General features: G+C 40.3%; 2 protein-coding genes across 5 annotated transcripts in view; one reads left to right on the top strand and one right to left on the bottom strand.

Moving 5' to 3' along the window:
- Cntrl (centriolin) overlaps window positions 1-22,630 on the top strand; it is an 87,234-nt gene extending 64,604 nt beyond the window's left edge. For 3 of the 4 annotated variants that reach the window (XM_013030140.1, XM_013030138.1, XM_013030141.1), the window contains 18 exons: window positions 372-502; window positions 648-788; window positions 1,119-1,245; window positions 1,410-1,574; window positions 2,527-2,686; window positions 4,688-4,803; window positions 4,886-5,103; window positions 7,459-7,616; window positions 8,345-8,418; window positions 9,619-9,807; window positions 10,558-10,783; window positions 12,770-12,975; window positions 13,712-13,852; window positions 16,461-16,730; window positions 17,188-17,250; window positions 19,682-19,888; window positions 21,246-21,324; window positions 22,229-22,630. In XM_013030140.1, coding sequence (XP_012885594.1) covers window positions 372-502; window positions 648-788; window positions 1,119-1,245; window positions 1,410-1,574; window positions 2,527-2,686; window positions 4,688-4,803; window positions 4,886-5,103; window positions 7,459-7,616; window positions 8,345-8,418; window positions 9,619-9,807; window positions 10,558-10,783; window positions 12,770-12,975; window positions 13,712-13,852; window positions 16,461-16,730; window positions 17,188-17,250; window positions 19,682-19,888; window positions 21,246-21,293 — 2,640 coding nt within the window. In that variant the 3' untranslated portion in view covers window positions 21,294-21,324; window positions 22,229-22,630. Of the gene's footprint in view, window positions 1-371; window positions 503-647; window positions 789-1,118; window positions 1,246-1,409; window positions 1,575-2,526; window positions 2,687-4,687; window positions 4,804-4,885; window positions 5,104-7,458; window positions 7,617-8,344; window positions 8,419-9,618; window positions 9,808-10,557; window positions 10,784-12,769; window positions 12,976-13,711; window positions 13,853-16,460; window positions 16,731-17,187; window positions 17,251-19,681; window positions 19,889-21,245; window positions 21,325-22,228 lie in introns of those variants that run through there. The other variant, XM_013030142.1, reaches the window with a different exon arrangement.
- Window positions 22,631-23,972: 1,342 nt separating this feature from the next.
- On the bottom strand, window positions 23,973-52,633 carry Rab14 (RAB14, member RAS oncogene family). Its single transcript, XM_013030143.1, has 8 exons — window positions 52,375-52,633; window positions 41,365-41,423; window positions 40,233-40,286; window positions 38,872-39,049; window positions 32,136-32,202; window positions 28,366-28,453; window positions 28,038-28,068; window positions 23,973-26,552 (listed from the first exon to the last, which is right to left on the bottom strand). The coding sequence occupies exons 2-8, from the start codon at window positions 41,414-41,416 to the stop codon at window positions 26,375-26,377; spliced, it is 648 nt and encodes a 215-aa protein (XP_012885597.1). The 5' UTR covers window positions 41,417-41,423; window positions 52,375-52,633; the 3' UTR covers window positions 23,973-26,374.
- Between the last annotated feature and the right edge of the window lie 6,767 nt (window positions 52,634-59,400).

The raw sequence follows: 59,400 nt of genomic DNA, 5'->3' as shown, positions 1-59,400 counted from the left end.
AGTCTCATGGACTTTCCTGCCCAGGCTGGCTTTGAACCACGATCCTCAGATCTCAGCCTCCTGAGTAGCTAGGATTACAGGTGGGAGCCACTGGGGCCTGGCCTGTCATCTTACTTTAAAAGTTAGACTGTATTCTGTTGTGTTAATGTACTACCGTCGATTTAATCTTTTTGTTTTTCAGGGTTCAAGCTGTTTCAGTACATATTTATATATTAGTTTTTAGATTTTGAATTACATTCTAAGCTTTGGGGAGTCAAAATGAATATCCATACATTGATCTCTATGTCTTTGAATATTGTCTTATTGTTTCAAGGAGTTGTTTATAGATTCCAGTAGCTATGAGAATTGCTTTTCCTTTGATTCTTTTCCAGACAAAAAATGCTGTTGAAAAGTTCACTGATGCCAAAAGAAAATTACTACAAACTGAGTCTGATGCTGAGGAGTTAGAAAGGCGAGCTCAGGAAACTGCCGTGAACCTTGTGAAAGCGGATCAACAGCTAAGGTGGGTGGAATCCATAAGGCACAGAGGGAGGTGTGTATGGTGAGATGAATGAGAGCTTTGTCCCTCTGAGGAAAATGGATGCTTTATGATGAATACTGTGTGTTAAGTGTAAGGGGACAGGGGGAAATAATGTGATATGTTTTAGGTTGCTCCAGGCTGATACCATGAATTTGGAACAGCACAAAATCAAACAAGAAGAAATTTTGAAAGAAATAAACAAAGTAGTAGCAGAAAAAGATGAAGACTTCCAGTGTTTAAATGAGAAGAGGGAAAAACTGACAGAAGAGTAAGTATGGCCTTTGTCAGGCTCCACAGGGCTCATGTTAGAGGGTAGCTGTGGGGTTCCATCTACCTTAGGGATGGCTCAAATACCACTGGTGCTTTTTTTTGTTTTGTTTTTGTTTTTTTGGTCAGTCGTGGGGCCTGAACTCTGGGCCTGGGCACTGTACCTCAGCTCTTCAGCTGAAGGCTAGCACTCTACCCCTGGAGCGTAAGCCCCACTTCGGGCTTTTTCTGCTTATGTGGTGCTGAGGAATCGAACCCAGGGCCTCATGCATGCAAGGCAAACACTCTACCACCAAGCCACCTTCCCAGCCCCACCACTGGTGCTTTGTAGGCTTCAGAACCTGCAAAGAGACATTGAGGAAGCAGAACGCAATGAAGATGAACACCTGCAGGTCCTTAAGGAATCTGAGATACTCCTTCAGAGCAAGAGAGCTGAGCTGGAGAATCTGAAAAGCCAGGTATGGCAGTAGACTCCGGGAAAAGACAGTTCATACAGCTTTAAAACCTTCTTTTAAGTTTTGTGACTATAAAAGTAATATATATTTGATTGTAGAAAAGATTGGAAAATAAAAATGATAAAGACTAAATGAGGCCCTGGTCACTTTCATCTTTCCATTTTCAGGTGGCAAGTCAGCAGCAAGAAATGACTGTCTTGGACAGGCAGTTAGGGCATAAGAAGGAGGAGCTGATACTACTCCAAGAAAGCCTAGTCCAAGCAAAAACTGACCTCCAGGAAGCCCTGAGTCTAGGAGAAACTGAAGTAGCTGAAAAGTGTGATCATATTAGGGTATGTTTTTCAGTAGATTTTCTTCAGAGTCCTACAACAGTGCTCTGGATTTATTTTGAGACATTTTCATTTGTTCTCCCCAAGTAAAATAAAAATTCCTGAAATCTTACATCATCTTTTTTTTTTTTTTTAATTCAGTCATGGGGCTTGACCTTTGGGCCTGGGCACTGTCCCTCAGCTCTTCAAGTGCTCTACCACTTGAACCACAGTGCTACTTCTGGTTTTCTGGTGGTTAATTGGAGATAAGAGTTTCACGGACTTTCCTGCCCGGGCTGGCTTTGAACTGTGATCCTCAGATCTCAGCCTCCTGAGTAGCTAGGATTACAGACATTAGCCACCGGTGCCTGGCTTACCCCATCTTTAACACCCTTGTGGTCTGTGTTGTGTAATGCTGAGACTGTCATGAGGAGCTCCTTCCATACTTTTTCTTGATAGGCCCATGGTTCCCCTGTGTTTTTCCTTTTTCATTCTATTTGTTGTTCAAGAATTCCCTTTCTGCCCTGTCACCAAACAGATCCACCTGTTTTTAATGACCTAGCTATAGGCCACCTCCTCTAATCAGACTTCCCTAAAGCCTTCATTGCTCTGAAGGGAGTCTTCCTGAGTTTTGTAGCTCTTGACATGTTCCTTAGCATCTTAATCTTTCATGATTGTGTTTATGTTCCCTGCCTTACAGAAAGTACTAAACACCTTGAGGTCAGCAGCCATGTCTGAAGCATCCTCATTAGTTCTGCCACACATTGCTTTTGCATGTGGTAAATGTTATCTGTACATTTAAATTAAGATATTATTTTCTTTTTTGTATACTAATACAAAGTACAGTAGTATTCTTGACATAAAAGGCAAAAAATGATCTCGTTTCTAAACTATAATTTTTATGAAACAAAGCAATAATACCTGATTTTAAAGGAATTTCTATTCATAATTTCATGAGAATGACTTTTAAACACAGGAAGTAAAATCGCTTTTGGAAGAACTGAGTTTTCAGAAAGGAGAACTGAATGTCCACATCAGTGAAAAAAAAGCTCAGCTTGCACTTATAAAGCAGGAAATTGAAAAAGAGGAACAAAATCTTCAGGGAATTTTACGGCAGATGTCTAAACATAAAACTGGTAAGTTTAAATGAAAAAAACTGTAGAAAGGTTAAAGGTTGGAAATAAATACAATTTACAGCAAAAAACAAATGACCAAATGACCTTCTTTTAAAGTTTAACCTAAACAGTAGTAAGCAAGGAAAAGAAGATTATAAAATGAATCTAATATTTCCTGCCATTCAGTTTGACAAGGTTTATTTTAAAGCAAAACAATCATAGTCCTGGCTAGCCCAAAGTATGCCAATGCAGGGGCATTTATGAATCGAATTTAAAATTAGAACAATTTCAGGATTCTTAAAATTCACACCTGCTGGGCTGGGAAAGTGGCTCAGTGGTAGAGTGCTTGTCTTGCATGCATGAGGCCCTGGGTTCGATTCCTCAGCAGCAAATAAGCAGAAAAAGCCAGAAGTGGCCCTGTGGCTCAAGTGGTAGAGCGCTAGCCTTGAGCTGAAGAGCTGAGTGACAGCGCCCAGGCCCAGTATTCAGGCCCCACGACCGACAAAAAAATAATAAAATAGGGGCTGGGAAGGTGGCTCAGTGGTAGAGCACTTGCCTTGCATGCCTGAGGCCCTGGGTTCAATTCCTCAGCACCACATAAGCAAAGAGGAAAAAGCCGGAAGTGGTGCCTTGGCTCAACTGGTAGAGCGCTAGCCTTGAGCTGAAGAGCTGAGGGACAGTGCCCAGGCCCAGAGTTCAGGCCCCATGACTGGACCCAAAAAAAATAAATAAAATAAAAATAATAAAATAAAAATTTACACCTGCTGACCCAGAGAGCCCATCTCTACTTATCCAGATAGGGCAAAACTTTATGTAAGATTTGAATTTACAAGATTACAAAACAGGTCCAGTGTAAAAGCCTTATGTTTAACCTTTAATGACATGCAAAAATACTCATGTGAAAGCTGAAAAAAATAGATACAAATTGAATATGGAGTGCAGTCTAGTTATTTTATAGTGTGTACATGTGCACTGTTGAAAGGAAGCACTTCACTGCTATTGCAGTAATCGTCACCTTTGGCTGTTGGGGTGATGATGTATTTTTATTTCTTCCATCTTGCACATTTTTTGTATTTCCAAGATTTTCTACAAGGGAGCAAATACTTTTATAATCAGAAGAAACTTCATACTTATATATCTGAATTTCAAAGAGAAAAATAATGTTATATATATCTCTATATTTTAAAACTTCTTTCTAACTTAATGAATTTTTATTTATATATAAAGTGTTTGGTTCTTTTCTTCTTTTCTTTTCTTTTCTTTTGTGTTGGTCGTGGGATTTGAACCCTGGGCCTGGGAGCTGTCCCTGAGTTCTTCAGCTCAAGGCAAGCACTCTACCACTTGAGCCACAGTACCACTTCCGGTTTTCTGGTGGTTAATTGGAGATAAGAGTCTCGTGGATTTTCCTTCCCAGGCTGGCTTTGAACCACAATTCTCAGCTCTCAGCCTCCTGAGTAGCTAGGATTACAGGTGTGAACCACTGGTGCCCAGCTGGTTCATTCTTTTATGTGGAAATCAATGCTTTTGTTAAATCCTGCTGAATGTTTTTGTTGAAATAGGTTTTAACAATACTGTGTTGTGTGTGTGTCTGTGTGTCTGTGTATGTGTAAGTATATGCCAGTCCTGGAGCTTGACTCAGGGCCTGGGTACTATCCTGAGCATTTTTATTTAATGCCCATACTCTATCACCTGAGCCACAGCTCCACTTTGGCTTTTTGGTGGTGAGAGATAAGACTTTTTCATAGATCTTCCTACCTGGGCTGGCTTTGAACTGCAATCCTGAGATCTCAGCCTCCTGAGTAGCTACCACTATAGATGTGAGCCATCGGCACCCAACATTTAACAAAACTTTTACAGAGTTTTTCCCCATTAAAATAGAATCAACACCACTTATTCAGCTCACAAAATTTTTGATTATCTTTTGTTTCTGTGTCTGTTAACAATGTTATTTTCTGGTCCCCTTTGTAAATGTTTCTAAGTTCATTTCATAGTGCTGACTATGCTTTGTTTCTGTTTTAATAGAACTAAATAATATTCTAGATATACTGCAACTTGAAAACAATGAGGTGCAAAGTTTGAAGTTACAACATGACCAAAAGGTGTTGGAGTTGGAGAAGATCCAGGTTGAAGTGCTGCAGGTAATGACTAGAGGCATTGTCCTCTTAGTGAATGACAGATTTTTCTCTTTGGGATATTTAAGCACTCTTTTATCTGATTTAGGAGAAGCTGGAGTTGGAGAATTTGCAGCAGACTGCCCAACAACAGAAAGAGGAAATAGAGTGGCAGAAACAGTTGCTTGAGCGGGACAGGTGGGAAACAGAAAGAATGACTGCTGAGATCCAGGCATTACAGTCATGTGTTGACTGTTTGAGCAAAGAAAAGGAAGATCTCCAAGAGAAATATGACAGCTGGGAAAAGAAGTTGTCTCAAACCAAAAGGTTAGAGCAAGAACAAAAATAACTTACAGTATCACTTTAGAATTTACAACATAGGAAAGAACTTGGCATCATAATTCTCTAATGAATATTTTTGGTGTTTCCTGCTTAGTTCCTCCTCAAAATTTTTTAACCTATTTCTGTTTTTGTGTTCTTTGTGTGTGTGTGTGTGTGTGTGTCCTGGGCACTGTCCCTGAGCTTTTTTGTTCAAGGCTAGTGTTTTACCACTTGAGCCAAAGCTCTGCCTTTTTTTTGGTGGCTAATTAGCAATAAGAGTCTTACAAACTTTTCTGCCTTGGGCTGGCTTCAAACCACAGTCCTCAGATCCTAGCCTCCTGAAGAGCTAAGATTACAGGCATGAGTCATTGGTGCCTAGCTCTGTTGTGATTTTTAAATGAAATAATACATGGTAGAAATAATCAATTATAGTCAAAATCAAAATAGGCTTTTTTTGGTAGATAGTGACATGTTCATTCTAAAATTCACGTGGAAATAAAAAGGACCTAAAATAGAATTTAGAATTTGGTATAAATAGAATTTATACAAAAATAAGTTTAAAAATAATAAAAGTTTAAGGCTAACTCTATGCTATATAGATTATTTAGATTTCATACTAGTCAAAATTCTGGTTTAGCATAGACTTTTATCAGTACAACAGATTAGATAGATCTAAACAGAATATACATTAATGTTCACAGCAGCTTTGTTTGTAAATTAATGTTTGTAACCTGGTAAATGGATGAACAAAATATAGTATGTCTATACAGTGCAATAAAAAGGGAATGAAGGATTGTTATATACATTAACATGGGTAAATGTCAAGGTAATTGTGCTAAGGGAAAAGAAGCCAAGCTAGGTATTAGTGGCTTACACCTGTAATCCTAGCTACTCATGGGGCTGAGATCTGAGGATTGTGGTTCAAAGCCAGCCCATGCAAGAAAGTCCGTGAGTCTCATCTCCAATTAACCACCATAAAACCAGAGGTGGATTTGTGGCTCAAAGTGGTAGAGCACTAGCCTTGAACAAAAAAGCTCAAGGAGGGAGGGAGACGGGAAGGGATGGGAAGGGGAAACAAAGGAGGAGGCAACAATATTTGATAAGAAATGTACTCATTACCTTGCCCATGTAATTGTAACCCCTCTGTATGGTATTTTCACAATTAAAAAAAAAAGTAAGAGGGCTGGGAAGGTGGCTCATTGGTAGAGCGCTTGCCTTGCATGAATGAGGCTCTGGGTTCACTTCCTCAGCACCACATAAGCAGAAAAAAAAAGCCGGAAGTGGTGCTGTGGCTCAAGTAGTAATGTGCTAGCCTTGAGCTGAAGAGCTGAAGGACTGTGCCCAGGCTCAGAGTTCAGGCCCCACAACCAGACCAAAAAGAAAAAGAAGGAAAGAAAGAAAACGATCCAGCCGGGCGCTGGTGGCTCACGCCTGGAATCCTAGCTACGCAGGAGGCTGAGATCTGAGGATCGCGGTACAAAGCCAGCCTGGGCAGGAGAGACCGTGAGACTCCTATCTCCAATAAACCACCAGAAAACGGGAAGTGCGCTGTAGCTCAAGTGGTAGAGCACTCGCCTTGAGCTGAAGAGCTGAGGGACAGCACCCAGGCCCAGAGTTCAAGCCCCATGACCGGAAAAAAAAAAAAAAGAAAACCATCCATTCCTTTTAATAAAACATTCATTGGAAAATTGAAGAAAAAAAAAAACAACTCAAGGATAATGCCCAGGCCCTGAGTTCAAGCCTCACAACTGGCCAAAAAAAAAAGAAAGAAAGAAAAGAAAAGAAAAGACAGACACAAACAAGTTCACATAATATGCCATACTGCTTATATCTTCAAGGTGATATCTTTGATATAGACAGATTGTACTTACAGCTGCTTTTTTCTTTTTTGGGGGGTCCTGTCGTGGGGCCTGTACTCTGGGCCTGGGTGCTGTCCCTCAGCTCTTCAGCTCAAGGCTAGCACTCTACCACTTGAGCCACAGCGCCACTTTAGGCTTTTTTCTTTTTGCTTATGTGGTGCTGAGAAATCGAACCCAGGGCCTCATGCATGCACAGCAAGCGCTCTACCACCTTCCCAGCCCCAGCTGCTTTTTTCTTTTATCATGATTTAATGGTACCTTTTTCTCATTCAAATTTTAGGAATTCTGAATATTATCCATGATTTTTAATAAAATTTCAACTTAGTCACCTTTAAAAAAATCTATCTAGAAAACTTTGGAAACTGAGTTAAATCTTGAATTGTAAGATTTATAATCAGACTTTCTATAACTGTGTCACGAAAGGGTAACACTGTTTTCCAGTTGTGTCAGCTGTGTGTGTAAATATTCTATATTTTACAGTCTCATTTATTCTGTGTGGCAGGGTTTTAGCAACTACAGAAGAAAATAGCAAACTAGAACAGTCAAACTTAGAGAGATTGGAATCAAATGCAAAGAAGCTCCAACAGGAAGTAGACCAGCTGAACCAAGACAAGCTCTCGCTGCACGCTGGCATCGCTGCACTGCAGCAGCAGCTCCAAGGTACAGCAAAGACGTGGCTTTCCTCTGTTACATGGGTTAATTGCTTGCTTGATCTTAGTACAGAAGTCATGCAAGAGAGCTTGGGAATTTCTCAAATTAGATTGTGTTAATAGCTGTATCACTCTGAATATACTAAGCTTTTGAATCATACACTTCAAATAAAAGACAAAAACTATTGTTTTTACCTGTTTACAGCTAAGGAAAAACGTCACTTGCTCTGAGTCACACAGGTAGTAATCCACCAAGCCAATACAGATATAAAATGTATCTCCAAATTGTCTTCATGCAACTAACCAACTTTATTATTGACAAATTTTGTTGAGATTTTTAGAATATAAAAGTTTTAAAAAAGGGGCTGGGAAGGTGGCTCAGCGGTAGAGTGCATGCCTTGCAAGCATGAGGCCCTGGATTCGATTCCTCAGCACCACATAAACAGAAAAAGCCGGAAGTGTTGGCTGTGGCTCCAGTGGTAGAGCGCTAGCCTTGAGCTGAAGTGCTGAGGGACAGTGCCCAAGACCCAGAGTTCAGGCCCCATGACCGGCAAAAAAAAAAAAAAAAGTTAAAAAAAAAAGCTAGGCATCATGCAGTTTCTTTTAATAGGATAGTATAGCAACCTTATTCATTTAACAGAAATACATTTAAATGTAATTTTTTATGGGGCTGTCTGGTAGAAATCTGATATGTATAGGTATATAGATAATCCTTATTTTTTGAAACTCTTTCTGTAGAAAAACGAGAAGTGGTAAACTCAATACAGGAGGAACTCGCTGATGTCCAAGACCATTTGAATGAGGCAAAGCAAGTAAGGCTAACAAGGGTAACTTCCTACTAATATGTTAAAAGCACATAGGTAATTATTTAACATAGCAAAGTAAAAAACACCAATTAGGCTTGTTCCATTTCATACCAGCATCTAGCATAGGGCCATTCATATAACATAACCCCCCAATAAAATTTTGGTGCTTAGCAGTAGTTTCCAACTTCTTTTAGCCCTAGTACTCTAATTCCAACCAAGGTCTTTTTCTGTTTGTGTTATTTTTGTGCTGGTACTGGGGCTTGAACTTGGGGCCTTGGTGTTGTCTCTTAGCTTTTCACTTAGGGCTGGCACTTTACCACTTGAGCCACAGCTCCGCTTCCAGAAAGTCTCATGGACTTAGCTGTCCAGCTTTGACCTCTGTCATTCAGATCTCAGCCTTCTGAATAGCTAGGATTACAGGTGAGAGCTGCCGGCACCCAGCTCATGAAGCTGTACTGAAAGCTAGTTAAGTAGTATAATGGCCAGACCAGAGTCCAGTAGCAGTTTCTTCGGGGGTGTTAGGCCGGAGAGATACATACATATCCATGGCACAGGCAAGGCCTCCAGACTACTGTTAGATTTATTTGCTCATTGAATTGCTCTGAACTATCATCTTGTCCAACATTTAATAGAGCCTATTTGTGGCCCTTATACTTCTGATGATCATCTTAAAGGTAATTCCATATAGTCCTGTGAGAATAGTGTAATTTAGATTTCAGAGAAAAACAAGCAGCAAATTGTGGGCTTCAGTTTCTGTTATGTGAATTAAAAATTAAACATCTAATTTCGTTTCCTTGTACTTTTTAGATTCTTTTATTTCTGAGGCTTTGAACCTATGCAGGTATTTCAGATAACTTTAGGTTTGTTTTCAACAAGGATTGAGCCATGTTCATAATTTTTCTTAATTTTCTAAACAGTCATTTGTTGCCAGAACATTGTTTATCCCCTTCTCAAGTCACAAGGCAGCTAATGCTAAGAGGGTCTGAGGGTTTTGTGAGACTTTGCCATCTTTTGCCATCTTATGTTTTAGGCAGTAAAAAGAGGAAAACCCAACAATTCAATCATGATTCCTTTTTGTAAATGTGTGGAAACAATAAAGGATAGGAAAGTTTATGCTTCCCATAACCTGTAGAATCTGGGTTGGCACCAGATACCCTTTGTGTAGATGACTTCGTGAGTAGTTTTGATGTATTCTTCCACCTAAAGGAGCTGCTTCTCACCACCAAGCATCAGGATGCACTGCAGAGTGAGCAGACACAGCTCCAGCAGAATATCAGTGAATGGAAGGTGAGGCTTGAAAATAGCCAGAAAGAAGCAGAAGCAAAACAACAGCAACTTCAAGCACTTCAGAGTGAGATCAAAGAAAACCAGCTCAAGCTAGACCAGCAGGAAAAGGTACCACACAGTTACAATTTTATAGAAAAGGAACTGCTTTGTTTCTCTGAGCTTTTCCACTATGGCAGAAAGCTGAGCAGTAGACTCTTCAAGACTTTATCTTTTCTCCCTCTTCTTCTTCTCCCTCTTTCTCTCCCTCCCTTCTGGCTCGTCTCCTCTCTTTTCTCTCCTCTTTCTCCTTGATAGGCAAGCTTTCGACCAACTGAACTACATCCCCAGCCCAACTATATGTCTTTAAATGCCTCATGTAATCTTACATTTTGGGATTAATACAAGTTGTAGACCCTTAAATTTCAGGGCATTGGTTATGTAAAGAATCATAGTGGCGCCGGTGGCTCAAGCCTGTAATCCTAGCTACTCAGGAGGCTGAGATCTGAGGATTGCGGTTCAAAGCCAGCCCGGGCAGGAAAGTCCGTGAGACTCTTATCTCTAATAAACCATTAGAAAACCAGAAGTGGTGCTGTGGCTCAAGCAGTAGAGTGCTCGCCTTGAGCTGAAGAGCACAGGGACAGCACCCAAGCCCAGAGTTCAAGCCCCACAACTGACCATTAAAAACAAAAGCAAAAAAGAATCTTAGTGGCCACATACTATTTGCTGCCTGTGTCCACTCCCCTCATACTGGCAAAGTGGCTTTTCTGACACTATGCTGCAGGCTGTTTACTTCTTTCAGTTGAGATGGAATCTATCTTCATGTTCATCTGGAACACCTGGCATTCTTCATTTTGTAACTAACTATTGTTCTCTATTAAGATGTTTCAAACTCTCCAACAAGAGAGAGAAAGTGAAGAAAAAAAAATAGAAGCCAGTAAAGTAACACTGAAGGAGCAGCAGGAGCAGCTGGAAAAGGAGTTAACAGACCAGAAAAATAAACTGGACCAAGTCATCACAGAGATGATGATGGCAGAAGAGCACGGCAGGACACTGCAGGAACAGGAGAGGAGGAATGAGACACTGGAAAAGACGCTCTCCCAGGCCAGTATGTACTCAGAAACAGCACTTGAAAGCAGGGCAGAGTGGGGAGTGCTGTCTGTGCTGATTATAAAGTATAACGGATACCTAGGCTGGAGCCAGAACGTGGAAAGGAGGCAGAAGCAGCGGATGAGGGGACAGAGCCCTAGGAGAGATAAGGAGACAGGCTTAGAAGGAAGAGAACTGTATCTTTATTGAGAAGAGATTGATTCTTGCTAGGCTGACAAGCATGTCTGTTTTTGTTGTTTGGTTGTTACTATATTGCCTTCTTCAAGAATGTTCTATCTATGGGTGCAGGTGGCTCATACCTATAATCCTAACTACTCTGGAGGCTGAGATCTGAGGATTGTGATTGGAAGCCACCCTGGGCAGAAAAGGCCTTGAGATTCTTAGCTCCAGTGAACTAACTCCCCCCCTCCCCTTGCAAAAAAGCAGGAAGTGGTACTGTGGCCCAAGTGGTAGAGCTACAGCCTTGAGCAAAAGGAGCTTAGGGACAGCATCCAGGCCTTGAGTTCAAGCCCCAGAACCAACACACACACACACACAAAAAGTTCTCACAGAAGTGGAACATTATAGCAGAGAAGTGCCAGAAGATACTCTAAAGGACAATAGAATAATGACCTGTTTTGTCTCAACTAATCAAGAAAACAATATAAACAATTCTACTTCTATCTTCCATTGACATAGCAAATGGTACCAGAATATAGATAGTTGGCTTTGAGTCCATTTGCTCTCTCTTAAGTCAAATAAATAAAGTCTAAGACAGGCATGGTAGCGTGTGACTATAGTCCAAGCCTTGGGAAGCTGAGGCAGAAGGGTGACTTAAGCTCAGGCTATTGCACCCAGCCTGGGAAACATAGTAAGACCTCCATTCCAACCAGTCAGTCAATCAATAAAATAAATATAATGTTGATATGAAAATCTAGGGGCAAATGATCCACCAGTAAACATTATTTCTCTTTCTTAGGCTTCAGGGTTTAATAGCACTGAGAAAGTGTTGTGAACTTGGGTCTGAAAGGCTTAATACTCCTTTTCCTCTAGAGGCCTATGGGATACCCAGACTTGATCACTTCATAGCAAGAACAGAGCCAAACAAACATCCCAAGTTCTAAAAATGAGAATCTGGGCAGGGTGCTACCTAATAAGTGTGATAAGAAGAACCTTGTAAATGTCACTTTTAGATAGAAGCATTTTTATTAAGTACTCACTATCCCAGGGTCCACATACACAATTCCAACTGAATACCAGGAAATGTGTTCTTCACCTTAAAACGGGGCTCTTTGCCAACATGGAACCAATTCCAAACCCTGTGGTCTTTCCAGTAGGTGTACCACCTCCTATGAGGGAGAAAGTACTGAGGTTATCTCTCAGGAGTTAAGAAACAACATCATTTCCACAGTCTGTTCCATTGTTTCAACACTTCAGGGATTGAATTTATTCCTCTCATTGGTCTTGAAGACTCAAAGGGAAAGTAGTTGCTGTCTATCACTTTGGGAATGGTCCTCCAGGAACCAGTTTCTTCAAGAGGACCCTTACCAGCCTTTGTAGGAAACATCTGTAATCCTAGCTATTCAGGAAGCAGAAGTTAAAGGATCCATAGTTCAAGGCTGGCCCAGGCCAAAAGTTAGCATGACCCTCTTTCTAAAACAAGCCAGGCATAGTATGGTATATGCCTGTAATCTCAGCTGCAGGACTTGTAGATGCGATCATTGTGGTCCAAGCCCAGCCCTAATAAATGCTTGGTATCCCATCTGAAAAACAGACACATAGTAAAAAAGACTTGGGGATATGACCCACCTGGTAGTGTGTTTGCCTGAGCCCCAGTACACACACACACACACACATTTTTGGGCCTTTGGAGTCCAGAGTCAGGCAGACATGACACTTGAGACAGTATTAGTGCTAAGTGCCAGAGTACATAGCATGTCACAGTTGGGTAGTCTACACCTGAGGGATGGAAGCTGTGACAGACCTAACGTAGTACTGATTTCAGAACGGCAGCTTGCAGAACTGGAGCAGCAGTTAATGGAAAAGTCAAGCGAGCTGCTGGCCCTCCAGAAGGAGACAGACACTATGAGGGCAGACTTCAGCCTCCTGCGGAACCAGTTCTTGACAGAAAGGAAGAAGGCTGAGAAGCAGGTAGCCAGCCTGAAGGAAGCACTTAAGGTCCAGCGGAGCCAGCTAGAGAAAAACCTCCTTGTGAGTATCTGCTGCCCTTGCATTTAAACGTTTAAGGGTTTGGAGGTATGGCTCGAATGGTAGAATGCCTATCTAGCAAGTGTAAGGCTCTTGAGTTCAAACACCAGTACTACCACAGAAAAGTAATTAAAATAGAACTTTTTTTTTTTATGTGGGGAAGATAAATTACCCATTAACTGAGCCCCTAACCTGGCTGTTGTTATTGGTATACTTGGATTTACTTTGTTCTTGAAGATTTGCTAAGTTGTGCCTGGGCTGGACCTCAGCCTCAGAGCAGCTCTGGCAGCTGGCTGGGAGACCATCCAGTGTACAGTATGCTTTCTGCTACAAGCTCTGCTATAGCCATCACTAGGGTGCATGAAAAGGCTTGATAGACAGTTTTATACAGCAGCATCCAGTGCTTGAGTTCTTTTCAGAGAACATCAACTTTAATTATTCTCCACAAGCCAAGAAGCTCAGTCCTCCATGCTTCTATATCTGAAATAAACTGGGAAAGTAACAATTGTAATTATTGAGGAGCATTTATGATGGGAGGCAAGTGAACACAGTGGGCTTCCCAATACCTGCTATGGGACTAGTGCAGTCCTGCTGTGTGAAAGGAACACCCAAAAGTATCTCAAACATCTCAGGAAAGCTGAGGTGCAGATGGGAAGTGAAGTTACAGAATTGAGTGTGTGAGCCAGCAAGCACACTTCCATATGCTGGACCTCAGAGTCATCTTTTTCTCCTCTTCTAGGAGCAAAAGCAGGAGAAGAGCTGTATGCAGAAGGAAATGGCAACAATTGAACTAGTAGCCCAAGACAACCATGAGCGGGCCAGGCGCCTGATGAAGGAGCTCAACCAGATGCAGCATGAATACCTAGAGCTCAAAAAACAGGTGTGTGCTCAGGAACCCCTGCTGGCCAGCTAGGGACATGGGACTTCAGAAAACATACATTCCTCCAAGGCTTAGGCAGGCTGTAGAGTTAATCTCTCTCTTAAGAGTAACATTTCTGCTGGGCGCAGGTGGCTCCTGCCTGTAATCCTAGCTTCTTAGGAGGCTAAGATCTGAGGATCGCGGTTCAAAGCCAGCCCGGGCAGGAAAGTCCGTGAGACTCTTATCAATAAACCACTGGAAAACCGGAAGTGGCGCTGTGGCTCAAGTTGTAGAGCGCTCGCCTTGACCTGAAGAGCTGAGGGACAGCGCCCAAGCCCAGAGTTCAAGCCCCACGACCTACAAAAAAAAAAAAAGAGTAACATTTGAGCTACCAAAAAAAAAAAAAAAGAGTAACATTTCTTCATGTAAATTGTGGAAAGCTGATTGTAAGAAAGTATTTCAAGCTGAATCCTTCAGCCTTTAAAATTTAAAAATACCCAAGGAAAAGAAGTATTTGTTTAAAAAAAAAATGTGTTTTAGCCCAGTGCTTGATAGCTCATGCCTATAATCCTAGCTACTCAGGAGACTGAGGCCTGAGGGCAGAACCAGCCCAGGCAGAAAAGTCTGTTTGAAACTCTTATCTTCAATTAACCACCAGAAAACCAGAAGTGGCACTGTGGCTCAAAGTGGTAGAGTGCTAGCCTTGAGTAGAGTTCAGGGACAGCACCTAGGCCCTGAGTTCAAGCCCCATAGCTGACCCAAATAAAAAAAAAAAGCTTAAAAATTCTCTTTAAGGGCTGGGAAGGTGGCTCAGTAGTAGAGTGCTTGCCTTGCATGCATGAGGCTCTGGGTTCGATTCCTCAGCACCACATAAGCAAAAAGAAAAAAGCTGGAAGTGGCGCTGTGGCTCAAGTGGTAGAGTGCTAGCCTTGAGCTGAAGAGCTGAGGGACAGCGCCCAGGCCCAGAGTTCAGGCCCCTTGACCGGACCCCAAAAAAAAAAAATTTAAGAGCTGGGTACCAGTGGCTCACGCTTATAATCCTAGCTACTCAGAATACTTAGATCTGAGGATTGCAGTTCAAAGCCAGCCTAGGCAGAAAAGTCTGTGAGATTCTTATCTCCAATAAACTACCCAGAAAAAGCCAGAAGTGGCACTATGGCTCAAGTAGTAGAGTGCTAGCCTAGATCACAAAGAGGCTCAGGGTCAGCACCCAGGCCCTGAGTTCAGAGCCCCCAGACTCGCCAAAAAAAATAAGTTCAATAAGCTCTTAGATCCTTGAAGGGAAAGTAGTGATTCTGTAATATAAAATTTTATTGTATACTAAAGAACTATATTAGATTTTATGCTAGAAGAAAGCCAAACCCCCAGGCAAGTCAAAGTGGTCCAGGAGAAACCTTTGATATCATGTAATATATTTGCCAAGTAAAAAGTGTAAGACTGTACAAGTTTACACTGGTGATCTCTTAACTCCTTAGCCAGTGTCACCACCTGGGCCATTGCTGGGGAAACTGTTACACCACTTGATCGGCCTTGTACTTTATTCCTTAGATAACTCTAAGGGGCAAGGCCATTTTCATCTGTGCTGTCAGTGCTCTCATTTTCTCTATCTCTTCCTCTCTCTTTCTCTCTCTGTCTCTCTCTCACACACACATTTTTAAATGCCTTTTTTAAATTATTGGAAGGCCACAAGTCCTGTTGATTGTACATGCCTCTGCAAACTTGATGAGCATTAGTGCTACGGCAGGTATGAGGAGAGCCATACCAAGTAGTCTTGAGTAATGAACACAGTGTGTAACACTTAGGCAAAGCCTTAGGCTCCCAACCCTCCAGATTCTAAGACCCTGTAAGTATTCACATTTATAATCCAGATCACTTAGGATTTGTTTCACTAAGGGATGTTTTTCTCATTTAGACATTTATTATTACTGTTTCCAGTTAGGTACCACTAAAATGCTTCATGTAAATTCCCACTTAGTCCTCATGTCTCAGCAGAAGATATTACTGAGATCAGAAGTCAGCTAACTTGCCCTTAAGTCATATATTAGTAATGTATGCTGGTCTAAGACTGGAATCCACCTCTAACTCCAGAGAGACTGACTTCTGTAAACTAATTGTTTTCAAGAAACATTAAAGGAAAGTGGCTCCAGTCAAAATGCTGATAAAATTATTTACTTGGTGGTTTGTAGATAGTTGAGTGTCTTAAAAAGTATAACTTTTTAACAGTTTGAATAATCTTGGTACAAAGGCCAGTATATCCATTCAAAGTTGAAAATACCATATGTTGAAAACATATTTAATATATCTTACCTACCATACATCATAACACAGTACAATGTGGAGGACTGATTGTTTACCCTCATGACAGAGTAGCTAAAGTTGTGGCTTGCTGACGGAACCCACCATCAAGAGAGAGTAGGCATATTACTAACCCAGGAAAAGATTAAAATACAAAAGTATCCTTTCTACTGGATGTATATTGCTTTTACCTACCATAATAAAGTCAAAAATCACAAGCTGAACCATAAGTGAGGGACTGTAGATGCTAAGTATAGATCTTTAAATACAAGAAGTAATTCTAAGTAAGTTCCAAACCTTACCCAATGATATTTGACTCTAACTCACTGTTTAGATAGCAAACCAAAAAGATTTGGAGAGGAGACAAATGGAAATCAGTGATGCAATGAGGACACTTAAGTCTGAAGTTAAAGATGAAATAAGAGCCAGCCTGAAGAATCTCAACCAGTTTCTTCCAGCAGATCTACCAGCAGATCTAGCCGATATTTTGGAGAGAAATGAACACTTACAGGGAGAGTGGGAAAGTTTGAAAGAAAACGTACCATTCTCCATGAATGAGAGACCTTTTGAAGACAGGCTGAACTTTTCTCAAGTTCACGTAATGGTAAGGTTTAGTTTACTTTGCTATCCCTGGACCAGGAGAGTTTGTTTCCCGACTCTCCAGTTAAGCTAAAAACAGATTTGGGAGCAGAGCACTGGTGACTCTCACCTGTAATCTTAGCCAGTTGGGAGGCTAAGATTGTTGGGATGGTAGTTCAAAGCCATCTGGGCAGAGAAGTTGACAAGACCCCTTTTCTCAATGACGAGCCAGATGCCAGGGCTTGCACTTGTTATCCCAGACTCCAAAAAATGCCTGGCCATGGGAGGGTCCATGCAGCCAGGTGGAAATTGAAAACACCCTGCAGAATCCAGGGCTGGGCTTGGGATTAGAACACCTGCCTGGCTGTTGTGAGAGCTGAAGCTCAAACTCAGCACTGCAACAATGAAAGGGAGGGAGGAGATTTGGGGTACTGGAGCAAGAGGTGACTTTTTGATGTTTTTCTCTTTTCCTCCTGAAAAAGGATGAGCACTGGCGTGGTGAAGCACTCCGAGAGAGACTCCGTCACCATGAAGACCGACTCAAGGTTGCCCTTTAAAAAACATATATAAGATCCTTGGCACTTTGGGAGCTGGGGGAAATTCTCATATCCACTCTCTTGCAGCACTGTGCAACTGTACAGACCACACAGAAGCAGCATTGAAAGTTGACATCACAGTTAGTAAAAAATAAACATTTGGTATTAAATCTGTGTTCCTCAGTATGCTGCTTTGCCTTAGCTAGAGCCAAGTATCTAGGATAAGAAATACAGATACATGGGGCTGGGAAGGTGGCTCAGTGGTGGAGCGCTTGCCTTGCATGCCTGAGGCCCTGGGTTCGATTCCTCAGCACCACATAAGCAAAAAGAAAAAAGCCGGAAGTGGCGCTGTGGCTCAAGTGGTAGAGGGCTAGCTGAAGAGCTGAGGGACAGTGCCCAGGCCCAGAGTACAGGCCCTAGGACCGGACCCAAAAAAAAAAAGAAATACAGATACAATCTTAAACTGTGCAGACATCATGAACCAGTGCTGGGAAAAAGATTGGGAATAGTAGAAACATACATAAGTCTGAGTGGCAGATAGGATAGTTTGACTCAGAACACACCAAGTTTTGAAGGTCCTGTGAGATACCCAGATATGGCTGTTAGTTGCAAAACATGAGTGTGATTTGGTGGTCAGTGTTAATCTCAGGATTTCAGAGTTAAAGCCATAGATGATGAGGCACACCTACAATCCCAGCACTCAAAAGACCGAGACAGAGGATTGTGAGTTCAAAGCCAGCCAGCACCATGGGCCAGAAACCTTGGTATCAGAAAGCAAAACAGGGGCTGGGAAGATGGCTCAGTGGTAGAGCACTTGCCTTGCATGCCTGAGGCCCTGGCTTCGATTCCTCAGCACCACACAAGCAAAAAGAAAAAAAAAGCTGGAAGTGGCGCTGTGGCTCAAGAATTAGAGGTTGAGAGTATATGTGGAGTCAAAAGAAGAGAGTGAAGCAGAATGAGAAAAGGAAGGGCCATCTTTGGGGACTGGTGACCTCCACAGATAGCAGAGGGAGCAGTGCTGACTAGAGCCCTCTGACATCCAGTGAAACTGCAGCTACGTATGGCTACTCTGTAATCAGCTGTGTGGTAAAGCCAAGTTAAAGACTCAGCGCCTGCTGGATGTCGGTGGCCCACCCCTGTAATCCTAGCTACTCAGGAGGCGGAAATCTGAGGATTGCAGTTCAAAGCTAGCAAACTACCAAAAAACTGGGTACTATGGCTCAAAGTGGTAGACCACTAGTCTTGAACGAAAACAAGCTTAGGAACAGCATCCAGATCCTGAGTTCAAACTCCAGGACCAGCACACACACACAAATTCAGCTTCTAAGTTGTCTCATTAAAAAAAAAATTTATTGTTATTGTAAAGGTAATGTACAGAGGAGTTACATTAACAAAAGAGCACATTTCTTTTTAGACAATATCACCCCTTCCCTTAACCTCTCTGCTTTTCCCTCCCGTTCCCACCCACAAGTTATATAGTTCATTTTCAACAGTGTCCAGTGAGTGCCATTACTGCGTTTGTTCACCCTTTTGTCTCTTCATTTCTGTGCCAACCTTAATACTCCCAAAGACATATAAATATAACAAAAAGGAAAGACAAAAACCACAAAAATAGAAAAAAAACTCATTTTCATATCCTGGAATTCATTTTGTTAAATACTATTTTGTATGATCAGATGCACATAGGCATTGTGCCTTTCTGTTCCTCTCCTAAGAGTATCTTTTGATCTCAGCATGTATAAATGCCTAGAGACTTGTATGACTTATGTCCCAGTGTATTTTAGATCTTGCTTACACATGTGAGAGAAAACATGCCCTGTCTGAGTTTGGCTTACCTCACTTAACCTGCTTTATTCTAGGTCCATCCATTTTCCTGCACATGACATAATGTTATGCTTTCTAATGGCTGTGTAAAATTCCATTGTGTATAGGTACCACATTTTCCAGATCCACTCATTCGTTGTCTGAGTTGCCCCATTTCATCTGTTGTATATATGTTTAGACGCTGCTGTATCAAGTAGAGAACATTCCCTTCATCGCAGAAAGTTCTTGTGGACTGCACTGCCACAGGCTTTGAGAGAACAGATTTAAGTTCTTGGTAGATGAAGAAAGAGATGAGGTGACAATTTACAATGGAGGCAGAGGCCTCAAAGATACTAAGCATTATTGCAGGACAGAGTCTCAGTACTGCAAAAGGAAAAAAAATCCAGGCTGAGTAAAAGGCCAGGTTAATGGCAATGCAAATATTAATTAATGGGCATTATGCACACACATGGATGATATTTAGTACCTCCTTCAACTTCTAAAGGATTTGTGCAGCTGCAAGCAGCCACTGGTACTATACAACAGACTATCAGATGTTAAATATGTGGAAGCTGAGTCATAGTTTTGGTACATTTCCTCTGTATAAAACTCTAAATGTAACCCTAACACTTTTCAGGCCCAGCTACGACACTGTATGTCTAAGCAAGCAGAAGTACTGATCAAAGGGAAGCGGCAGACAGAAGGCACTTTACACAGTTTGAGGAGACAAGTCGATGCTTTAGGGGAACTGGTGACCAGCACCTCCGTGGATTCAACATCATCACCCGGTGTGTCCCCGGTGGAGTCTTCCCTTGTGGTGGACACACAGCCTGGACAGAATCAGGTAAGAGGAAGTCCTGAAGGGTTGAGAATGTCACACGGAAGTGCATGAAAGCTTCGGAGAACATGATCCAGGGAAGAGCCGGCATCTAAATGCCATCTCATCTTTGGAAAACTTGTTTAGGGGGTTGCTGAGAAAATTCAAATCTCCTAACATATAGAAAAAGGGGATACGCTGATAGCTTTAGGAAATAGACTAGAGCTAGAGATAGGAGGATGTCATCAGTCATACTCTTCAGGCCCTCCACTTGTATCCCTTCTTCCCCTACCTGGTCAGAATAAAGAACTTAGACCTGTGAAGCGAGTACTGTGCTCTAGTTCACTTGTGTGGGATCCCTGTGTCTCGGGGAAAAAATGACTGCAGATGCCTATTTGCAATGAAATTTGAATGTAGACCTCTTAACCCAGGGTCTGTATAAAAGTTCAGTAATCGGGCTGGGAAGGTGGCTCAGTGGTAGAGCGCTTGTCTTGCATGCATGAGGCCCTGGATTCGATTCCTCAGCACCACATAAGGAAAAAAATAAAAAAGCCAGAAGTGGTGCTGTGGCTCAAATGGTAGAGCACTAGCCTTGAGCTGAAGAGCTGAGGGACAGCGCCTAGGCCCAGAGTTTAGGCCCACGACTGGACCCAAAAAAAAAAAAAAAGTTCAGTAATCATTTGGGAGGGAACATTACATAGATTCATAGAATTAACCATATTACTACTGACAGAAGAGCTTTCTATTTTTTTAAGTGTCTATGTACCTACTACTTTATATATAATAGCCCATTTAATCTTTACATCTGAAAGATAGAAATTATCCCTTTATGTAGGTAAAGAAACTATTAAAAGATAAAAATGACCTGGGTGTTAGATATAGCAAAGGACAAAACCAGGATTTAGGGACTAACCCACCTTTACCATAGAGCAGTGTGATTGTTGAAAACCACAAGGAATGTTCAAAGGTAGGTGCCCATTAATATGCCCAAATGGGGGGAAGTTATGTAGGGCATGTAATTGGGAGCATAGTTTAATTTGAATATGATTACCATAACTGCTGTGGTGGGGACCAAAGTCAAATTTAAGGCTCAAAACATCATGACCCCACAGAGAAGGAGTTAAAGAGGCACTGGGCACTAGGATGCGGGTGGGCTTCCATGATTGAGAGCACAGGAGATTTAGGAATCAGATTATTCAGCCCAAGATAGCAGCTGGCAAGGTTCAGGCACACCAAAGACAGGAAGTTAACAAGACACTGGAGGCCCAAGAGAAAGGGTATTAGAATTGTTTAAAGGTTAGGCTATGCAGGCTAAAGCTCCAAACTAGGTTGAAACTGGAGTGGTGGAGTGGTTTCTGGGCCTAATGTTTATTTCCCTTTTCAGATCTCCTTCCAGGTTGCGCAAGGCTCATCAGAAAGAGCCAGTTACTGACACGGAGGCCATTATCTGCTTCCTCACAAGGGTATGTTACAGAGACCTTGCAGCTAGCACTTTCAATCAGTAAATCATGTTATTCTAGCAGTCTTGAATTCAGGGCTTCATAATCTCACTAGGCTTTTTTGTTGTTGTTGGTCGTAGGGCTTGAACTCAGGGCCTGGGCGCTGTCCTTGAGCTTTTGTGCTCAAGACTGACACTCTACCACTTTGAGACACAGCTCTACTTCCGATTTTCTGGTGGTAAATTGGATGAGAGTGGACTTTCTTGCCCTGGCTGGCTTTACACCAGTATCCTTCTCAGACTCCTGAGTAGCTAAGATAATAGGCATGAGCCACTTGGAGATTTTTAACTGGTTAACTGGAGATAAATCTCATGGATTTATCTAGCTAGCTTTGAACCAAGAGCTCCAGATCTTAGCTGAGTAGCTACGAATATAGTCATGAACCACTGACACCAGGCCTAACTTTTTCTCATAGATTTTGTAGGGGTTAATTAATCTTAAGCGTTAAGGCTGGGGGCTGTAGCTCAATAGTAAGGTGCTTGCCTAACATGAACAAGGCCCTGAGTTCAGTGCCTCTCCTGAAAGACAAAATCTCAGAGGAACTCATATGTACTATTTTTGCCCTATCAGCCATTAAATACCCTTACTTCCATTTAAGGTTAATTTCCATGTTTTCAAGATTTTTATTTATTTATTTTTGCCAATCGTGGGGCCTGAGCTCTGGGCCTGGGCTCTGTCCCTCAGCTCTTCAGCTCAAGGCTAGCGCACTCTATCACTTGAGCCACAGCGCCACTTCCAGCTTTTTCTGCTTATGTGGTGCTGAGGAATTGAACCCAAGTTCTCATGCATGCGAGGCAAGCACTCTACCACTGAGCTACCTTCCCAGCTCCGGTTTCAAGAATGTAATTCTATTTTTGTCTTCCTGTAGGACTGCTCAAACAAGATGACAGACTGCTTTGCATCAGTATCTGAGGAAATATCTTTTCCACTACCTCAACTTCCTAATCAGAATGCCATTTGATTTCTATCTAGATTGAATGCTGAAACTCCACTGTAATTTACCATGCTTGTACCAGTAATGCCAAGGCATAAGTCACTTGTACACATGGGAATCACTGTGCATTTTAAACTGGGGTTCCAGTTTGCTGACTTTTTAAAATCTTGAACTGTATTTTTATAAAGCCAGTGGATTTTACTGCTTATTTGAATTCATCCACTGGTAAATGTAGTTTAAAAGAATGTACGTAATGCCTCTTCATTTATATAGTATTTTTTGATTCTGCTTAAAGTCTATTTTTATAGGAAAATAAAAGTCAACTTGGCTCTGTCATCTGACTTTACATTTCATAGATTCTGAGCAAAGCTATCAAGTTGGTACCTTAATTCCAAGAAAACAATAATATTCCAGATGGTTTCCATGCTTTACTTGGAGGCTGAAGTCATACTGAACATTTCTGAATCAAATATTTTAAAACCATTAACTTCATTTCAAATACTTTTATCTCAAGTCTTTTATGGAAAATTAGAAAAACTGTACTTCGGAGACTCAGTGCTAAGTTCACATTATATATTCAGACTTAAATACTTGAACTCCTAAAACAGCTTAACTCCTTGATCGACACACCTATACCTAAGACCAATAGAATCAGTCACCTTGCAACAGACATTCCTAAGAACCATCTAAGCCACGAGACAGCTCTGGAGCCATAACCAGCAATGTATCATGTCAGCACTGTACCTCACCACTGAGTAGTTACTTAAGATTCCTGAAATACTGCTTGGCTACCACTGTACAATTAAGATACAAGATACATATAAGACAACAAATGGAAATGACATACGATTTACTGACACACTAGTCTAGAAAACTTTCCAGACAAAATTGGCTTTTGTATTCATATTCTTTCACTTTCTTGGTTCAGGAAAATGCTTAAAAGCTTGTTCTATTAAGTTATTGATAGACTCCTCCATAAAACTCCCACATGGACAGGTCTTCTGTTTAAGGTATGTAAACTGAACCATTCAGTTTGATTGCTTTTTGTTGTTGTTGGCCAGTTGTGGGGCTTAAACTGGCAGCCTGAGCACTGTCTCTTCAGCTCAAGGTGAACACTTTGACTTGAGCATAGCACCACTTCCAGTTTTCAGTACTTAACTAGAGATAAAAGTCCCATGGATTGTCCTGCCTGGGCTGGCTTTGAACCGCGATTCTCAGATCTCAGGCTCCTGAGTAGGTAGCTAGGATTACAGGCATAAGCTGGCTCTGCCTTCATACTTTTTTTAAGTCACATTTTTTTTTAATGTATGGACAAAAAGGCTTGCAGAAACCAAAGTGAGGTAATGAATATATGAAGACAAACAGCTTGGTTTCTAAAGATATCTTTCATGTTTCAAAGAAATATTTCCAAAGAAATTTACCTCTAGGATGTGTACACCACCGTCATTCCCTACCCCCACATCACAATCACTAGACCACTTTATTGCTGATGAAAACACTCATGGAATGTCACACAAATAGTTCTAAGCACTAGTCACAACCAGAGGGCAATGAGTAACCCAGAACATCAGGTGACCTGAACAAACAGTAAAAACCGATAGTTTAAAAATTAAATGACTTTCTCTCCAGTACTGCCCAGTGTCTGGCACACATATTACAATATGACAATTTGCTCCTCTATTTTTAAGCACCCAAGTTTATTATAGAGGATTACACATGCAAGTAATAGAATTTGGCCCCAAGTACAGTCATGGTGAACACTATTAGCCAACAAATGTGCTGGCCTCGGACTAAAAGATGACTGAAAACATTGCAAAGGGGATGCAAATACAAGAATAAAACTAGTTCAGTTAGTGATGTGGTTGCATATGCTACAGAAGTAGACTTCTCTTTATACAACAAATAAGCACAGCTCTGCAATAAAAACTGACAATGTACACCAAGAGTTCACCTGAAGAAAACAGGCTCTACTATAGTTCAGAAAAAAATGCGACCAATTTTAATCTAGATACAGGTACTTTATTTACAAATATTTAGATTAATAGCATTTTGTTACATCAAATGAAGAATACAGCAGTCTGAATAAATCCTTCTGTCACAAAAAACAATTAAGACCCATTGTAACTAACTTTGGGAATCGGTATTGCACCTAAACAAGCCTCAGTCTTTAGTTTGTATATCCCAATCTGTGGTTTGTTTGCTTTGTTTTTGTAAATATATACACACCAGCAGGTCATGGTCCCAGGGTGAATCCCTTGTGATGCAACAGCGTAAGCAAAATGGATCACTGCAGGTCCTGAACAGAATAAACCAATCAATCTACTCCAGGAATCTTGTTCTTTTTGAAAAGTTTAACGGAGACAAAAAAAAAAAGATGAATCCACAAATAAACCCAATCCTATTTTCTGCACATTCCAGTTTGGGCTTTTATTTAACATGGACTATACAATACTCTGGAACTACCACTGTTTATAACCCAGAAAGATGTAACTTCGTGTTTTACTGTCTGTAAAGAGGGATTTAAAATGTGTATTTTAAACAGCAGTTCAGTCAAGTGCATTTTATATAATCAGTTCACGCTTACCTATCCTACACTTCAAATAACTTTTCAATTCCCAGCCACCAAACCATAAAAACTAGAAATTACTTAACAGAAGTGAAGAACTTAGTAGAACTTAAGTTTGCTGTCTAAAATAGTAAGATTGTTTCTCTTACAAGGTGTTCCTTCAGCAGCCAAATCACTTGGCAAAGGTGGCTACTTGTACTTACTTTGTAACAGCATAAACACTGAACCACCTTTAGAAACACTTCCCTTTTACAAAACAACTTACTCCAACATGACTTAAATAGCCCCATACTATAAACACAAGGGATAATCTCCAATTATTTCATTGTAGTGTTAAAAATGCACAATTAAAAATCCCATAACAGCAGACCTGTGGTTCTGACCGTCTGGTTCAGAATCTGACCATTCCAAGAAGATAAAGGTATAAAAGCTTAAAATGTGCAATAATAAACCCAGCCTTTTTTCTTTTTCTATACAGTAAGGCAAGAATGCAGCCTGTAATGTAAAACGTTCACAAAAAGAGAAAAGCAGGTTAGCACATTGTTGATTGCACAAGAACAATTAAAATCAGCAGGTGAGCCACAGTGCAAAGATGGAATAGAATCTGCTAGTGTTAATCCGCTGATGCTAGGAGCTTTCTCCAGCATGTCCCCAAACACTGCCAGCACCAAGGAGCGGAGCCAGTACTACTTGTGAAGGTCTTGTGTGAAATGGAAGGGAGTACATGGTCACATATAGGTCATACTGTACAAACTGGTATTTTATACTGTTCCAATGCCAGTAATCAATTTATTTTCTTCATTAAAATAATATACACAGAATGTAGTTAGTTCGGTTCCTTCAAATTTTATACATATTTACTTTCTGTTAAAGAGAGAAGGACAAAATGGCGTGGAAAAAAAAAGATAAAGCTATTAAGCACAAGAGAAAAGATAAGTATTTTTCCTGTGCAAGGCCAAGACAGAAGCAAACCTCATCGAGAAAAATGCTGCCCCTACAGTAGGGATTTGATCCAACAAAAACTAAACCAAAGCAGTTATAGAACCCCTTCTCTACCACCGGAAGTCGTTTCTTAGCAAGGAACTATTGGTTACAACAGCCATACTTGAACAGTTAAGTTAAAGACAGGAGAAAGGCTGAAAATATCAAATTAAACCATACAGTGAGACAAAGCCTTGCCAAAAAGAGAGGGTAAAAATCATCAAGTCCAGCATCAGTGCTCAGTTTAAATCATAGATTGGTGACATATACCTATCACGAGGACGATTGAGGGGGAAAAAAAAGTCTAGATTTACCATGCAGGAGAGATTTATTACTCTACTTGCCTTTGATAACCTGATTACATCTAGTTGTTTAGCAGTTTAGTATTGTGTTAAACTGTTTTTTACAATAGAGTTGTTTTTTCTTTTTTAATTAAACCCAGTAAGATGTACAGAAGACAACAGGCAGTAAAAAGTACTGCTTCCAACAGACAGAGGTGAAAGGTCAAATGAGGGGCCATGGCAAAGAGGTCACTAGCAGCCACAGCCTTCTCTCTGGGGTTGGGGTTCACTGGTTAGCCGTCCTCCCTGCGGGGCTGAGGGTTTATGTTGTACACCAGACTCAGCAGCATTCAGATCCAGGCTCCCATCCTGAATGTTCTGATAGATTTTCTTGGCAGCCTCAAGGAAAGCATCTTCTACATTCTCTCCCCTAAGAAGCAATGGACAATTTTATTCCAGGACCACAGATTTCTACAAAATAAGACATTATACACTGACCTTTTGTTAACCTCTAGTCAATGTCATGATGTCTTCAACTTAGCCACTGTCATCTAGTAAGAGATTATCAAAACACTGGGCTAAGCGAATAACATGGAAATGTTTCCTGTGGAAAGCATAGCAGTACTAAACACCCTACTTGTTCTAATCACTAAAATGCTACATGTTAACACATACATAATTTGGCAGTTTCTGTGACAGGTAGGTTCTCCAAACATGTGGAACAGGACTCTGGGATTTGTATCACTTGAGAAACCACATGTAAACTGTGCTGCTTCTATAATGTGGCATGACACAGTCATGCTTAGCCATATTCACCCTTCAGTTCAGTTCTACTGACACTAACAGCAAAGCTAAGACTTCACAGAAACAGGTTAGCACTCCTTGCCACTGCAAGGGTAACAATAAATGATAGGATGGCTTGGGATCAGGAGTGAGAGAGCTCAATAATGGACTTGGAAACACCACTAAAAAATACTATGTTTCTAATTAGACACTATTTCTAAGTTATGCTTTTTGGTTTTTTCTTAATACCAGTCCTGGGGCTTGAACTCAGGGCCTATGCACTGCCCTGAGCTTTTTCACTAAAGGCTAGTTAGTGCTCTACCACTTGAGCCACAGATCCACTTCTGGCTGTTTGGTGGTTAACTGGAGATAAAGAGTCTCAGGCTTGTGGTCCTCAAATCTTAGCCTCCTGAGTAACAATGATTACAGATATGATCCATTAGTGCCTAGTGTAAGTTATGCTTTTTAAGGTGATACCAAATATTATTATTATATGAACAGGCTGGCCAAACGACAGTTGGTCTTAGATGCCAAATTCAACTACAGTTACAAAAGTGAAACATTTTTTAAAACAATTTTATTAACCGGAGTTACCAACAGATGTAATCAATGTATAATTTTTTTTTTTGGGGGGGGGGGTCAGTTGTGGGGCTTGAACTCTGGGCCTGGGCGCTGTCCCTGTGCTCTTCAGCTCAAGGCGAGCGCTCTACTGCTTAAGCCACAGTGCCACTTCTTGTTTACTAGAAAACAAGAAGTTATCTCTTATTGGAGATAAGAGTCGCAGGGACTTTCCTGCCTGGGCTGACTTTGAATCATGATCCTCAGATCCCAGCCTCCTGACTAGCTAGGATTACAGGCATGAGCCACCGGTGCCTGGCTTCAATGTATAATTTTTAAGTAACAAAAACAAATCACATTATTTTGAAACAAGAATAGGAAGAGATGTCTGATTATTCTTCCTGTCCTAAGTATTATATATGTACATAAGATAAAGTATATATAACACATATACATGTAACAGACATGTTTTATATATATATATAAATAAAACATGCTATATATATGTATACCCATATGTATAGCTCTACTTTTAGAAACAATATAACTGAAACATGCAGTCCAGCAAACTTACGTTTTTGCACTTGCCTCGAGGAACAATAAGCCTAAAAATAAAACCCAAACTATAATTAGAACATTTCAGAATAATTCACAAGAACATTCCCTCAGAACTATCTACAAGCTGTCCGTGGCCCTACCGCGGTATTTAGAAGAACATGTGATTCTCAAGTATAGGACCTCTCATGAAATAATAATATTCTTCCTGAGTCTCATAAACATTTTATCCCTCCAATACTGGAATTTTTGAATTTATATATTTTTAATTGTCAAATAATCTGTAGTATTGAAATCCTACCTTTTCTCAGAAACCCTCCCAAGTATGACCATTAAAAGAAACCCACCGTTTTCTTCAGCGAACTGTTTGGCTTCTTCATATGTAACATCTCTCTGTGCCTCCAAATCTGCTTTATTTCCTATGAGAATTATTACCTAGTTTGTGATCAAAAGAAAGATACTTTAAAACAAGGAACCATTTTAAATCAAACATGTAAATTCTCAGCTTCAAAACTACTGACCAAACAAAAGCACAACTAAGTTCAAAAAGGAATCAAAGAATTAGCATTATCTGGAACTACAGAAGCATAAAGGCACCTTAGCAATGACATAGCAATGACAATCTTTCAGTAAAGAATGGTCATTTTTTTCTAGTGAGTGATCCCCATATGGTCTCTATTGGCAATTTTTGCTGTTGCTTTTATATTCCCTTAAAAATGAACTGGAGGCTCACACCTGTAATCCTAGCTACACAGGAGGCTGGGATCTGAGGATCATGGTTCAAAGCCAGCCCAGGCAGGAAAGTCCGTGAGACTCTTATCTCCAATAAACCACTAGAAAATTGGAAGTGGCGCTGTGGCTCAAGCGGTAGAGCGCTCACTTTGCACTGAAGAATGCAGGGACCGCACCCAAGCCCAGGGTTCAAGCCCCATGACCGACAAAAAGAAAAAGAAAAGAAAAAATGTAAAAACATTCTTGGTTTTGCAAATCATTAAAAAGCAGACTATGGGTTAAATACTGCCCACAGATTGTAGTTATTATACAAATGGTCTAGGGCAAAGAATATCTGAGTGAGATTAGCTAAGGGAATCCATAAAAAGCCTACAATTAAGCCTGAATTGTATAAACATGAACACTACTGGGGAAGACATTTCAGGGCTTTCATTTAAAAGGTCAACTTGGGACCCTTAGGACATTAAAGCAAACACTAGTTCAACTCCTTCAGGCTACAGGCAAAGAAATTAAAGCTCAAAAGACAAACAGACTTGCCAAGGTAACTCAGGGAGAGTCAGTGGTACAAGTACATTAGAACCCAGGGAGGAAATCCAAACTGACCTACAAAGAAGTGTCTACCCTACAATATCCCAAGCAGGAATAAGCTTATAGCAACACACTATGTACTTTCATTGGAAGGGGAGAACTGGGAATGTGGGATGAGAGCAAATCTTCAATGGATTCAAATTCAGGGCATAATATTACATATATAATATATATATATATATATATATATATATATATATAGCTGCTTTGGGATCATCTATGTAAATTATACCAAAATTAAAGAGTGTTATAGTTTTTTTAAGAAAAAAGGAAGTAGCCTTGGAAAATCACAAAGTATTTGGCCTTTACTTAGGAGAAGGGAAGATGTATGGATAAACTGTTTATGTGTTTGTGTGTTATCTCTGCACAATCTACCCTTCTTCCTTCCAACCAGATATAGCTGGTTTCTATCTTGTTCTTCCAGACAAAAATGGATTGCTTTAATTCAAAGGTGCTTATACCATCAAATTTTTGTGTCTATAAATTTATAGCACTAGTGAACTAAATAATCATGTGACCTGAATATAAATCTTTTGAAAGAATATGTTAAGTAGTATAACACAAGTGAGCATTCTTCAATCAGTATGATCCAGTACCCACTGAAAAGGGAAAGAGTTACTCCTATACAGTTTATTAAAGAAGAAAATAATGACACTTAAATGACAAAGGCCTAGTAAAGGACCATTATAAAACAGGTACTCAAAAGAAGAAATACTGTCTCCTGGGGCAAGGGTGTAGCTCAGTGGTAGAGCATGCTGCCTCGGAGGCACAAAGTCCTGGGTTCAAGTCCCAGAACATCCCACCCCAAGAGTAAAATCCCAATTCCTTACAAATTTCCAAACCAAGTTTCCCACTTCCTTCAGAGGTGAGAGATAATGAGGCATAGCATAGTATAAAAGATAGGTTCAATGTATAGGAAGAAAATGAGAAACCAAAGGTAACTATAGAGATATTTGCTCTGGACCTCAAAATTTTTTTTCTTCTGAAGAGCTGGTATATTTCAGAGTATAAAATGAGGCAGGAGTGACAGAACTAGTATTCTTACAACAGTTTTCCATGGGCCTTCTACAATGAATATTATTTTATGTCTTACTTATATATAAATTCTGAAGAAACTATGACAGGTCTGATGTACCTTTAAGCATGCCCAAAGATAACAACTTACCTAACTACAATATAATTGCAAAACCAGGAAACAGGTATAATCTATAGCAGCTCTCATGTGTGAGACTTGCAAAAGGGTAGTTCTAAAAGTTTTGTCACCAGCACAGTTATCTGTCACCACCATCATTACAAGGAACTGCTCTGGCCCACCTAGTTTATAATCATACAATCTGCAATTTCCTTTAACTCAGCATAATGCCTTCGATGTGTCGAAGTTGTTGCGTGTGTCTACAGTTCATTGGTCTGTGTGTGACTACCCGTTTTCCAGGGTATAGAGGCATACATTATTTCACTTGCACCTGCCCATGGCCAGCTGGACTGCTTTCAGCAATTGGCTATTCATCCACAGGTTAATGTACAAAAGTGGGTTTAGTATAAAGATGGAAGCAGAGTTCCAGGCACTGCTGCTGGTGTATACTGTTAACTGAATTTCAATTATGATTAGACTGCTGTTCCCTAGTAAAGCAAATCTTACCACTGACTATATGTCAACTTGGCTTCTGCTAGGCTCCGGGACATACTAGGCTTGGTCTTAAAAAAAGCCCAGTCAGGGGCTGGGAAGGTGGCTCAGTGGTAGAGCGCTTGCCTTGCATGCTCAAGGCCCTGGGTTCGATTCCTCAGCACCACATAAGCAAAAAGAAAAAAGCCGGAAGTGGTGCTGTGGCTTAAGTGGTAGAGCGCTAGCCTTGAGCTGAAGAGCTGAGGGACAGCGCCCAGGCCCAGAGTTCAGCCCCAAACTGGACCGCCCCCAAACAAAAAGCCCAGTCAGCCACAGCTCAGTGGTGGTTCCCCATTGTTCCTGGGATACCCTCCAATTACCTAATGGAAGCTTGCTCCAACTTCAGGCTAATACTCCACCAGCCTATAAAACTGACTTCTCCAGCCGACCTGCTCACCCTGTGCTTAATGCACTCCACGTTAACTCATTTTCAGTCTGCTTTGCAGCACAGTTATCTGTACACCTGCTGGTTCTTTCTCTCCCTCATCAACTATAACCTCTCAGGGACTAAGGACATGGGTTCATCTTTGTGTACTGCAAAGTCTAGTGTAGTAGCGAGATCATTAAAATCTCAATATGTCTTCTTAGTTAAGAATTTATTTTTTAAAGCATGCAAAATACCTTTTATTTTTAATTGAAATTTTATTAAATATAAATTCACACGCAGTTGAAATTCAGTTAATTATAAATTCACATGAAGTTGAAGAATTAACAGATCCCTTGTGTTTTCCCCAGTTCTCTCTGACACTAACAATTCATAAAATGACTGCAGAATTCTTATAAGATTACAACCTCCACTTAATATGAGATTATCACCCCATTCATAAATGATTTTAAACCACAAATATAATAAATCAAACACAGTAAAATGATAAACTTGAAACAAGAATTGAAAAATGTGTTTTCGTCAGTTAATATAAGAATAAAATCAAGGTAACTGGGAATGGGGACATAGCTCATTAGTAGACTGTCTACAATGCATAAAGCCATAGGTTCCATCCCCAGCACTACAGAAAATATAAAAATAAAAACTAAAGATATAGTATCTCATCCATAACACTCAAATACTCAAATCTCACAAGGAGGAGGCTGTGCTGTCTGAATTTTTGTATAGTAAGATGTCATTTAACTTACAGTATTTGGATTGGTGAGATTCCTTGCATCTGTCAACCAGCTGCTTAAGTGGTTATATGTACTTCTTCTGTAAAAATCAAATTTTAAATCTGTTGACTTCTACATACAATTACCATTAAAACAGAAAAAATAAAAGTTACAATATGGCCAGGCAAAGTGGCATGCACTTGTAATCCCAGCAATTGGGAAGTTAAGGCAAGAAGATGGCTAAGTTTGAAGCTATATCTAACAAGTGGCTACATAAGACCCTGTCTAAAACAAAATGCACATATATACACACATAGTCTTATACATTAATCAACAGATCTTAAGTGTATTATTTTTATTTTGACTAGTTTCTCTGAAGGAAACATGAAACTTCAAAATTTTGAGAAAGCGTTTTCGTTTAGACATAGTCTAGCTTTGCAGTGCGATGAGGCCTGGGCTGGCTTCAAATCTCAATTATCCCAAGTGCTGAAATTACAATTACACACCACACCACATCTGGCCTCAAACTCCTTTGTTAAGTAACACAGTATTCAACAACTATGTGAATGACATGTTTGAAGTAAGCTGTTTACATATAAACAGATCAGTAAGTAAGCTAGGAACATAGAACTGACTTTAAAAAGTCTAAATCAGAGCCAGGCGCCAACAGGTCACACTTACAATACTGGCTACTCAGGAATCTGAGATATGAGGATTGCAGTTTGAAGCCAGCCAGGTCAGGAAAGACCATTAGATTATTACCTCCAATTAACCCTCCAAAAGCTGGAAGTAAAGCTGTGGCTCAAATGGTAAAACTCTAGCCTTGAGCAAAAAATAAAGCTCAGAGATAGTGCCCAGGCCCCATGTTCAAAGCCCCAGGAACAGCATGGAAAAAAAAAAATCTAAATCAAGATTTTCAGTCTCAGAGTTGAAATTAACAGTATTTGAAATCATCCAGATTTTCAACCACAAAATGGAGACAAAGTATACTAAGTTGCTAAGCCAATGACACACTCAATGGGAAACATGTTTGCTTCTGCCTTCAAATTTTAATTTTAACCAGAAATCAAGATTTTAAACTTCATTAAAAATCAAGATTAAAGTTATTTTTTCTTTTTCTTACTATGAAACCCAGGCTGGCCTTAAACTCATGATTCTCCTGTCTCAGTATTCCAAGTGCTGGAATTACAGGTGTATGTTACTACACTCAGCTTAATAATAAAAAGTACACTCAGCATGAAAAGTAAATAATCTCACTGGAATTCAGAAAGGAAGTTTATACTAACCTGGCACTCTCATTTACCTCACAGTTAAATTATTTGGAGACTGAGACTATGCAATCTCTAATGTCTCTACTCAAGATGTTACACACTTGTCATCTGCACTAGTCAAGTCAGCCCAAAGACATCAAATCCAAATGTAAGTAATTTATAACAGTTAATCTTTCAAGTGTTTTACTTAACACGGGATTTACTGGGGTACTAATAACTGCATTTCTGATTAATAATATCTTTGACTTTTGATAGGCTTAATTAGAATGTAAAACTCATCCTACAACTGAGGAATAACTGTAATACACAGTATTATACAAAATAAAATCAACCAAAGGGATAAAGTTTTTAAAGATAAAAATATTTCTACTTTACATACTCACAGAGCATTATGTATATCTTCCTCACTTAATAAGTGTCTAAAATAAGCAGATGCCCATAAACACATGACTATCACTGAAGTATGGCTCAGGTGATAAAGTGCTTTCTAAGCTAGAACAAGGCCCTGAATTCAAAACCCAGAGTGAGGGGTAAGGATGGGGATTGGGGTGAGAGGAGAGCCCACAGGCTGGGCCCAGGGGCTCATTCCTTGAATACCAGCTATACAGGTGAAAATTTTAAAAGTCATGGTCATAGGCCAAATGAGGCAAAATGTTAGCAATCTTCCCCCTCAAGCAACAAGCACAGTGGCATGTGCATATAAACCCTAACTATAGTCTTGAGAAGGAAGACTGAGGTCCATGACTGACTCTACGCAAAACCTATCAGATCCTTTCCACAAAAAATAGCTAAAGCAAAAAAAGGGCTAGCTCAAGTGGTAGAGTGCCTGCCTAGCTCAAAGGTACTGAATTCAAATCTCAATACTCCTACACCCCCAACCCAGCAAAAGTACAAGCTATAACTCCCATGATTCACTGTCCAAATCTGTAGTACTGGCATGCCTTGATAATACAAGTACAAACATGTTTTACTTCTTGAACAATAATTAGCTAAGTCCAAACATACTGATTTTGATAAAATGTAAAAGGGCAATGCTGGCCAGGTACTGATGGCTCACTAGCTACTCAGGAGGCTGAGATCTGAGGATCATGGTTCAAAGCCAGCCCAAGCAGTAAAGTCCATGAGACTCTTATCTCCAATAATCCACCAGAAAACCACAAGTGGCCTGTGGCACAAAGTGGTAGGGCGCTAGCCTTAAGCAAAAGAGTTCAAGGCCCTGCCTGAGTTCAAGCTCCACAACCCCCCCAAAAAAATCATTATAATATATAATATCATTCTATTATTCACTAATTTGCAGTATCAATGCTTTAAAAAAGGGCTACCAACTTTGGGTTGGTAAATCAGATTAAACTGACTCAACAAAACAATTGTTAAAACCTCTGCTGTCATTTTAGAAAAGTGCCCTTGGAATGGATAAACCTGGAAAAGTTTTTAAGTCAGGCTCAGAGAGACAAAGGGTGCATGTTTTCTTTCCTATGTGGAGGTTAGACCTAAATACAATCATATATGAAAACACATCCAGGGCCATAGGCATATATGCATGAACAAACTGACTGAAGAATAATATATGCAGGGGTGGATTCTCATAGTGTAAACCCTTTTGAACAAGAAACAGCTTAACAAAATGAATACCAGGAAGCTGAAATACGCACTTGATCTGGTGGAGTGAGGCTTTAGGGGAGGAGGAGACAAATAGAGGAAAAGGGGGCAATTCAAGACATACTATTCGATGTACACATGTGAAAATGGCATTAGGAAGCAAGGGGAAAAGAAAAGTAGAGGAGGAAAGGAAAGGGAGGGGAGAAGAGGAGCACTGTAATGACTGCAGCTGAATGGGAAGTTTTATTTTAATTTTTTGGGGGGTCCGGTCGTGGGGCCTGAACTCTGGGCCTGGGCGCTGTCCTTCAGCTCTTCAGCTCAAGGCTAGAGCTCTACCACTTGAGCCACAGTGCCACTTCTGGCTTTTTTCTTTTTGCTTATGTGGTGCTGAGGAATTGAACTCAGGGCCTCATGCATGCAAGGCAAGCGCTCTACCACTGAGCCACCTTCCCAGCCCAGTGGGAAGTTTTATTAAAGCAAGAATTTTAAAGTTTGCAAAATGTCAAGGATTAATAATGGAAAAAATGGGGGAGAGGGTCTTAACTCCAATATCAATTGTCACTATAAAGTGCTAGAATTAAGAAAGCATGTTTATAAAGCATGAAATACCTTCCTTTTCAACAAGTTACACTGAGACATGAATACACAATATTACCATTTTAAAGTATATAATTTAGCTGTTGTTTTATACTCACAAAGCTAGGAGCTGATCATCACTATTGAATTCTAGAACATTTACAGGACCACAAAGACACAAATCCTGAACCCATTAACTCCTAGTGTGTTGCAATTCTGTCCACCATAGATTTGCTTATTCTGTATATGTCATGTCATAACCAGAATCATATGTTATGTGGCCTTTGATGCCTGGTTTCTTTAATTCAGCATAATTTCTCAATCTATCTATATCATGTATCATTCTACTTCATTCCTTTTTATAGCAAAAAAATATTTCGTCATATGGATATACTCCACTGTTCATCAGATTATGGACATTCCTATCAACTATTTCCATCCAAAGTACTTTTTTTTTAAATTGTGATTAAGTGATTACATAATTTCCCAAATTTCACAGTATTGTGGAATAATGATGCTCATTTAAAGTCACAAGCTCATTCTAACTTTCCTGGAGCAAATTGTCTATCACGGTCTCTAATATATAACCGTGTACACATATACACCATACATGTTATCAGCAGCATGGGGATATTTAGTAGTGGTTCGACCAGATGAGTGGAAGTTCTTTGTTTCTTAAGTCCTGTTAATTTTGTCTTATCACCTAACATTTTGCATCCAAAGTACTTTTGAAGACTTAAATAGACACAAATTTTACCATAGTACTACTATGCTTAAAGGGTATGTTTAAAACCAAAAGCTAATTACATTGTAAGCACAGATTATCACATTTAAATTTAATGCACAGAGCTTTTAACGACATTAAATCTTCAGGAACATAGAACCTATAAGACAGCTCAGTATAGATGGCCAGATTCTTCAACAGTCACAATGCCACTGACTGACCCTGTCACCAATGACCCACTGCCATGAAGAGCATTAACACTTGTTTCACCAGTTATACAAATATGCTGAAGCTTTAAATACTGTAATTATAGTCAACCACTGATCTTTATTCTTTTTTGTTGTTGTTGTTGTTGGTTGTGGGGGTTGAACTCTGGGCCTGGGCGCTGTCCCTCAGCTCTTCTGCTCAAGGTTAGCACTCTACCACTAGAGCCACAGTGCCACTTCTGGCTTTTTCTGTTTATGTGGTGCTGAGGAATCGAACCCAGGGCCTCATGCATGCAAGGCAAGCACTCTACCACTCAACTTCACAGCCCCTGATCTTTATTCTTTACTGAACATGGCTTCCTCAATAAAAACTTAGGAAACTGACAAATTAAAGTTAAATAGTAAATTTCTTTTTCATTTTTTGTCGGTTGTGGGGCTTGAACTCTGGGCTTGGGCACTGTCCCTTAGTAGTAGCACTCTACTACTTGAGCCACAGCCCCACTTCCAGCTTTTTCTATTTATGTGGTGCTGAGGAATAGAACCTAGGGCCTTATGCATGCTAGGCAAGCACTCTACCATTGAGCCCAGTAAATTTCTTTACTATAGAAATAGTCATAATAGGGCTGGGAAGGTAGCTCAGCCGTAGAGTGCGTGCCTTGCAAGCATGAGGCCCTGGGTTCGATTCCTCAGCACCACATAAACAGAAAAAGCCGGTAGTGGCGCTGTGGCTCCAGTGGTAGAGCACTAGCCTTGAGCTGAAGAGCTGAGGGACAGCATCCAGACCCAGAGTTCAGGCCCCATGACCAGCAAAAAAAAAGAAAGAAAGAAATAGTCATAATATACCAAATATGCCCTATGACTTTTTTTTTTTTCTTTTTTTTGGGTCCGGTTGTGGGGCCTGAACTCTGGGCCTGGGCACTGTCCCTCAGCTCTTCAGCTCAAGGCTAGCACTCTACCACTTGAGCCACAGCGCCACTTCTGGCTTTTTTCTTCTTGCTTATGTGGTGCTGAGGAATCGAACCCAGGGCCTCAGGCATGCAAGGCAAGCGCTCTACCACTGAGCCATCTTCCCAGACCGCCCTGTAACTCTTAAGGAGAAAATAATGTAAAGAATTTACCAAACAAAAATATACTTCAAAGTAATAATAAACATGGCTCCCCTTGCTAGAGAGAGTCACACTACTTTTGACTGGTGCTTCCTATCAACATGAAAGGTGATCCCGTTCATTTTCTAGCTCATTGAACAATCACAGGGTACAAGGGGCACATATGTCCATGTTCTCCAGTCAAACCTTTTTTTCTTTCATCTTTTGGGGGAGTAATACTGGTTTTAAGCTCAGGACCTGAGCTTTGTAAGCAGGTGATTGCTCTACCATTTCTGCAGCCCTTTTATTGCTTTAGTTGTTTTTCAAGTTGGGTCTCAAATTTCTGTCAGGGGCTAGCCATCTCCCTACTTATGACCACCAGAATAGCTGACACACAGACTTCATCACCACTCCCAATTTGTTTACATAGGCTCTTTTTGGCCAGGCTGCCTTCAACCCGGTCTTCCCCATTCTGCCTACCAAGTGGCCAGGCTGCCAGGCATGACCACCATGGATGTTATATCAAATGCTTTGAGTTTCCAGAAATAATCATGTTGACATTTGTGGGGGGGGGGGGGACACTGCTGGTACTTAGGGCACTGTCCCTTAACTTTTTCACTCAATACTGACACTCTACCATTTGAGCCACACCTCCAGTTGCAGGTTTTTGGTGGTTAATTGGAGGTAAGAGTCTCACGAGTTTTCTTGCCTGGGCTGGCTTTGAACCCCAATCTTCAATCTCAACCTCCTATGTAGCTAGAATTACAGGAATCCACTAGTGCCAGGTACTTGTTGACAAAATTTAATCCTGCTGCATAGTATTTTAAGTCACTTCAATATGTGTTAGGGCAAAAAAGAACTTAATAATTACTCAAGTGTTATATATAAATCACCACCTAAAAAAAATCTCAGATATATCAAAAAATAACACTTTTAGTCTGAAAGCAAAGCATAAGAACTTTTATAGCCCATCATACTAAACTAGCAAAACTTCATAGTGAACTTTCTGGTTAACTATTTCCAGAAATTTTAACACTAAAGACTGAAGACAGAATGCCTCAGACACATTTGGTATTCAGAATTCTACCCACCATCTCCTAAAGCTTTTCTTCCATCACATCAACTTCAGAAATGAAAGCCAAGTTTTATACAGGAATTTAGAGAAACCATACATCCCCAAATAAATTTATTTACAATTATCTAACTACAAACTAAAGAATACCTAAATCAATTTATTTAAAAACCCTCATTGTCCAAAGTAGATTTCTACTCCTAAGTATGAAGGTTGAAAAGTTATTTGCCTCTTACCTAGTAATATCATACACCATAAGTGCACCCGCAGCTCCTCTGTAGTAGCTTCGTGTAACAGCTCTAAATCGCTCCTGTCCTGCTGTATCCCAAATCTGCAGTTTGATTTTTTGGCCACTAACTTCAATTATTCTTGTACCAAATTCAACACCAATTGTGTGAGGACAATCAGCCATAACTGTTAAGGGTAAAAATAATATCCCAATGTTCAGAAAATTCCAAAGACTAGTGGGAGAAAATTCACTGAATAATCCATGACTTTAATATTTGTAGGGGGAGGGAAGAGGAGAGACACAGCAAAGATCAACAAGAAATGTGACTAGACTAGAAACAGTAAACATTAAATTTTGTAGGCCAAATGGTATCAGTCACAACTACTCAAACCAGCCTGAGGCATAAAAGCAGTTTTAAACAACAAATAAAATAAGCATGGCTGTGTTCCAATAAATGTTACTTACAAAACAAGAAGTGACTAGATTTTGACAACTGGCCAGTTTACTGAATTAAAAATTTTCTAAGTAAAACTCTTAGGAATTGAATAAATTCATCACAATTCCATTACACTATTTAAACCTTCTGGCAATCCTTAACTATTACAAGGAACAATGGTCCTGAGATGCTAGGAATCGTTAGTCAAAACTATTATCAATGTCTCAAAGAAAATCACCACATTTAATGTTATTCATATACTGATAAGCCATAGAATAAGTAGTCCTTAAAAAAAAAAAGAATAAGTAGTCCTTTCCTCTTAATTAGGTGATATAAAATCTCACTGTTCTTTAAGTATACACACCGATGGATACTTCATAAAGTGTTACATCAAATTTCTGTGCTAAACAGCATAAAAATGCCACAGAAATAATTTCAAATATTCTAAAAAATTTCAACTATATTAAATGTATCAGTTACAACAAATTGGCCCCTTTCCACTATCACCCAAGAGTTATCTCTGAATCTTTACCAACTAGCTATAAATATAAAAAGAATTTCATTTTAAGTATTTCACATCTACTAATTAGTTGATATGGACTATGCAGAAAATGTCTAATCTATATATCTATAATGAAGAACAAAAGAGATTATTTAAATCTGATTTTATCTTATGCATTTAAAAAATCACTTTATTAAAAAATAAGAAATCCAAACAAGTAAATCGGATTATGTCTCACATATATAAATCAATATATATACATACTGGCAATAATATTCCATTCTACCTGTACCTATTTTAAAAATCTGCATCTGAAGATATCAACGCAAATACTGGCAACAGTCATAATCAAATACATAAAATATGCTGAAGAAAACACTTGTTAAAAAGCAGTGTAACAATAATGTTTCACCTCACATATTGAACTTACATTTTTTTTCTGTAAACTGATGAAGCAAGCAAGATTTTCCTACTCCCATATCCCCTGTTTAAAGAAAAAAAAAAGGTTCAGGTGGCAATTACATTTCTTTCTCAATTTTATATTCTTATAATCCAATGTAATGATTGCCAAATACTTACCATACCACATCACAAGTTTCTGGGGCAGTTAGAAAACTTGTATTTCCCTCATAATGAATTCAAAAGATAGATCAATTTTCACTAAATACATACCAACTGACCGTTCCTAACTTTTCCCAGTGATAGAAATTGGTTATGAATTATGTTACCAACTGAAAAGTGCTCAGTAACAGAAAAATTATTACAAAGATACTTTTTTACTTTAAGTTATTTCAAGCTTGCCTTAACCCCACTCCCTTGGAACTATTTCAGAAGCAAAAGTGTAACAAATGAGGTAGAATATATTTAGCAAGCAAAAATAACAAGTTCAATTTTGGAAGCTTGACTCACTAGGTTCCCTGTTGTAGCTATTTCTTGTAGAATTCCAAAAGAGGAAAAACTATATTATATGGAAACTGTAACAGAATAGATGTCTTCTCTGACTCTGCTGAAACAATTGTAACCCATGGTAAAGAAGTATAACAAAGTTACATGAAGTCAACATTAGAACAATGTTCTAACTTCAAGAACTCACTGAAGAGCAAGTGGGCTTTCAACTGCATTTTCACAATTATGTATGGACAAGTAGCATTAAGATTTAATGGGAACAAAATCTTGAAATTTAAAGGGAAAGCACTAATATTACATTTTATGTATATTCTACAACTTACTCTCTGAATCACACAAAACTCTACCAATTCTTGGAATCTACTGGGACCTGAAAGAATTTTCATGTTGTTTTTGGAATATTTCAGCACTAGTAGGACATTAATCTTATTCCCAGAATTAACAAGCTTTCCAGAAGTCTTCAAGAACAACCAATATCACTTCACTAGTACTTAGCACTATAGCACAAAAGTACCCAAAGCTACAATGCAAAAGGTACTTTATTAAAGGAGCTTTAAGTTCTAAAATGAGAAAATTACTCACTTCTCCAGGACTGGTATATTTAAGTATTAAGAATGTTTTACATGTCAACAACAGTATAAGTTTAATGAACTTACCAATAATAATATATTTAAAGATGTAAGAGTAGTTGTATGGTGCAGTTGCCATGGTGGCACTAGAAACAAAGAAAATGATGTTACTTCAGCAATTTTAAAAACCCACGCAAATTATCTAAACTGACCATCACTATACATTCAAAGAAAAGGTAAAGATAAAGCCAGATGCTGGTGGCATATGCTGGTAATTCTAGCTACTCAGGAAGCTGAGATCTGAGGATCTCAAAGCCAGCCTGGGCAGGAAAGTCTGACAGACTCTTATGTCCAATTAACTACCAGAAGTGGTGCTGTGACTTCAATTGATAGAGCACCAGCCTTGAGCAAAAGAGTTTAGGGATAGCACCCAGACCCTGAGTTCAAGCCCCAATACAGACAGACAGACAGACAGAAAGAAAAGGAAGAAAGAGAGAGAAGGAAGGAAGGGAGGGAGGGAGAAAGGAAGGAAGGAAGAAAGGAGAAAGAAAGAAAGAAAGAAAGAGGGAGGGAATGTAAAGATGAAACATGAAGCCCATAGAGTTCAAACACAATGCTGGTAACGAAGTAAAGTCACATTTCTAAATTGATCAAAACACATATTCTCTTGAATCAATGTTTCAATATTCTCATACACTATCCACAGAATTTAAAATGTACAAATAACTCTTAATGCTTCACTTTATAAAAAATCTAAAAAGAAAAAAAATTCAAAAAGAAATGTCATTCTGAAAAGTTTCATGGAAAACCTCCCCCCCTGCTTCAAACTGATTCTCAGATCTCAGCTTCTTGAGTAGCTAGGATTACAGGTATGAGCCACCAGTGCCTTTCTTTCAAAGAAAATCTTTATAAATGCAAATCTTTGTAAATGTAAATTAAACATTATACTTTCTTTTCCTTTAAGGTCCTTTTCCATTAAATGATCAAGTGACAGGTGGTCTAACTTGTTCAGAATTGTGATTTTAAACAGGACAGTATAAAAAGTAAGCATCAACTTATAAATATGAAATAACTCCTTTATACTCTCAATAGTAGAGAATCCAAAAAAACAACCATCATATTTTTTAATTCCAAGTCAAATTACTGAAATTGACATTTTTTCTACAGATTTCTTTTCAAGGCAGGGCAATTATTACTGGCAATTTCATATGTCTCAACAATATAGGACTTTCAGATTAACACATGAATTACCTGCCATATAACACTCTGGTTGAGAAATAATACTATAACATATACTTTTTGTTTTTGTCAGTTGTGGGGCTTGAACACAGGCTGGACGCTGTCCCTCAGCCTCATGTGCTCTATCTCTCATTGTCATTGTGCTCTACCACTTGAGCCACAGTGCTACTTCCAGTTTTTGAGTAGTTAATTGGAGATAAGGGTCTCACGTGGACTTTTTCTGCCTGGGCTGGCTTTGGACCACAATCATCAGATCTCAGCCTCCTAAGTAGGTAGAATTACAGGCGTGAGCCACTGGTGCTAGCTAAAATGTACTTTTTTAACTGCAAAACTTGTAAGTTTATAAAAGATATGCCAAAAGATCACAACTCATTTCTTATAATTGAGCACACCTGACCAAAAGAATTCTCATTTCTGGGTAGGGAGGAATGAAAATATGGTAGAAGAGGTGAATCTCTTCAAAATGTACTATGTGTATGTATGGAAATATCACAGAGCAGCCAAACCATACTACAAATGTATGCTAATCAAAAATCAATCTCAATTCTCTCCTATTTTAACAAATTTTAAAAAATTGTAAGGTATATGTTTCTAATTCTAAATACGTGCATATAGTCCCAACTACTCTGGAGATAGAGGCAGAAAGACTGCTTACATTCAGGAAACAGTCTCAAAAAGTCAAAAATCTCTCCAAGTAATCCATGAGGGCTTTGAATACATCAGACACAGTGTTGGGTAGCAGAAAAACAATACTGCTAATAGTTTGTTTTGCTCAGTCTTTATGAAAACAATATTCATTTCTCTTATTATATCAAGACTTTAAATTTTAGTTTACAATATTTTTTAAAAGCTAGATTATAGGGGCTGGGATGGTGGCTCAGTGGTAGAGCACTTGCCTTGCATGTCTGAGGCCCTAGGTTCGATCCCTCAGCACCACAGAAGCAAAAAGAAAAAAAGCCGGAAGTGGCGCTGTGGCTCAAGTGGTAGAGCGCTAGCCTTGAGCTGAAGAGCTGAGGGACAGCGCCCAGGCTCAGAGTTAAGGCCCCACGACTGGACCCAAAAAACAAAAATCAAACTGGATTATACACAAGCTAGATATCTGATATAATAGAAAAAATTATTTAATAAGCCTGGCACCAATGGCTTGCATCTGTTTATCCTCGCTACTCAGGAGGCTGAGATATGAGGATCTGGGTTCAAAGCCAGACTGGACAGAACAGTCCATGAGACTCTTTTCTCTCTAGTTAACCACCAGAAAACCAGAAGTAGTGCTGTGGCTTAAAGTTATGGAATGCTAGCTTTGAATAAAAGAGCACAGGGATAATGCCCAGGCCGGGATTTGAAGCCCCACCCCAGCACAAAAAATTTCTTCAGTGAAATTAACACCTAATTATGCAACCATATCTCAAATATATAATTTCTATATAATCAAATTTATTAGAAGTGGGCTATATAGAAAGAGGGAACAGCTGGTGCTATGCAAAACAAAAGAGATGTACATATCACCCAATGTGAAAGAAATAACTGTACTGCAAAGCTCACAGAACTCATAAATGTTATAGATCATGATAGACAATTTACCCCATGAAAGTTAAAATGTGTTTGTGACTTTAATTAAGCATCACTATCCCATAATACTGTGAAATTGGGAAATTATTGAATCACTTAATCACAATAAAGAATTTGAAAAAAAAGACGTGGGCTATAATTTCATGATTACTCTTTAGGGCAGGCTAGCAGGAAGGATATTTATAAAATTATCAAGGAAGAGGAATTATTTTTTGAGACCAAGTCTCAGGCCCATGCTGGCACCAAATTTGTGATTCTTCTGCCTCAGCCTCCTGACAGTTAGAATAACAAGTGTGTGCAAGGAAATCTTTAATTGTCACTTCACATTTCACTCTACATTGCATTCAGTACAAGTCTTGCTCCACAATGCAGCTTGACATGTTGTAACACACAATCAGTCTCCTACATCATGAAGAACTCCCTTAACCAGTTTTTTTTTTGAGGAGCTTTTCTGGTTAGACCAATTCTAAACACCTAACTTTTGCCTCTTTTCCAAACATTAGTAGGGAATCAAAACTTTTAAGAGATAGATGCCAGGTGTAGTCCTAGCTATTCAGGAGGTTGAGACCTGGAGGATCACAATTCTAAGCCCAGGAAGAGAAGTCTAAGAGACACCATCTCCAAAAAAAACTAGCAAAAAGCTAGGCTGCATATGTGGTTCAAGTGGCAGAGCACTGGCCAAGCAAACAAACTGAACAAGTTCAAGCCCCTAATCTTTCCAAAAGAATAATAACAAAAATACTTTTAAGATGAATCCGGTCTTAACATCTCAGATGCCAAACCAAAAGCTAAATATAAGGAATTTTTTTTTTTTGGCCAGTCATGGGGCCTGAACTCTGGGCCTGGGCTCTGTCCCTCAGCTCTTCAGCTCAAGGCTAGCGCTGTACCACTGGAGCCACAGCGCCACTTCCGGCTTTTTCTGTTTATGTAGTGCTGAGGAATCGAACCCAGGGCCTCATGCTTGAAAGGCATTCACTCTACCGCTGAGCTACCTTCCCAGCCCCGGAAAAACATTTTTTTAATCTTTGATCAAAAATGCTTCTGAAAGTGTCAAACATGGTGGCTCACACCTGTAATCGTAGCTACTTGGAAGGCAGACCCAAGTTTAAGGCTCTCTAGGGCAAAAGACTCCCATCTCAAAAAATAACTGAGGCTGGTGGCACACACCTGTAAGACCAGCTATGTAGAAAGTCTAAGTAGGAAAAACACAGTCCAGGCTGGCCCAGGTATAATACACTGAGACACTAATTGAAAAATAACTAAAGCATAAAGGCTGGGGCATGGTTCACTGGTCTAGCAAGCAAAGACTATGTTTAAAACCGCAGTACCACTAAACACACACACACACACACACGCACACGCACACGCGCACACACACATACACCAGTTCTCAAGGGTTAACTTCTTCACCTGCAAAATTCTTTTCTGCATGAAAATGGTGAAGACTATTTAACTTTTAATTCCTAAAACTCTTCTCTCCCTATTCAAGGTCAAAGTAATCAAATATCTTCTCATTAGTTTCCCTGCTGTTTTTCCCCTTGATTTTCCTATTTTCTTTCCTTTTGTAACTGACACTGAACTGTATATACACATTGCTTCCTTCTATTTTGGTATGTTAAAATTACAGGGGCTAGGGCTTGGCACAGTGGTGAGTATGTCATGCACAGTGTTCTGGGTTCAAGCTCCAGCTCAAGCATGTGTACATATGTGTGTGTGTATGCATACACATATGTGTATATATCTACATACATACATACACACACACACATATCAATTATGGACTCTAAAAGTCCCAAAATTCAACTTGAAATGCTCTAAAGAATAATCATGCCAGTTGTTGGTGGCTCACACCTATAATCCTAGCTATTCAGGAGGTGAGATCTGAGGATCACAGTTCAAAGCCAGCTAGGGCAGGAAAGCCCATGGTCTTATCTCTAATTAACCACCAAAAGTGGAGCTGTGGCTCAAAGTGGCAGAGTGCTAACCTTGAGTAAAGAGCTCAGGGACAGTGGCCAGCTCGTCCCCTTCCAAAAAACAGTAATCATGAAATTATAACCCAATTCTAGTTGTACTAACATACACTTACTAATTACCACATAAAACATTCATTAATTGAATATCTTCTGAGATAAACCCTAACGCAGAACTAGAGAAAACCATTTTTCTAATTAAATATATTCTCATTGTTCATATACTCAGCCAAAGTTGTGTATACAAAGTGGAACCATAATTATGCTTAATATTGCTTTAACAAAGGCTTTTTCAACCTTATTTCTTGAGTATGAAACATCAATTTCAAAGAGAGAAATATAATGTTGCCTAACTTTAGGAGAAAAAAAACTATTATTGACAGGATTCTGGGAAATCAAATGTCCAAAAATTAGATAAGAAATGGTCTATGGACACATGCTGGTAGTTCATGTCTATGATCCTAGCTACTCAGGAGGCTGAGACCTGAAAATCACGGTGCTAAGCCAACTCAGACAGTTAAGTCCATGAGACTATTATCTCCAATGAAGTACCAGGAAACTAAAGTGGTGCTGTAGAGTGGTACAGTGCTAGCCTTAAGTGCAAAAAGCTCACGGACAGAGTTCATGCCCCAAGACTGACCCAAAAAATTAAAAATAAATAAATAAAACTATGTACAGAACAATAATATGACAATAACAGTGATTTATAATTTATCATTAATTAATGGAAGTTTCTTAGGAGAAGGAACATTTAAGAATAAACCATGTAACTATCTGTACTACTTTTTCCTATGTTATCTGACATAATGTGTGTGTGCGCGCGCCTGTGCGCACACGCGTGCACGCGCACACACACACACAGCAATTCTAGGGCTTAAACTCGGGGCCTAGACACTGTCCCTAAACTTTTTTGCTCAAGGATAGCTTTTTGGAGGTAAGTCTCAAGAGCTTTCCTGCCCAGGCTGGCTTTGAACGACAATCTTCAGACCTCGGCCTCCTAAATAGCTAGAATGACAGGCATGAACTACTGGTGTTCACCCTATCTTATATAGTTCTTAATTCTCACAACTCTGTAAAGTCATCACTGAGATTTGAAAAAATTCACTAATGTGTTTAGTGTTACAAAATTAGTAAGTGGTAGAACAACAACTTGACCCAAAGACCTGATTCCATGATTTTCCCTACCTAAGGCAGCTTACCAAAGGCATATTCAGTAGACTAACAAATTTCCCAGTGCCAAAAGAAAAAAAAATGCCTAAGAACCAACAACTGTATTCTATATTCAAATGGTAGTTCTTCTAAATACTGTGTTTAATACTGGTTGAACCAAGGATTTCTGAACTGTATCTCCTAACATGAAACTACTGAAAAGGTGAGAAATATATTTAATGATGGAGTACGCCAATGCAAAAAACATGAAACATGTTGCTTTCACCTAACAAATTTATAGACATGTTTCTACCTCAGTTCATTGAGATCTAAATGGTTATTACTAAACATGCATTAAATCCTATTATGCCAAGAAATGAATACCTGGTCTCCACTTAGTCGATCAGACATCACCCCAAATAAGATTATACAAACATATAAATGATTAGTTTTGAAGGATACCAAAAGACACTTCCATACACATTGCTATAATGCCACATTTTGGGAACCTTATGGGTATTATTTAAACATCTTAAAAATAATCTAGTGTGAGGACCTAGGTTTCATCCCCAGTCCCACAACAATCGTAATTTTCCAAATCATCTACTGGATCAGAAATAGTTACCAACAGAAACCAAAGCTTCAGACCAAAGAACAGGTTAAGGCGCATTCAAAACACTATTTTTGATAGCATAAAACTAGAAATAGCCTCTACTTCCATCAACAAAGAAATGACTGAATAAAGTGAACCTTTTTGGATAATGAACTATGAACTAATACGTATGCAGTTCTTTTTAAAAAGTAAATCTATAGACATTGATGTGGAAATATATCCAGGATCTTGTTAAGTGAAAAATAAATCATGTAGTTTTGTGAGATGGCATATCTCATTTTTTTTATTCTTTATTTTTTGTGTTTATGTGGTACCAAGGAATTGAACCCAGAGCCTTATACATTCTAGGCAAACACTCTACCACTAAGCCACATTCCTTGCCCTAGTATATCTCATTTTTAAACACACACTTAAACCCTGTATATACAAACTATGGGAAAAAATACACAACACAACAACCTGTGAAAAATGTGTAAGTAGAAAAGGAAAATAGTTAATTTTCTTTACTTAGCTCTGCAGTAACTTATAATGTGCATGTAGTATTTGGCAATACATTCTAAAATACACAAACTATTGAATCTATACTATGTAAAATATACTATTATCTATGTAAAGTTTTACATATAATTTTAATAAATCAGTTTTTTTTTTTTTTTTTTTTTTTTTGGGTCCAGTCGTGGGGCCTGAACTCTGGGCCTGGGCGCTGTCCCTCAGCTCTTCAGCTCAAGGCTAACGCTCTACCACTTGAGCCACAGCGCCACTTCCGGCTTTTTGCTTATGTGGTGCTGAGGAATCGAACCCAGGGCCTCATGCATGCAAGGCAAATGCTCTACCACTGAGCCACCTTCCCAGCTCCATAAATCAGTTTTAAAATAACCAAAAGGAAAAACTACTCATTAGCCAACTGCAGGAGACTAACACTTGTAATCCTGGCCATTCAGGTTGAGACTACTGGATTTGGGGTCCAATCCAGGCAGACAAATCTACGAGACTTTCATCTCTAATTAACTAGTAAAAAGTAGGAACTGTAGGTGTGGCTCAAGTGGTGGAGCTTCTGCTCTAAGCCAGAGCTCAAGGCCCTGCTTTCAAGTACCAATACCATCATAGAAACAAAAGTTCATAGCATTTCTGACAGTGTTTCTGCATTCACTGATAATATGGCTATGAAGCCAACCATACAAATGGCTTCAAAATAACCAACACCCAATAATAGAGGGCATTTTTTCAGTGTTTTTCGGAGTTCAATTCCCTACTGTGTCTGTTAGAAAACCATTTTATTCTATTCCTTAGGACACTGGGTAATTTTTACATAACTGATTCAGGACAACAGGAAAAAAGCAACCCACTAAATATTCCTGGTCATCTAAAGTATTATAAGTACTGACAGTACTTATAAGTATTATCTATAGTATTATAGATACTAATCTAAAGTATTATAAGTATTGACAGTACTGAAGTGATAAGACAACACTGTCTCTTGCCTCCACATAACTCAAGAATAGAAACATTCTGTGCTTACAGGAAAGGAAAAAATGCTACTTGATTTATCAGTCAGATGAATACAAAATTTCTACAGTTAATCTAATAACTTAATCAGATTGAGTAGTCAATTTCCTTTCCATAACAGTACTATAACCTCTGAAATGCACTCATCCACATTGAAGACAAACAAAAAGAAAAAAACAAAACAAGAAACACCTCACTTTTTGAAAGACAGTTAATGTCACATTTTTATGTCATCTAATGCAGACAAGAAAAACAGAGCTGGATTTGATTAGTGTGTCAAAATGAAAGGAAAATTCTTCCAGCTAGTTATGGTGGGATGCTAGGAGCAGGAAATAAAAGTACTCCAAAACCTACCTTGGTTCACAATACATAACAACCAAAACACAAAAACTTCCACCTACTACTACTGAACCGAATTAGTGAAAATTTTACTGTCAAGATTGCTTTAATAGAATTTAGTGTAGAGAAGGAAAAACGTATAAAGACTGATCCAACAAGCTGATCATTGTTGATGCTGGCTGAAAGTTGTATGAATACTCAGTATATACTTTATTTTGTATTATATGTTTTGTTTTTCGGGGTTCTGCCACTCCTTGGGGCTTGAACTCAGGGCCCAGGAGCTGTCCCAGAACTTTTGCTCATGGCTGGCACTCTACTACTTGAGCCACAGTTCCATTTCCAGCTGTTTTGGTGGTTAATTAGAGATAAGAGTCTTAGACTTTCCTGCACAGGCTGGCCTCAAACCACAATCCTCGGATCTCAAACTCGAGAAACTAGGATTACAGGCATGAGCCACTGACACCCAGCTTCTGTGTGTGTTTTAAATTGTCTGGAATAAAAAAGATTTTTAAAAATAAAACACAGTGTTTCTAGTATCAATGTTTTTAAGTTGTCTCCTGCTGCCTCTAATTTTTAACCATATAAAAATGGTTCCGACTTTTTGAAAAAAGAAAACTCTTACTAGCTGTAATTTTAACACTTTCTTAAATACATTATTAAACTCTAAGAACTTGATAGCTATTAACATCATTTTAAAAAACATTCTAAATTCTGTTGCAAGGTTGAACCATGCAACAGTTGTAAAATTTAACATGATAAATAAAGAAGTAGCTTTTTAAATGTAAATTTAATTGCAAGAACTTTTTAAAACAGCTACTAGAATCTTCACATCTTTACAAAGTGCCTATTATATAGACCCACTATTTCACACAATCTCAAATCCTACGAAAGTATTTTAGAAATGAAGAAACCAGGTCAGACAAGTGACTTATTCATGTTATATTTGTATACTACTCAGTGGAGAGATAAGAAAAAGGTCCAGGAATAACTAACTACAGGGCTCAAAAGCCATGTTCCTCTCATGCATTCAACAGATATCAACTACCCTTTAAGTGTACCTTAGCAACGTTATAGGCACTGGGACAATAACTGTATGCCAAAGCAATGTGCCAAGTGCTTTCTTTAAACCTCACTGAATCCCTGAAACAACTCTTGAAAATGTAGGCACAATTATTCCTTTTATAGTCCTTTAAAGGACTTTGAGTCTGAGAAGTTAGGGTCACTTAACTGACAAGTAGTAGGACTGGACAGGGAATCCTAGGCCACAAGACTCCACAACTTAACCAACTCCATACCTCAAGGCAAGAACCAAGTAAACCCATCTAAGCTGAACTTAGAAGGAAAACTTTAGTGGAAAGGCTTGCAGGGAAATAAAAATGAGTTAAGATTATTGCAAGGTCAAATCTATCCTCAATAACTACATCTAAAAGTAGCTAGAACTACTACAATAATGCAACTATTAGCCAACTTCAGTAAAGCAGAAAATAGTAAACTGCAAGAGTTTACCTCTGGGTTCTGACACTTTCTTGCTGGTGGACCAATAGGAAAACACCTGCCCTCTGCATACTTGTTTCTTCACATATAAAATGGAAATACTACCTCTGAAGTTGTGAGGATAAAGATTTGGCTGTATGATGGCTGACATGAGAAGACCTTAGGTCATAAAAGCGCAATGAGTGGTCAACCCATGCAAACAGGAAAAAAGGAATTAAGCTGCCACTATATACAGAGCCTGTCTGTAACCCCGGTTTAAATGTGAGTGTAGTATGAAATGCACCAGCCACCATGTGAGAGAGGCTTGTTTATAGCATTCTTAGCCTGCTACATTACAACTTCAGGCCTCAGTTTCTCATCCCCGTCCCCTTAAAAAATGAGAATAACACAAACTTCTCTCCTACGGCTACATGAGGCAAAGCATTCATGTGTGAGGACACCGTTCCTGGCACCACGGTACAGTGCAAACCCTCCAAACATTCGTGTAGCATCTCTTCTTATATTCTAGAAACGCCCAAACTTTTTTCTCTTTATTATCTCCACACGTTATGTAGTTTCTGGGCCTTCAAGGGTGATCACAGGGGGGAACTCACTAACACCAGAAGCTCACAAGCATGGACCCACCGACCCTGTTCCCAAGAAGGGGGGCGCGGGAGGGGGGGGGTCCACGGACTGACTACCGACAGCGACAAGGGCAAGGGCACCGGGGCTAGTCCAAGATGCCGGCGAAGCTGCGAGGTGCTAACTGCTGCCTTTTGTATTCGGGGACCGATGCGGCTTTGCGGGGTGGCAACGCCACGTCGGGGGCTCCCGGGTGACCAGACGGTGCGGCACGCGTGGGTAAACACTGCGGGGGTGGTCTGCCGGCGCGGGCCCGGGCGGCGGCGGCGGCGGTGGCCAGGGGCCTGTGGAGGCCGCGCCGGAGAGGCGGGGAAGGCGAGGCCGGAACACACCCTTCCCGCAGCCTCGGGGCCCTCCGCCGGCCCGGGTGCACGAGGGGGCCGCCGGGAAGGTACAGGGGAGGGACTCAGGAGCCCCCCGGCACGACGTCCTGTCAGGCCCGCCGACCCCCGGGCTCGGCGCCGCGGCCTGCGTGGCCCGGCCCGGGGCGCCGCCCGCTCGCGTCCAGGCGCGCCACCGCGGCCCGTCGGCGAGGCCGGACGCCGGGGCCGCGGCCGGGACCCGGGCCGGTCGGACACTGCGGAAGGCCCGGGTTACCTGGGGGGTTGCTGGTGGCTGGGCAGCTTTCCGGGAGGGAGGGGGGCTTCAGGACGAGGAAGACGAGTGCGGATGCGGCGGGGGAGGGAAGGGGGGCGGTCGGCCGAGGCCCCGGCAGGGAGGCGGACTAGCCCGGAGGTGCAGACGGCGCCAGCGGCGGCAGGAGCGGTGACGGCGGCGAAAGCTCCTGCGGTTCCCTCAGGATCTTCCTCGGGCTGGTCCAAGATGGCGGCGCTCCCTGCACAGGGTTTCCTGTCACCCTCGCAATGGGCCGGACCACAAAAGAAGGGGGGGAGGATGCGTGCGCAGCTGACGGAGCCCGGAAGAGGGTGGCGGAGGCCGGCCTGGTGGCCACGCCCCTTCCCTCGGTCCTCCCCCTCTGGTCCCTCCGCGCCGCCGCCGAGACCCGCCCACTTTGGCGCTGGCGCCCAAAGGGGCGGGGAAAGCGCCGGGCGCGTGCGCAATCGCGTGTCCTCGCGGGCTAGGGGGTGTTACTGCGCAGGTTCGTGCAGATCCTGGTGAGGGTGCGTCTGTTAGGGTTGTTGCTGTTGGAGACTTGAACTATGTTGAATGTCAGCAACTGCTTCTTAGTGGGCTTTCATCATGTACTGGCATGCGTTCAACATGTATGAACTGATCGCTCGCATCCGTGGGGAGGAGCAAGCCTCATTCTCCCAGTGGCAAAACTGGCCCACGTTGACCCAGTCACTTGTCCAACATGTTGCAGCTAGGAAGTGACCATTTTTGCCCTGTGTATCACCGCTGCCCCTTCTCACCTCGCTTTAGGGGTGCCTTTTAAGAGAAGAGGGAACTAATGTTTTCGCAACTTGTCCACCACCTGTTATCTTCCAACGTGGCCTCTATTATTAGCACTGCCCCACGAAGTTAAGCCACCTTGGGGCAAGCCACAGGGTGGGTTGACTTTGGTTTGACTTTCTTGGGCCTAGGACATTCTCACCTTGTTGGCTGTGGATGTGAATTTATTTTTGCCTTTTTGCACGTTAAATTTTATAACTGCATTGATAGATTTTAAAATGACCTACAGCAAGACATTTTCTTTGACACAAAAGTTCTTTTTCCTCCTCTTGACTCTAAACGAGCTTAAAATATGCTTTGTGAATCCCTACAAGTGTTGTAGACCCTAAGCATTTATCTTCAGTGAGTGTAAGCATTTATCTTCAGTAGTGTGTAAGGAGGTCCTGCAAGTTTAAACTTACTGCTGGCATTTAAGAACTTTCATAAGTGGAAAAGTGAGAGTTCGCTGGGGAAAATGTATGGTCATTTACAAGTCTCTTATTTTCAGAAGAACTTGAGTACAAATCATTTTTCTGCAGCCTACTAATAGGATGGCATAGCATGTGTCACTTGATTTCCCAGATCCTTGATCTTTTCTGCAGAAATAATGGGAATATTATTATCTAACTCACTTGGGTCCTTATGAAAATTAAATGAGACAATGTATGCACAATGCCTGGAATATAATAAAAAAATCAAATAGGAATGGATATTATGGTAATAGATCCAAATCTCTTCCAACTCTGAAGCCTATGCCTCAAAGTACATATTTGTTAACTATTTTGTTGTTACATTTTTTAACATTCTAGAAATCAGTAAGTTTTCCAGACTGGGAATATAGCACGTAGTCGGACAAATGCCTAGCATGCACCAGACAAAGGAAGAAAGGAGGGAGAGAAAAAGGGAGGAAGAAGGAGGGAGGGAGGGTAAGAGCTGTGAGCCAATTGCCATTACTTGTTCAGTATGAATTTAAGATAGGCTAGAAAGTTACTATGTATCCAGTTGTTACTTGACTTGAAACCTTTCCTTGTTACTAGTGTTGATTGGATAATTTTTATTAGGTGCCAAGAGCAATCCATGTATATTTTCTTATATAGTCCTTTCAACATCATTACGAAGGCATCACTGTTACCTATTTCATTAATGAAAAAACAGAGTGTCATCCAAGTCTAAAGCCATGGTGTGAAAGTTGGCGGTTCTGGGACTTGAATCTGACCAATTGTGACTTGAGTCACATTCCTAAACACTACTCTGATCCTTCCTCTCTTATTTGCACTTATAGCACCACAGCCAACTTCAATGTGCATCCCAAATTACCACTGAAGATATCATTTTGGGGCAGGTTTGAAAGGAAATATGAATGCAGAGTGCTGGACACATCCTAAGTAATGCAATTACTGAGAGCAGAAATAATTATTAAAACAAGCCTCAGAATTTTTTCAGTTGAGAAACTGTGTGTTACCAATTGCAGCATAATTAAGGAGCATACATTAGATGCTAAACACCTGTCAACATTTCTAGCTAACTTTAAAAAAAAAACTGTTTCTGTGTGGAGGGGTAAACACACAAAATTAATTGGAACACTAATAGCAAATGATTAGAGACAAACTATTACTAGAGAAGTGTTCTAGTACACTTACATGTGGATACAACTATTATATTCAACTACTATATTCAGTCATAAAAGAAATGGCATGAGTACATTCTGGGAAGAAGAAGTCTGGCTAATCTAAGGTGGAATGAGAGATATTGTTGAAATAGATTGTCAGTAAGTATGAAAATAGAACAATGAAACATCTTTAATTTTATTAAGAAGGGGGATAGAGGAGAGTGACAGAGGGGGAGACTGATTGGACTATATTAATACATATGTGGAAATATCACAATGAATACTCTTTTATATAGCTAACATATGCTAGTAAAAGTTAAAAAGAAAAAAGTGTGTCCATTAAAAACAGTGCCTTACATCCCCATACACTTAGATACTAACACTTCCAAACACAAGCTGATAGGATTTATGAGGGAGTGACAGTCTAAAGTTGTCCCCTAACAAACAGCAAAGTCCCATAAAGTACAAAGTACACTGGATACTTTTTTGAGGAAAAACCCTGGAGACTATTATCTTTGTTTTCCTTCAATGTTGGATCTAATGGCCATATGCTTAGCTAACCACTCAAAGACATGAATGATTTCCATTTAGAGCCCATGTTTCATGGAGGGGAAACACACACACACACACATACACACACAACCAATGTGTCTCTTTTATGTCTAGAGTCTCATGCAGTGTGGAAAAATGACCACCTCAAGAGATGCACATGGAAACAGATCTGCTGAAAAAAACAAACCCTACCCTTTCACTATGTTCTTACTCCATGGCAGGTACTTACTTAGTAAGTAAGAATTGCAGTTTTTAGTATTTATTTCTTCTTGCTTTGTTTGACCTCATATGCTTAGTTGAAAAGGTAGGTTAAAGCCTAATGGTAGAGGATTTTCCTAGCCTGTGTGAGGCCCTGGAGTTCATCTCATCACCACAAAGAAGGAGAAAATTGTGTGTGTGTGTGTGTGTGTGTGTGTGTGTGCTATATATATATATATATATATATACATACATACATATATATACATATGTATATATGTATATATATATCATGTTTATGATAAAACATGTCTGATGTGACACAACAGTATTAAATTGACAGTGACTCTCAATAAAAGTTGGCAGGTGCTGTCAAAGTGAGACTTTCCACTCTTTACAAGCCCAGTGAGCCTGCTGGAGTTTTCCTGTACAGGCAGAAAATGAAAGACTTCTGGTTCCGAGACATAGGACTTTATTCTTTACATCATAGCAAGCAGTGTGGGCATCTGTTTCCCATGTCCCCAAGTCTCATGGGCAGTGATGTGAATGAACACATGTACACATGGTGTTTTAGGAGAAGAGTCCTGGATTGAGAGAAAACATGGGGCTTATTATACTCAGGACCTGAGCACTGGCCCTGACCTTTTCCACTCAAAAATAGAGTGCCTATCAGTTGAGCCCCAGCTGCACTTCTACCTTTTTGGTGGTTAATTGGAGATAAGAGACTCACAGGATTTCCTGCCCGGCTGGCTTTGAGCTGCAGTTCGCATATCTCAACCTTCTGAGTAGCTAGGATTGCAGGGGTGAGCCACTGGTGCTCCACATAGCCAAACCCTTTATCTTTCCTTCCTTAACAGATTTTTTTTCATATATGTAAATCAGGCACACATTTGGGACCCTGACAGAGCCCTAGACTCCCTTCCTTAAATTGGGGAGCAACTGGGCGCCGGTGGCTCACGCCTGTAATCCTAGCTACTCAGGAGGCTGAGATCTGAGGATCGCGGTTCCTGCCCGGGCACGAAAGTCTGTGAGACTCTTATCTCCAATAAGCACTAGAAAACCGGAAGTAGCGTTGTGGCTCAAGTGGTAGAGCACTCACCGTGAGCTGAAGAGCGCAGGGACAGCGCCCAAGCCCAGAGTTCAAGCCCCAGCCAAAAAAAAAAAAAAATTGGGGAGCAATTTCCTGGGTTCCTAATTGCATTACCAAAGCCATATGGGTCCAGATGTTATAACTAAGAGACTTGAAAATGATCATGGCTTTCATGAGACAGAATTTATTTCATGTTCACAGGGAAGTATGAGTAGGTGGCCCAGGGCTGACAGACAAGCTTGAAGTTGCCTTGGTTGTTACATTGCCACCCAACCACATGTTTACATCTCGTGGCTCAAAATACTTAATCTAGCTGCCACCAAGAGAGAGGAGAAAAAGAAGTGTACCGCATGGACCTTTAAGTATAAACCCCAGAAGTTATACACATCATTTCTACTCATATCCCATTTATGAATCACTTGGTCATGCCTAACTTCAAGGGACGCTGGGAAATTTGGTCTTTATCATGGAGGGAGATTATTACTAATGAAAGAGCAAACAGTTGGGTAGCTATTTCTACTATATTGTACTTCTTTTGCTAAAGGGATGTCAGGCATTAGAACCAGGGAGCTGGAGTTAAACCTTTAGGTCACTAAAGGACTGGGAGCAGCAGGACTTGAAATGTTTCCCACTAGTTAATTCCTTCAGGATCCCTGCTCTGTGCCCTCTGTGTGACTGAGCCAGGGCAGGGGGGTGGGGGGATGTTAGGGGAGAACATACCTTGCTAGAGTTCTGAAGGAGGAAGAAGCAGAGGGAAGTCTGAGTGTCCCCTTTATTACTAATATAGCCTGATGGGAGAAGAATTTTAGAGCTGGTAGCTAAAAGACACAAGTTATAAACCTTAGACTTAGGGCAGGGACCCTTACTGAGGGGGACCAGAGCCCTAGGAGCAGCTCCCTTCCTGTTTAAAAAAAAAAAAAAAGAACCATGCGGAAGTGAGCAAGACTATGTATTCTCCAATTTACTGAGTAGATCAGTCATGCATGTTGTTAGGAAATGAGTGAAGCAGAGACAGGACCAAAAATGAGGTAGAGCATGAAAAGCTTAGAAAAAAATTCCTTCCTCACTGAAAGCAAGATTAGGAAAGAAAAGTTCCCCTCTACCATCGTGAGCAAAGTATAGATGTTAGAAATAGCTGACCAAGCGGGTAAAACAGATTCCAAACATTAAGAAGAACCCAAACAGCAAAATCAGAAATTACTCAACACTGTAGTTGGATTGGAGCCCAGCCTTGCCTCTTAGCAGTTAGGAGGTTGGGGGTAAGTTCCTTGAGGAAGATCCCTAAGTCTTCATTTCCTTGTCTATAAAATGAGGATGTAGCTGCATTCAATTCCCACAGTGGTCACAAAGCTCACATAAGGTAACACGGGAAAGGCTCTAGCTTGGTGCCTGGAGAAAATAAACACCCAGGCAACAGAAGGGGCTATTATTATTATTAATTTCTGAGAGCCAATCAACAGCTCATGAAGCAGTTTCTCCATATAAACTAGGAAAGAAGAAAGCTTTCATCTACTCTCATGGAATTCAACTGAGATCAGAAAGGTTTCTGAAGAGCAATAAAAATAATTGGGAAGAAATAGGGAAGAGGGAAAGAATGGGAAATAGGCCTCTGTAGGCTGGGCTGTTTTAAGAGATTGGCTAGCATTCAAAACAATCTAGGCTTGTTTTTGTCCCGTTTCCCTCCCCCCACCTCCCCTACATCCCCCCATATCTCCTGTGCCACCGCAAACACATGTGCATACATACACACACTTGTATACACGCTCACACAAAGCCATAGACCAGTGCAGATTGATCCTGAGTCCAATATTACAACTGCCTGTCTCAGGATAGGATATTGCATTTATAGATTAATTAGTAGAGGCTAGGTTTTGCTGTAGGATAAATGCACCCCTCCTCTCCCCTCCCCCCACAAACCTCCATAGCTTATATGAACTACAGAGATTTACTTCTTGTTCGGCCCTGACTATGTGTCATCTGCTTCATTGTGCCATGTCATCTTTACTCCAGAACCCAGGCTCATAGAGCATGCTCTGTCTCTCGGTCTCTAAATCATGGCAGCCTTCATGGTAGAGAGAAAAGGGACTCTGATTGAACACACTGAGTCTTCAAGCTAATGCTTGAGGAGCAGATCTTACAGCCTACAGATCAGATGGAAGTGGTTAATTTTCCCATAGGGTGGTGGCTATAGGTGGACTGTATTCTAGTCTCTATTTAAACATACCCCCAATGTGGGAGAGACTGACGGCTTTTGAGAGCTATCCTCTTGAAATAAAGACAGCTGCACCTGTCCTGTGAACCTTCAAAAGAGGGAAGGGGAACTGACATGATATCACAAATAGGACTGTGGTTTGCCAACTGACAAGTCCTCCACTCCCATGAGTGAATTTTCCCCTCAGTACGAGTGTATGGGGAGAGATAATAGTGTCTCTTTATAAAATATCACACTCTCTCTGCACACAGGAATGGTATGTTAACCATACCAGTATATACCAGGTATATACCAGGTGTTGTGATGAGCACCCTACCTGCCTCAGTTTTTAACAGTATATGACCAGGCAGGTTATATCTCAGGTGTGGAAACAACCTATAGGATCATCTATGTCTGGATGATCAGAAAAACAAAACATGTTCTGGGTATACCGTGAGGTATTATTTAGCCTTTTTTTTTTTTTGTCCGTCCTGGGGCTTGAACTCTGGGCCTGGGTGCTGTCCCTCAGCTCTTCAGCTCAAGGCTAGCGCTCTACCACTTGAGCCACAGTGCCACTTCTGGCTTTTTTCT

Source organism: Dipodomys ordii, unplaced genomic scaffold (assembly GCF_000151885.1).
Source record: "Dipodomys ordii isolate 6190 unplaced genomic scaffold, Dord_2.0 Scaffold127, whole genome shotgun sequence".
In the NCBI taxonomy this organism is placed as follows: Eukaryota; Metazoa; Chordata; class Mammalia; order Rodentia; family Heteromyidae; genus Dipodomys; species Dipodomys ordii.
The sequence above is the reverse complement of the archived record's forward strand: the minus strand, read 5'-3'. Positions and strand labels throughout refer to the sequence as shown.

What these genes read in the sequence shown, in the direction of transcription:
- Rab14 (XM_013030143.1), bottom strand. Translation starts at nt 41,416, where the DNA reads ATGGCAACTGCACCATACAACTACTCTTACATCTTTAAATATATTATT. An exon ending in ATGGTGTATGATATTACTAG is followed by an intron (nt 32,203 to 38,871) that starts GTAAGAGGCAAA and finishes TGATTTTTACAG; the next exon opens with AAGAAGTACATATAACCACT. An exon ending in CTCGAGGCAAGTGCAAAAAC is followed by an intron (nt 26,553 to 28,037) that starts GTAAGTTTGCTG and finishes ATTGCTTCTTAG; the next exon opens with GGGAGAGAATGTAGAAGATG.